Source organism: Solanum dulcamara, chromosome 6 (genome assembly GCF_947179165.1).
Source record: "Solanum dulcamara chromosome 6, daSolDulc1.2, whole genome shotgun sequence".
In the NCBI taxonomy this organism is placed as follows: Eukaryota; Viridiplantae; Streptophyta; class Magnoliopsida; order Solanales; family Solanaceae; genus Solanum; species Solanum dulcamara.
Genome location: NC_077242.1, coordinates 38,860,464 through 38,932,552, shown reverse-complemented (window position 1 = coordinate 38,932,552; position 72,089 = coordinate 38,860,464). Strand labels below are relative to the sequence as shown.

Sequence of the window (72,089 nt, the reverse complement as noted above, 5' to 3'; positions counted from 1 at the left end):
TTATTCATATTGGCAGATCTGAATCTTTAATCAGATTATGAATATCACATACACATCACTATCCACACACCATTTTTAATATGTTATTCTAATCATTAACCATCCAAAAACACCATGCACAAAGTCCTGAAGATACTGTCCCATCAATTCTATAATGCATACACATTCAACTAATAAAGTCTATACTTTAAGTAAATTATAACCTACCTTATTGTCAAGATGCTTCCCTAGCACTCGTGCAGCTCCACTCCTTACACGTGAATCAAAGTTCTGATGGAGAATCTGCGAGGGAAAATTAGAGTCATTTCTTGGAGATTTTTTGTCCATTTCGCTTTTCTTAAGCTTTTTCTCTAAAATTTGCCCTAGGGGCGTCTTTAGGAGGCAACCCACTTTTGATTTGGAGTAAAACACCTGCAAATTACTTAACTCGGATTTCTACCTTGTGGGTGTTTGAAGCAGCGGTCAACTACTTCACCACAGCATGTCCGTTGTAGTGGTATTTAACTATCTTAGAATAAGAATCGTATAGAAACCTTTAAATTCTCACGATTGTATTACGAAAGGTTTAAATAAAGATGGAATGAGTCGTTACAAAACTACTTAAATGAAGTGACATTGAGTTAGCTGGACCAGGTTTAGCTACTGAAATTAAAAAAAAACAATAGAGAACACAATGATGTATCATGGAAAACCTCCTTGCTCAAGGGACTAAAATAATGATCTATAGTGTGTAGAATTTTCAGCAACCTTCACTAACTTTAAAAAACGGTTTCAAATTACAACTCGATATTCCAAGGAACTAACTCTAGTACCTCACTCAACATTTAACTTAATTGTTCTAACAACTCTCCAAGATGATAAATTCTCTTCTTATTACAAACCTCACAATGATCACACCTTTAACAATACTAGAAATTATTATAACTCTATAATAAATATATTTTAAACTCAACAACAACTAATACCTCTAGCCTTTAACTGCACAAACATCACATAAAATAACTCATTAATTTACTCTAACTGATGAACTCAACAAAGACCAATAACTTCTATTTTTAACTAATCAAACTTTAATATTCAATAGTACAGACTCGAACACAACTAGCAACCAGGTTCCAGTATTATTGTGATGAAGTCCTATAATTTTGCTCTTAAGATGAAATTTTGTGAATATGCAATAGGTGGGCTTTCAATAGTCTTCATGTCATATATATATAATGGAGATTTTCCAAGACCAAGACTATCATGGATTAGGACTTTTATTTTGAATAAAACTTTGCCTTGTATAAACGGACTGGTGATTTCCTATTATTATTTAATATTGTCCTAATATATAGGAATTTATTATTACTTTAAGATAAATTTGATGAAATAGAGTTTTTCTTGGACTTCAATTGGGTCCATGGAATTTAATCGACAAATTTAAAATCAAAGTGGGATTACTGCTTTTCCTTACACACAAGTTTGAACCCATTAGGAATTTAGGACTATGTATAATCCAAGCAACAGTCAAAATCCATGAATTCTAAAACTAGGTAATATTTTATTATCGTCGTGCCCCAGTATTGTTGTTCTGGCGGTGGTCATTTTCTAAATATCAGGAAGAAGGCTCTTTGATCTCAAGAGGGTTGATTTTTATGTCTTTTTGCATAGGAATTTCTAAAAAAAAGATACAATTATTATTATGACTTTATTCTGAGAAGGTAAGCATAATTAGTTTATTCAATATTAGTATTAGATTTTATTTTTTTGATTGTAGCTTTCATGGAGGAAGAATACTTCTTTTGATTATTTTGTCGGTATAGTTATTAAAAAAAACACATATAGCAAAAAATCAAACCAAAGGTAGCCACTAATTGCTATCAGAAAAAAATTGATGCAAAAGAATTAAGTATATTTTAGTTTACTTTTTTTCAATTTGGATTAAGCAAGAAAAATAACAATTAATAACAAATATGAATTAGTATTCCACATTTGTTAACATGTAATCCTAATGTGACTTTTCTCTCTTTGTACCAGAAATTTATTAGTTTGCTGGTGTTTGCTTAGGAATAAAGAGACAACAGGTAATTTTGAGAATCGCTCCTTACGATTGAGGTAAATCTACTATAAATATTTTAAATTTGTTCTTGAAGTTACGTAATATATAATTTAGTATGAATTTTTTTTCTTTCATATCAGAATCAGTTGTCTCATAATAGGGATTTGAATTTTAATTATTGTAGTTGTTTGGCTTACAGTTAAACTTTCCGTTGTTGGTTGATATTGGTGTTTGCCTGAGGAACAAATAGGCCATTAGACGATTTTGAGAATTGCTCCTTATGGTTTGAGGTAAACTTACTATCTCTTTAGTTTATTCTTATAAATTATTTTGAAATTTTTTTCTTCGTATAAACTATTCATCCATTATCTTATAATGGAGACTTGATTTTTAATCATTAGTTTTTTGACTTACAGTTAAGTTTTTCATCATTTATTAATTTGTAAATCTATAAGTGGGCTTTGTTCGATACTATTTTTTAATAAATTTATATATATATAGTTTTATTGATTGACGTAAGACACAAGTGCGAAATACTTTCTGAAATAATTATCATTTAATTATTACTAAAATAAAAGTTATTATACATTATTTTCTGAATATATTTGAAATTGTCCAAGTGATATTAGAACTCCACTTGTTTTTACCATATGTTCTTTAACAGGAATTAAATAAAATTGGTATGTATTGTGTAATTCCCCAGGAAATATATCTATATGTTATTTAGTTTGGCATGAGCTCTAAATGTGGAGGAGGATTTGGAATTTAGTTTTAGTTGGACTCTCCACAGTCATACACACACCCTTTTCGCCTTTCCTTTTTTTCTTTCTTCTTTCTATTTGCACAATAATCAATACACTGATAATTGTGCTTGGGGCTAGCAAAGACTACTTAAAATTTTGTTGGGGTTTTGAGTACGGGTGTTTCTCATTGTAAGTTTGTATGATGATGAGGATGTTTGCTTTATGTTTAGTCTAATTTTTTATTGGCAATTGTATTGTTTAATTATATGTATTTTAATATCTTTTATATATTATATTGACTGAAAATCTATGTGCAACGCATGTACTATCGTGTTGTTAGTCTTTTGGTAGTTCGATGATTTTCAATTTTCTTTCATCGTAATTTTCAGGTTGTCATCTTATGCTTTATAAGAAATTGTATAGGCTCGTAAAAGCAAGATAGATAAAGACCCACGATTTGTATCAAGTGAAGTGCATTAAGGATGAGGAAGGCAAGGTGTTGGTGACAGAGATCTCTATTAAGAAAAGATGGCAAACTTACTTCCACAAACTCTTAAAAGAAGATGGAGACAGAGACATTGTGTTGGGTGATTTGGCGCATTCTGATAGACTCCAACACTTTGGGTGTTGTATGTGTATTAGGGTTTAGGAGGTTAGATGCGTTATTTGCAGGATGAGAAGGGGAAGAGCGATCGGACCTGATGGATTTTCGGTGGAATTTTAGAAGAGCACGGACAAGACTGAGGTGGAGTAGTTGACTAGGTTGTTCAATGCTATTCTTAAGATGAAAGAATGCCTGACAAATGGAGATTGAGTACAATGGTTCGATTATACAAGAACAAAGGTAATATCCAAAACTATAATAATTACAGGGGTATCAAAATGATAACCCACACTATGAAGGTTTGGGAAAGAGTGGTGGAGATGAGGGTGAGGAAATGAGTGTCTATTTTTTAGAATCAATTTGGATTCATGCAGGTGGTTCGACTACTGAAGCCATCCACCTTATGTGGAGATTGATGGAGAAGTATAGGGAAAGGAAGAGGGATTTTCATATGGTGTTCATTGACCTTGAAAAGGGTTATGACAAAGTCTCGATGGATGTTCTTTGGAGGTATTTGGAGGTTAAAGTTGTCACAATGGTGTATATTAGGGTGACTAAGGACATGTACGATGGAGGTATTTGGAATTTTAAGAAAATTTTGGAGGATTGTAACTTGATCATTTTAACTTCGTTTTTAGTGATTCTTGAGGCTAACTTGTGAGTTTTTCCATAAGGAACATCTTAGTGTGCTTGGTTTGGGTCGTGGGATGGCCATTTTTGAGAAAATTACTGCTTATAGATGCTGCCTTATTCGATCTTTTGGCTTGAAATGTGGGAAATTCGTTGCATGGTCAATTCGTGTTGTTTTCCAATCCCGTACTATTTATCAATTTGATTTGTGAGCTTGGGGTGCTATCTTGGACTACTTTTTGGAATCAATTTTAGAATTTCGAATGCAGGTACCACATTTCCCATTTTAGACCCTGAAATTGGTCTGTCTTCGAAAATTGTGAATTTAGTGTCAAAATGACTGTAACGACGTTGTGATTTTAATTTTGACAATGTAGCAATGTTTTGAGGCATTCGAAAAGAAAAGCTCAGATTTCGTGAGTTAGAGCACGCGCGGTCGGCCTACAAATAGGCTACGGTCTCCTCCTTTTGACTGAACTCTATTAGATATTGTATAGTATATTTTACATGTGACTTAGGTGAGTTTTTTCCGAGATTAGCATTCCCCTCATCCGATTCCTTTTTCTTATTCCAGGGTGAGCTTTAGACTAGAATAGTCTCGTAAAATCCTTAGATTAGGTTGTGGGTCTTGGTTGTGGTGTTGACTTAGCATTATTATCTTTTTTAGGATTGATATTGATGACCTTAGACTAGGTTTGAGCCTTAGGTGTTTTATCAGGTTTTTATTGCTCTCTTAGCTAGGCGTAGCTTCCTGTAGGACTTAATATGGATAGGATACCCTCTTTGCTAGTGTCTGAGACCTCTGGGGCTCGCCGTAGCTGTAGGTTTGGCTTAGTCATGCTGGTTGGAAGATGAGGTGGCATATTTTGGGGTAAGGTGTCGTACCTAGAGATATTTCTCCCCCTATATGATTCCAAGTCATGTCTCAATTATTTCGCTTTTGTTTAGTAGTAGACTTATGATTCCATCTTATCGATTACCTATTGATTGGGCCTGAGGCCGTGCTCGAAGAGCGATTGGATCTAAGGTTAGTCCCTTTTGACCCTGACATTGTGTTTTAGCTCGATGTTACTATTTATAGTGTGTTGTTCTTATTTGGATGCTGGTGATGGCCTGCTTGCATTGATTGAGCATATTCACTCATTTTGTGGTACAAACCTAGTATTTCATTGGTTTTAACTATTATTTTTAGAAGGATTTCTCACGTTTTTTCTACTTTTAAAATGGTTATAAAAGGAGTCATACCACCGTGGATATTTGATAATAGTTTTGACATCTGTGAAGCATCGAGGATGTGCTCTTTTTATACTAACAGTTTCAGAAGTATCGAGGATGCGCTCAATTTTTATTGATATCCGATGCGGCGTTGCCCTTTTATACATTGGTTGCATTTGGGATGCCTTAGCTTGTACTTGATTATCCGTCGTAGCGTCACTCTTTCTACATCGACTTGGTTGCTCACTCTCTGGTACCACTACAGGGATTCTATATGTCTATATAAGACCTAGTTTAAGCCCAGGCAGTGTATATGGACTTTTCGCATCACCTATGGGCCCTTTTGGCCAGTGTACCACTAAACTGGATGAAAATGTTACATGGATCCCATCTGGAAGGCCAGGGATAGAGGTGGGTCTATACACTTGTTGTTGATATATAAGAGCCACCGATGATGTCGCTGGATTTTACTACAAAGTTGCATTAATTAGCATTGCTTATCACCAGCATACTTGTATGGTATGGTCCCCCAATTTTATGAGGGTCGGAGGTATGTTTTTCATTATTTGAACTTTTTGGGGGCATGGGCGTCTGGTCAGTTATTTTCTGATTATATTGCTCTTATCTCTTGTTGTACTTGTAGTTGGTACCTTTGGTTCTATTGATAGGTGGTCTATGTGGTATTTAAGTTGGTTTGTGTTTAGTACTTCCTGCTAGGCTTAGTCGGAATAGTTCCTAGGTGATTATGTGGTCAGAGTTGTCATTTAGCACTGTATTTTCATTAGTAGACTCCTATGATGCTTTCTAATAGGTTGTTGGATTGCGTTTCAGGTGCGTCCTTTGAATCTGCTCCTTTATTTATGTATCCTTGTCTTATTTTGTTTTATTATTGTGATAATTTCTGATTAGTTATTTGTGCAGTTTTTACCTGATTATATGTTAAGTATACTTGTTTTATCTGTGGAGCTCAGTCGGCCTATGCCTATTGAGTACCATTCATTTGGTACTCATACTATACTTTTAACCCTTGTAGATCATAGTTTGGGTTATCGCGGTAGATTTAGACTGGTGCGGAGTAGCTTTTGATTTAGAGATTTGGTGATCTCCTAGCGTTTGGAGTTGCCGATTTCCATCCATGCCAGATTAGGACTAGTCTTTACTTACTTTCGAAGGCTGTCTGTACTCATAATGTATTTGTGAAACTCTTGTACTTCTGTTTTGATTTAGATGCTTGATTTCTGACTGACTCCAGGTCTTAGGGTGATTTCTTGTGTTTGTTACATTGTCATCTTTCTTCTTATTAGTACTTACTTTCCATTTTTATATATTAATATTCCGCTTGATAACCCGTTGCATCTGGTTCCGAGCTAAGGGTTAAGTATTACGCTTACCTGCTGGTGGGTCTTAGCAGGTGCCATCACGGCCTGAGAAATTGGACCGTGACACTAACATGCCTCTACTAACTCAATGGGGCCATAAGACAAGTTCCTAGATCACCATGACAACATAAGAGTAATGAAGAAGTAAAATGGCAACATGAAGTAAGAATGTCTCATCCTCGGAACATGAGGACTTACCACCAAAAACTACTATAGCAAGCTCTATCCATGAATGGAATGAATGTGAGGTCCCTACATTATGATACAATGAAGGAAAAAGTATATGTTAGTACATAGAAAGTACTAAATATGTGAGATATGCATGAACAATGAAATAAGGCATAAACAATATGAACATAGGATGCATGAACAATGTGATGAAAGCATGAATAAGACTTAAAAGCATTTGAAATCATGTCGAAAGTATGTGGTCAATGCATCATAAACTTCATAGTAAAACTTATTTCATTATATATATATAACTTGTTTGAGATGACACTTTTAACCTTATGAGAGATTGTGGACATGTGAGAGATATTGGTAGTCATAGCAAGAAATACCTTAAACATTATGAGAGAGATGTTTTACCTTTGTGAGAGAAACCATTAACCGATATAAACCAAGTGATCTATAATATGGAGTCCCAATGACTATGTGGATCCACTCAGCTACATGAAGGACCGAGCCTCTACTACAGGTGACCCTTAAAGGAATCGAGCCTCTACTACGGGTGATCCTTTATCCTACGGTGACACGTAGTTAAGGGGAAATGAGATATTACCATGAGTCTATTGCCTTAACTACAGGAGAGAGTGCCTATCCAAAGGTCCACTCGGTGCTTGGTAAGCTCTCAACGGAATAGATAAATCATAAGTCACAAAGTCAACATCATGTGGGAGGGGCCATATCTACTACCCATCCACTATTCATAAAAACGTAATGATAGACTAAATTGACATAGGAATAGCTCATTCTCATGTGATTCATGCATTTTGGGTGTAGGCCTTCCATAATTACGAATCCTTTTAATAAAACATCATTAGGGTCTTAAGTCACCTATCTTTAGTCACCCTTTCATTAACTTACTTAAGACATCCTTGAATAATCATTCATAATTTTTCATAAGTCATTCATAAACCTTGAAGATTATTCTTAAAGCTTTCATTGAAATCACTTGACATTCGTGATCAAGACTTATACTTGAATATAAGGTGAAAACGTGAATACACGATCAATTAACTTAGAAATCATGAAATTAACTTGAAAACATGCATGATCAGATACTTTATATCAACCCATACATAATTCACAAAAATAATATAGATTGGAAGTATAATTGAAAATACGCATCATCCATGCTATGAACCCTAAAGATAAATGTAGGAAATTTATTTTAAAAATCTCTTCAATTTCATGCAATAATCATCAATTTATATTAAAATAGATTCATAATCATAATAGAAAATCATAATTTATTCAATTAGAATAGGGATCATAAAACCCATAAAAATACACATTTTTAATTAATTGAAAAAGTAGGTAATTTGTTGGGCTACATGGGTAAAAGTACCCTACGATTAAATACCCACATACCTTGGTAATTCTAAGCCCTAAGTGTAAGCTTTTAGCAATGGAGACTTGATCTTCACCTTTGAACCCTAACTTCACTTAAGGGAGAAGAAAAATCTTTGGAGAGAAATTCTTAGAGAGGTGATTTTTGTGCTAGGTGTTTGAAAGAGAATGAAAGGTAAGAGGGTTTTGGGTATTTAAAGGTTATGATGAAGGGCCTAAAAACGTCCAACTATTAATATGAAAGAGTGGGTAAAGATTAAAACACCTCTAAATAAAAAAAACTGAATGAACCCCTGGATGGAGGAACCACCATGGACCTTGAACCCTACTACGGTCTGTGGTGGGGGTCGTGGTGATGAAGGCTCACTTCTAGATTGGAGGGTGACTTTCACGGAGGACACCACAGACCTGATGCCCACCACGGGTCGTGGTCCTCACCCATGATCAAAAATTACACAGGCTGGACTACGAGCCCTTTTACGGCCCATATTCATCTTCACAGCCCTTGAAGGGCGGTCGTGAACAAATAACTGTCTGACAAGGCTTTACTAATATGACCATAACTTTTTACTCCGAACTCCAAATGAGGCAAACTTGGTGGATTTAGAAAGAAGACTCAAGCTATTTAATTTGATAGGTCATGGACCACCTAATTCTTTATATTCTAGTAGATATGATCGTTCTAAGTTGAATCAGGTAAAATCTTATATCGAAACTCAATCAATAAGGAAGCTTTCAACTCAACTTTGTGCTAAAGGACTCTAGTGACCTTAAAACATCTCAAAATCTATTCCTGTGCTAAATAATTGACCTTACCGCCCATACATAATTAAGAATCACACAGTACGACCCTATGGGTATATGAAGAATGATTCGATTTTTAGCTTACAAAATTTTTTGGGGTGTTACAAATAAAGACATTAACAATAATGTCACATACCGTATTGGGGTGGCATAAATGAAATAGAGGCTTGCATCTAGAGTCTTGTGTATAAGAAGGTACCCCCAAAACTTAAAGGGAAATTTTAAAGAGTAGGGGTTAGACCATCCCTGTTGTATAGAGTGAAGTATTGGCCAGTCAAGAACTCTCATGTTCAGAAGATGCATGTTGCGGAGATGAGGATGTTGATATGGATGTATGGTCATACTACGAGCGATAAGATTAAGAATGAGTTTATTCGGGGGAAGGTATGAGTGGCCCAGTGGTAGGCACGATGAGAGAAGAGAGGCTAAGATGGTTTGGATATGAAAAGAAGGTGCGTTGACGCTCCAATAAGGAGGTGCGAGAGGCTGGTTATAGGGGAAAATAGGAGGGGTAGAGGTAGGTAAAAAAGTATTGGGGAGAGGTGATTCGACAAGATTTGGTGTAACTCCATATTACCGAGGACATGACCCAAGATAGGAAGGAGTGGAGGATGCGTATTAGGGTAGAAGGTTATAAGAGGTGAGGGATTAGGGGAGGATCAGCATATTTTATTATGTATCGTGTCTTTATTATCACACTATTTTGGTGCTAGTGTTGTTTCTTTATTGTAGACTTTACATTTTCCTTTCTTATTAATTGTTATGATGCCTTTATTATTTCTTCTTCTTCTTTTACTTGAGTTTGATACACTTGAGCTGAGGGCCTATCAGAAACAACCTCTCTACCTCATCGAGATAGTGGTAAGGTCTTCGTACGCTCTACCCTCCCCAAAACCCACTTAGTGTGATTTTACTGGTATATTATTGTTGTCATCTTATGCTTTACTAGAATGTCACGACCCAGACTAAGGCCTAGTCGTGACACGGCTATCGAGATTACGGGGGATCCCAACCAAGCCATTTTAGCATATATTGCATTCATAAGGTAAAGAAACATAGTAAAGTAAATAGAACTAACAACTCAAAGGTGTAAGTCTAAGGGATGGAAAGCTCAATCAATGTCCAAACGAACTACATCAAGATAACATCTAAACATGCCTCTATTCTAGTCTTTGATGGGGTCTTAGGACAAGCTCCTAGCTCACCCGAATTATGAAAGAAAGTCAAAATAGTAATAAAAAGGAAAGTCATGTCCTCGATAATATGAGGACTCACCAACTTCTGAAAAACTAAACAACCCTAGCCATGAATAAGATGATCGATGTTCGCTTTTATATTATGAGACAATGTAGGAAAAATATGTATTAGTATAAAGAAAGTACTAAGTATGTGAGTTATGCATGAATAAGTAATTTAACATGATCATTATGACATAATATGCATGAACAAGTAATATAACATGATCAATATGACATAATATGCATAACCATCATCATGAACATGAATAAGGCTTAAAAGCATTTGAAAACATGTGAAAACTTATGGTCAATGCATCATAAGACCTCATAGTAAATCTCATATATTTACATTCAACTTGTGTGGGATAAGAGTTGCCTCCAAGGAGGGAAATTGATCACAGGATTGAATTGATTTTTGGATCAGTGTCATCGTCACGACCTCCTTACCGCATGTCCCCATTGGAGTTGACTGAAATTCACAAGCAATTGTCTGAGTTGCTTGATGCTGGAATAATTCATCCTTAGAAGGCTCCATTTGATGTGCCTATCCTATTCTAAAAGAAGCAAGACGAAATTCTTAGGGCATTGAACAAAGTGACTGTGAAGAACAAGTATCTGGTGCCGCTAATTCAAGACTTGCTGGATAGGTTGTCTAAGACTAGTTTCTTTTCTAAGTTAGATTTGAGGTCTGGCTATTGGCAAGTGTGTATTGCTGAGGGGGATGCCCCAAAGACCACTTATGTTACCAGATATGGTAGCTATGAATTCCTTGTAATGTCGTTTGGGCTGACTAATGCCTTGGCTACTTTCTGCAACTTAATGAACAATGTACTTTATGAGTATTATGATGACTTTATAGTAATCTACTTAGATGATATAGTCATATATAGTAGGACTTAAGAAGATAATCTGCTGCATTTGATAAAGGTGCTGCATTGACTTAGAGAATACAAACTCTATGTCAAGATGGCAAAATGTGAGTTCGCTAGTCACGAAATAAAGTTTATGGCCATTTGATAAGAGAAAACCAAGTGCGCATGGACCCAAAGAAAGTGTAGGCAATTGTAGAATAGCAAGCACCCAGCGGGGTTAAAGAATTGAGATCATTTTTAAGACTTGCAAACTACTATAGGAAGTTCATAGCAGGCTATTCAAAGAAGGCTACCCCATTGATGGATTTGCTGAAGAAGAATGTGAAATGGGCTTGGTCAAAATCAAGAGAGAAGGCTTTTAATTCATTACAGAAGGTCATTGCATTTGAACCAATATTGTGGCAGCCTGACTTTGATCTTCCATTTGAGGTACATACTGACACCATTGATTATGTTGTTGGCGGTGTGCTGGTGCAAAGTAAACATCATATTGCATTTGAGAGCATAAAATTAAATCCTGCAAAGCAAAGGTATTCTGCTTATAAGAAGGAGATGGTGGCAGTACTCTATTGTCTTCAAATCTAAAGGGTGTATCTACTTGGGATGAAATTTGTTGTCAAGACAGACAATGTGACTAATACATACTTCAAGACTCAATAGAAACTAAGTTCGAAACAGGCTAGATGGCAAGAGATATTGGCTAAATATGAATTTGTTAGGGTACATAAACCAGGCAGAAAAACTAAGTGGCCAATACACTGTCGCAAAGACGTATTTGTTGTTGTTTATACAATTACTAGACTTGATCCAGATTTTCTTGATAAGATCAAAGCTAGTGTTACATATGATTCATTATATAAGTTAATGGATCAACTGAAGGAGGGTACAATTAGACGGTATTGGATCGAGGACGATTGGCTCTATTTCAAAGGGGGGAGAATCATTGTTCCTCAAGGTAGTGGACTGCGATGAAAACTCCTAAAAGTGACACATGATACTGTTTATGATGGGCATCCAGGTGTTGAAAGGATGATGGCATTGCTTTCCTGAAATTATTTCTGGCTAAAAATGGAAGATGACATTGAAGCCTATGTGAAATCATGTCTAGTGTGTCAAATAGACACATCAAAAAAAAGGAAGGAAGCTGGGTTACTTCAGCCTCTACCTATTGTGGAGCGTCTGTGGGCTTCTATTTCAATGGATTTCATTAGTGGTTTTCTAAGAGTGAATGACAAAGTATCAATCATGGTTGTGGTTAACAGGTTCTCAAAATATGATATATTTATTGTTGCCCCTACTTTGTGTTCTTCGAAAAAAGCTACTGAGTTATTCTATAAGAATGTTGTGAAGAATTTTGGTGTTCCATTGGATATTGTGAGTGATCGTGATGCTAGGTTTACTGGTCAATTGAATGCTTTATTCAAAATGATGGGTACTGATTTGAAGTATTCAACGGTAAAATACCCACAAACTGATGGACAGACTGAAAGGATCAATTATCTGCTTGAAGAATATCTTAGACATTGTGTGAATGCAAATTGGGTTGAGCTGCTGGATAGTGCACAGTTCTTCTACAACCTGCATAGGTCATCAGCAACAGAGAAGAGTCTATTTGAGTTGGTGTTAGGCATTCAACCTAACACACCACTGGAAGTCGATAAGTCTAAATCACAAGGCAGTTGCCCTGCTTCTTACAAGTATGTGCAAGACAAGCAAGAATTGCTAGATTAGGTACAAGATAGCTTGAGAAAGGCAGCAAAACAAATAAAAAAGTATGCTGATAAACATCAGTGTGTTTTGGAATTTCAGGTTGGGGATAAGGTGTTGCTAAAACTTACTCCCTAAATTTGGAAGAAAATCAGTAGCAAGACGATTCATCGTGGACTGATTTCAAAATATGATGGACCTTTTGAAGTTATAGAGAAGGTGGGTGAAGTTGCTTATCGATTAAACTTGCCAGAAAGATTGAAAATTCACCCCACATTCCATGTAAGTTTTCTAAAGCCTTTTCATGAAGATGCTGAGGATCCAATGAGGTCAGCAACCAGACGTACTCCTCATGTTATAAGAAAGCAGTTTGAAGAACAATTTGATAGGATTCTAGATCATAGGACTTTAGGTCAAAGCAAGAAGAATTGGCGAACAGGATTTCTGGTTCAATGGAAAATGAAGCCAGTGTGATGCTACATGGGAGAAAGGTTCATCTTTGTGAAAGTTCGAGAACGAGATCAAGGAGTAATTAGATTTTGCCTCATCGAGGATGATGAGCTCATCTAGTGGGGGAAGTTTGTTACACCCTCAGTTAATAGTTCGAATGGCTCGGGCATGGCTAGGGATTTACATGATGAACCTAGTTAAGGCCCAATGCAATCAATCAAGATTAAGTTCAATTGACAAGACCCTAGAAATGCCTTGGATAAGACATAAAAGGCAAGACGTGGCTAAGGCATGACAAAGACTGGTCAAAGCTAATTCAAGGCAAAGCTATGGTCGTGGCAAGGTCGTGGCTAAATAAGTATGGGCTAAGTGCTGTACAAAGTAGGCAAACGCTGAGGAGACAGGCCCACAGTGGCAAGTTGTATGAGGCAAGATCTGGGCACAGTGTAGGCACGTGGGCAAGCGCGAGTTTTGGTGGCCAGAGGCAGATTTTGGTGCCAAAAGTTGAAGGTTGCCCGCGTGTGCCTCATACATGCATGGGCAGTTGGACGGTTGGGTGGTTTCTAGCCGTTTGGCCTTTATCAACATTATAGATAGACTTGTTTAATTTGAATTTTGATTTGTCTTATCATTTGAGGATGTCAACTGACTCTGTAGGCATATGAATGGGTGTTGTGGCCTATTTAATGGCAAAAGTAGACCAGTCATAGGCAGAAGGTTATTGGGTCGAATTTTGTAAGGCTAATTTCTATGCTTCTTTGTGATACGAGTTTAATACAAAGTAGGGACTTATTCCTATACGTGCTTGTGTATTTCTAATTTCGTAGGCAATTATCTAAGTGTGAAATGAAATTAAGGGGAAAAAAGGTTGATTCTAAGAGTTAGGCTGCCGAAGTGGGTTAGATCATTGTGAGTTAACCTCCTTACAGATACAACCCTTGGAAATTATTTTCCAAGCTTTAAGGCACGAAATGAATTGACCTTTGAACACAGAATTACTACCCTTCCATTCTAAAACCAGCTCATTAATAAATTGGAACTTAACCACTCGGGTTCTATAATCAATAAAAGCATAACATGCATATAGCCAATTCATACTAAGGATAACATAAAAATCAGTCATTTCAAGCTCAACTAGATCACATAGAGTAAATTGATAGAAAACTAAAATCGAATAACTTTTATAGACTCTTTTAGCCATAACTGACTCACCTATAGGAGTATAAACAGAAAAAGGATCTAATAATATTTCAGGGCTAATGTCAAACTTCATGGCCACATAAGGAGTCACAGAAGATAAATTTGCACCCGGATCAAGTAAGGCATAAACATTATATTAGAAGACCCGTAATATATCGGTAACAACATCAGGAGTCTCCTCCACCTCTTGTCTACCATGAAGAGCATAAAACCGATTATTGCATTGACCACCCTTTGGTTGCACTTGAGCACCTTGAGAAACTTGGACTTAAGGACGATCATTCTTGACCTTGCATTCCTTAGCATGATGATCCGGCTTACCACATCGATGACATAAATTCAAACCTGCTAAACACTTACCCTTGTGGTTCTTGCCACACTGCTTACATGCAGGGTAACTTAGCAAATAGGAGCACCTCCTTGAGGCTTAGGATGGGGCACCCAATCCTTGTCTAACCTTGGAGTAGTAATACCCGAAGAACCTTGACCAGAGTACCTTTAGAAAAAATTAGGACACCCACCACTTTTAGAATTAGCATGAGAGGAATCACCACCATCGGTCCTTACCCTCTTAGACTCTCTAGCATTTCTCTCCTTAAGCTTTTCACCCTTTGTTTGCTACGCATGGGTCATAAGTCTAGAGATATCCATTTTCCGAACAACATGGCCATCTTACACTATTTAGAAACCACATCTGGCACACCCGACATAAATTTGTTCATATGAGCTCTTGGGTTAGCAATCATGAATGGAGCATATTTCAATAATTGGGTGAACTTGAAGGCATACTCGCTTACACTCATACCACCTTGCTTAAGTTTGATGAATTCTTGTACCTTGGTCTCCTTCAACTCTAATGAAAAGAAGCGATCAAGAAACACTCTTCTGAACTCTTCCCAAGTCACGGGATCGGCCTCTCTTGGCCTCTTACTTTTTCATTGGTCAAACCAAATATGAGCAACACCCTTCAATTTGTAAGTAGTCAACTCCTCCCTCTCAACCAGGATAACCCCCATGATATCCACAATCTTATGAATGTTATCAACGAACTCTTGTGGACCTTCTTCTACCTTAGAACCCCAAAACTCCAAAGGATTCATCCTCATGAAATCATTAACTCTTGTCAACACCATATCCACATTTAGGTTCATGGGAGAAACTACCTCACGATTTACATAGCTTGAGCAAGTACTTGGAAGGCCGCTCGAAACTCGGCATTAAAGACTTAGTCATTCAATGGATCATTCAGATCTTGTTGCTTCTCTTCAACCACATTCCTTCTAGTGGGGTATCTTCGTGGAAGTATTTTATGAAAATCGCAAAGAACAAGTGTTAGAGGGAAAGACTTAGTGTTATACCCCGTACTTTTGTACCTTAGGACGTATTCTTAAGCTTCTTGAAAGTTTTTATGTGATCCCTACTGGCTACAATGTGACTAAACAATCCTAAGGAAGGGAGGATGAGGCCGTCCCAAATGATTGGAAATAGATTTGGAAGGATGTGAAAGGAGTTGGAGGCTAAGTAAAAAGTCATGGAACCCGACTTACTCGCGTAAGCTACCAACTTATATGGCTTACAAAATTAAGCTACTTGAGTATACATCAAGCTTAAGTAGCAAAGATTATATAGATTCTTAAAGTGAGACGAGACTACCAACCTACGAAAAGGAGCAAAAACTAGATTCCGAACTTACGAAAAGAAGCAAATAGGTGACAAGTAGGTGATGCACCTACTTGGAGTAAGTAGGTGACACACCTACTTAGGTGGAACCCACCATGCCACATTGCAGTATATGGATGGATGCATGAGGTAAAGTGGTACCCTAGGGGCTAGACACATGTCACCTCTAGGGGCTTCCATGTGTCACTCTCTAAAGGAGGGTATATAACCCTAAGTTAATGACTAAGGAGTCATTCTTTCATCCTTTACACTTAGCCAAAGTTGGAGAAAAATAGAGAGAAAATGGAGAAGAGCTACGACCATGGCTCCAAAAAGTAAGCCCTCCGATTTTGTTCTGTGAATTAACTATCTAAGGTGTTTCTCGATCACGTGGAGGTGTATATATATCTTATAATGACTATGGAGTCACTTCTTCAACCTTACACTTGGAGAAAAATTGGAGAGAAACTAGAGAGGAAAAGAGAAGAACCTATGGCTTGGAGGAGAACAAGGTGAGACCTCAACTTTTGTTCCGTGAATTCATTATCTAAGGTGTTCTTCGAATAAGTAATGGAGTTTAAAAACATAAACATTGATAGTTGGGGCAGCAACAAAGTTTAGCGTGAGCCTACAACTTTCGGCAAGTTTTAGAAGCTAAGTTGTTAAGGTATGGATTGATTCTCTTGTCACGCGTTGGAGTGAGTGTTTAAGCATGTTGGGGGTATATGAATATAGGTTGGAAACATGAAAATATGTACGTTACTGTTGAAAGGTATGAAAGGTCGTGTAGGGGCTATTTTGACGTATTTTAGTCGGCTTAAAGTTTAACTAGTGTTGTTGTTGTTGTGGTGTTGTCCTTAGAGGTGGTTTATCTATGTTGCAGGGATAGAAATTGTTTTGAAATGGCTATATATTCTGCTGGTTGCAGCCACATAGTACCTCGTTTCGTGTGGTTAAAGATTTTATGAAATAAAGACTAAAAACCTTATTTTGGTATTGTGATTTTGGGTGAGTCGTTGGGAACTTGTATTGTGTAATATTGTAGTGATTTGGTTGTACATATCTGTTGGTTGTTGTTGTTAATATGGATGCTAAGGTTAGAGGTTAAGTCGGAAATTTGGATAGGGTAAGTTATAGAGGAGACGTTGCCCAATTTCTCTTAACTTCTTAACTAACTTATAAACTAGTCAAGAAAGGCGAACAAGGAAATGGTTCCTATGGATACTTAATGTCACGACCCAACCCCGTAGGCCGCGACTGGTGATCGAGTTGGGCACCCAAACGTACTCTAATCCCAAATTAGCCATTTTAACCAAATAAATATAGGTAGTGATTATAAGAATTTTTAAATAGATCAAAAAAAATAGATGTAGGCACAAGGGCTGATAAGCCATCACAAAACACACAAAACCCAAACTATATATACAAAACCCACAACATAAAGTTGTCTACAGACCTCTACAGATGATAGCATAGTCATATGACGGGACAGGGCCCCGTCGTACCCCTGACCAACATATTCAAATATACAGAGATAAAGTCAGTACCAAAATACAAGCTCCGAACAAGGGAGCACTGTCAACGACGCAACAAATATCCTAAACAGGTGGATCAGCAAATCGAACTTCGGTACCTGCGGGCATGTAACGTAGCCCCCCTGAAGAAAGGGGGTCAGTACGAAAAATGTACCGAATATGTAAAGCATGAACTGTAATAAATAAAATTATAATCTGAATAGTATGTGCAGAAAACAAAATAAATGTTCAAAATTTCAAAATGCTTATCATAATCACAAATCATATATGCAAAGACATATGCCATATCCGGCCCCATGTCATGGGACTCGGTGAACAAAACGTGGTCGCCCTCCCGTCATTGGCGCCACAGCACATCATAACACCAGAGTAGGGAATATCTCCGTAACAGATCATATCATATCAGATGGCCATATCAAATCAAATCATATCATATCATATATGTACATGGCACAGCATAACTCCGTGGCATAACATACACCACAACCCATGTACATGTCATACCTGCCCCCTCACATCGGGGCACAGCGAAAAATGCAGAGAAGTACGCTTGATAACATATCCTGGCCCAGGCTCAGTGAAAGAGTGGTTACAGTATGCACGAGTAGAGTAGTGAGAGACTAAATGCAATTTAAAATACAAAATATTTATACAGACTCGATAGCATAATTTCGATAACAAATCATATATAAAATACTTGAGTAATAATAATAGTGTAAGTCTTTTCAATATCCCGATAGTCTATGTCAAAATAATTTTCTGAAATTGTTTCCATATTTCAGAATATATTATGGAACTTAACGGAATAATTAATCATATGATATTTGGAAGAGTAGCAAAGAGTTTCTTTCAAATTCTACCTAACATGAGCCAAACAGAATAACAAAGAAAAATTTAGAATAGTGGGGCCCACCTCGGTCAAATGAGGTGGCGTATCTAAATTATGCGCGTTAAATATCATAACGTTATTTATAAGAGTTTCAAGGTAGTTGGGTCCTATTTGTGCAAATTCTAGAGGTTTAGACAATTTTTCAAAAATATTCATAAATACTTAATTCAATTCTACTGAATAGAAAAAGGTCAAATTTAGGTGTCGATTCCGAAGAGTAGAGTCATCCCCGAGGCTCGTATCCAAACTTATTACACCTAAGACATGCCAAGAGAAGAAAAGGTAAAACTTTACATACCTTTTTGGCCTTCTACGGTTGTCCAAGTTCAATTTCCGTTTCCTCCAAAATCTACAATTGGTCACATTTACCAATTACTATTCATAAGACTTTAAGAATTCAATTTTTCCAATACTTGTCTACAAAAATTTCGGCAGCATCTCCCCTATATATATGACACCCCGAGATTACAACTCGGCCACAATATTAACAACCAAGCCAACAACAACACCAATTCCATCGATAATCAATTTAACACACCATAACATAAATTGGTGTAATTTTCCAATTAGTGCAACAACTTTCAACCAAACTTTGCATTTCCAAATAAATATGAATATCTCATATCCATAATTAATTTCAACTCATTCCAACATAAGTGAAAAATATTCCAAGTAAGCTATCCAATTTTTATCAATTTTATATTTCACTCAAAAATTCCATAAACACAACAAAAATATTATAATTCATTTTCTTCCTCCAACTTCATAATCAAATTCATTTCCTTCTTTCAACTTCACAACAAACAACAACACTCCATACTTTTAATAATTTACCTCCATATTCTTATAATATCATACTCAAATTACATAATTCCTACAAACTAGTTTAATACCAACTTACACCATATAAAATTCATTTATATCCCAAAAATCATAACAACAACTAACAAATTATACAAACTTATTTTTTTCCATTTCATCACCTAACCCATATTTCCAACTTCAATAAATTCATTCAACTTCCAATTCCAACATAAAATTTTTACCATAACTACTACTCCATAACTACTACTAAAATACTACACAAAAATTTAATTCATCTTGCCTCCAAAATCTTCATATACATGGATTTATACATATGTAAAACCCACCATGCAAACTTCCATATTTCCATAAATTCTACACATCTCTACATACTACAACATCAACAAACTTCATAACACAAAGAAATTAGATTAATTCTTACTTTTTTCTTTCAATTTCTTCACTTTACCAAAGCTTCAAATCAACCAAACAAGGCTCCTATCTTCCAAAATAACTTCATCATGTTGTAGAGGATCCTTGAATTAGTAGGAATACTAGGAAATTATAATTTTTGGGATGAAATTTGAAGGGGTAAATTTTTGGTCTTCTTGGCCGATTTTCTCTCCAATTTTTTTTCCTTAAGTTTTCTTGCTTCCAACTCTCTCAAAATGTCTAGAAATCTCTAGGATTAGATGACTTAAAGGCTCCCATGTGAAATTACCATTTTGCCCCTCACCTTTTCTAATATTTCCAAGTTGAAATTCCACCTTTGCCCTTAACCTTTTATAGTATTTCCACATGTGAAATTCCAATTTTACCCTTAAACTTTTCCAATATTTTCACATCCCAATTTAGTCATAAGAATTATGTATCCAACAAAATCAAACATAGCCTTGCCCTTGACTTGTTACCGTTATCCCAAAAATGTCCTATTGTGAAAATTAAAAAAAATATGGGATATAACACTTAAATACAAATATAGGAACTAGAGAGTCGAAGGTTATTAATATGAGTATTATCTTTATGTTAAATAGGTTTAGAGGACGACGACGCGAACGTGGTTACGAGTAACCCATAAGAGATACGTAAAGCCTATCTCTCCTTTCTTTTGGCATGTCTTCAAGTTAAGTAAGGAATGATATGAGTTTGGAGGTCATTCCATTTCTAAGTTCTGTATATAACTCATGAATCGTATTTACTCGTGAATGTTAAGTCTCTATAAGGGTAAAAATCTCTGATTCCATAAACTATATGGCATCACCTTGATACATGCCTCTGATGCTTGAGACTTCACTTGATATGATTCCTACTGACCGTTAGAGGGCACTTAAGATGATTACTACCCTGATCTTCAAGTGATGGTTCGATTGATTACTATGTTGAGCCTTGGATGATAACTTAATTGCATATAGTTACGTGCTGCTTTGCTCACGCATACTGTAATACATCTTTTATCGAGTCCCGGGCCGGCTATAATATATGTATACGATTATATGATAGTGGATCGGGCCGTCATTCCTTGGCATTATTATGTGATATGTAGATCAGTTCATCGTTTCTTGGCATTAATATATGATATGTATGTATACGGATCGGGCCATCGTACCTCAGTATTGTTATATGAGCTACGAATTGGGCCGTCGTCCCTTGGCATTATTATACGATTTGTGGACTGGGTCGTCGTTCCTCGGTGTGTACTTGCTATATATATAGATCAGGCTGTACATTCCACAACGCTAATAGTACATATAGGCCTATGATGATAGAATGATGTATTTGTAACACCGAGTCCCCTAGTGGGCTAGGTACAATATGTGATGAGGGTATACATGACTTTATTTTATAAGATGCAGGTACAATGATTTATTAAAGGTTACACTTGTTCCCTATATCCCTATTTCAGCTGTAATCTCATTTATGTTATGTTATGCTTTATATACTCAGTACATATATCGTACTGACCCTCCTTTCTTCGGAGGGCTGTATTTCATGCTTACAGGTACAGATATTCATTTTAGGGATCCGCCAGCTTAGGATTTACACTCAGCTATGTCGGAAGTGCTCCACTGTTCTGGAGCCTAGCTTTTGGTGATGATCTTCTAATGTATATATTCATTTATTCAGGGGTACGACGGGGGCCCTATCCCGCCATATATTACTATTAATATTTTTAGAGGCTTGTAGACATGTGTATGGATTGTACGTGTAATTTCTGTTCAGTTATGTCCGCATGATGTATGGTAAATGTTAAGATGCTATGGCAGCCTTGTCGGCTTGCACGCCCTTTCATGATAAGATACAAATGAAAGAGGCTACATGTATATGAAAATGTTATGATCCACTAGGGTTCTTATGTATAGTTCTCATAACAATTGTTATATTTGATAGTTATGTATACGGGGGTCCAATTCGGACACCAGTCACGGCCTACAGGGTTAGGTCGTGACACTTAGAGTACCAATTTACCACACAATATAGATTATGAAAGAAGTGAGGTTTTCTTAAGATATTTCATAGCCTCATATTCATGGATGTGGTGCGCTTCACACCAATGAACAAGACTCTACTTAACGTGGCATGTTATACTCCCTAGGACACTCCTAAACCTTGTGCTCTGATACCACATTTGTCACGATCCTGTCACGACCCAATTTCTTAGGTCATGATGGCACCTATTATAACACACCAGTAGGTAAGCCAACCCGTCAACCCGGAACTTCAAGTAATAGGTTTGAGGGCAGAAACTAAACAAGAGTGGCGAATTATAAAGATAGACAGAAAGAATAAGCGGAAGTAAACCAAAACATGATATAAACAACTAAAGATTCCTCCCAAAACTAGAAAGTCACAAATATAGAGCTGCTACAAAATAAAAGAAGAGTACAAGTCTCGAAAGTGGACTAAAAATATATACAATGACTGGCTAGTCTCAAAAGGCAAAAGATGGGTCATCTATACTGAAAGAGACATGAATGATCCAAAAACTCCAAGTGCTTACCCTAGTCTCCGAAGCTGACTGCAACAGGCTCGATCTATTTACGATAGTAGCTGGTGCTCGGTCCTGCATCACAAAAGTAGATGTAGAGTATAGTATGAGTACCAAGACAACAGGTACCCAGTAGGCATCATAGGCCGAATGAGCAGTGTAGTATGAGTACTAAGACAACAGGTACCCAGTAGGCATCATAGGCTTTATTATAACACTAGCCTTATCCCATTGGTATCAACTTCCAAAGCATACTATGAACTTATCGCTCATTCTTTCTTCTCTTTTTTTTTTCTATTTCTGGGAAAATTTGGGCAAAGTTTCCTCTGTATTCTTATTATCTCAACACCTGCACGCAGAAAATGCCAACAGTGCTTCATAGGGCCAACATATATATTCTGGTCATATCACATCGCAGCCATATAGGGCGCCCAATATCAATAATAGTATAAAATGATGGACTTACCTCGTATGCCCAACTCAAACCACACCTATTACACTGCCCTGTCTAATTTTCCTTTCCATTTTTAACTTTACAAGCCAATCGCACTTCAATACCTCACCTAACATATATCTTTCATGCCTTTGCTTACCTGCGTGCTTTGTAACTTCCAATATCCCCAGTCACCTTCTTCTATCTATGTTGTCCCACTGCTGAAACCATAGGTTAGTACGAGGAATTTCATTTCTTATGACTCGGCTCTATCGCACGATTTTAGATATGTAAGAAAGGTAACATCCTAAATGTCTTGTAGCCTCCTGTTTATAGATGTGGTGCACAACACACCGATAAATAAGACTCTACTAGACACAGTCTGTAGACACTCCAAGGACGAACTGCTCTGATATCACTTCTGTCACGACCCAACCTCATAGGCCGCGACTGGGGTCCGACCTGGACCCCCATATACGTAACTGTCAAATGTAGCCAAATTAAACTATGCGTAATGTGATACTACACCCAAAAACCTCAACGGATCAAAATATTTTCACATACATGTAGCCTCTTTCATTTGTATCATAACATGAAAGGGCACACGAGCCGATAAGGCTGCCATAACATAAAAATATTTACAACACATCATATAGGCACAATTGAGACAACTTACACTTAACCCATATACACATGACTACAGACCTCTAAGAATAGTAACAATAATATATGGCGGGACAGGGCCCCCACCGTACTCCTGAATATACAAACATATACATCGTAGGTTCAATACCCCCAAACTTAGCTCCGATACAATTGAGCTCCTTCCAAACTTTCTGAGCGAAATTCTAAGCTGGCGGATCCCCAAATTGAACATCCATACCTGCGGGAATGAAACATAGCCCCCCGAAGAAAAGGGGTCAATACGATACATATACTGAGTATATGAAGCATAACACAATATAAGTGAGATTACAACAGCATTGGGGTACAAGAAACAAGTATAACATTTAATAAATCACTGCACCTGCATTTTATAAAATGAGGGCATATATATCATCCTTCCATACCATACCCGGCCCATTGTGGGACTCGGTGTTATCTATTATCATATACGGCATCATACCATTGTATACGATATCATCTCATATGTTACAAATACATCATTATGTGTTCATATGCACGTCTATATACTGCATCTGGCCCTTTAGTGAGGGACTCAGTGAAGGGAGTAGTATATATTCATATCGTACCATTACCGTCTCATACTATCAGATCTTACCATCATATATATATCATACCGTACTTGGCCCATTATGAGACTCGGTGTTATAATCATACCATCATATACCATACCTGGCCTATTATGGGACTCGGTGTCATAATCATATCATCATATATCGTACCCGACCCATTATGGGACTCGGTGTCATCATCATATATCATATCCGGCCCATTAGGGGACTTGTGTCATTATTATATCATTATATACCATACCCGACCTATTAGGGGACTCAGTGTCATCATTATATCATCATATACCATACCCGACCCATTAAGGGACTACCCGACCTATTAGGGGACTCGGTGTCATCATTATATCATCATATATCATACCCAACCCATTATGGGACTCGATGTCATAATCATATCATCATATACCGTTCCTGACCCATTAGGGGACTCGGTGTCATAGGCAACCACACATAGGTAGATCATTATCTAAAACTTTTTATGGTAGTCATACAGAACTATCATTCATTGATCAGGATAATAATCATCTTAGATGCTCTTTGAGTGCCACTAGGGCTACATTAAGTGAAGTCTTAGGAATTATAGATATATTTTAGGGTAATGCCAACCGACTTAAGGAAATTAGGGACATCAGTCATCACAGAGTCCTTAGGAATAGGAGCTTTACATCCCACTATTAATCGACATATAGACGATTCAGGGAAGGTAGCTCAACTACAATGAGAGTTTTCCCGCCAATAAGTGAATAGGAGACATATAGCGTATTCAGAGCTTAAGAATGGAATTACTCTAGAGCTCGTATCATGTATCATCTATCTTTAAGACATGTTAAAAGAAAGAAGGGATAGGCTTTACCTATTTATCACTTCCCATACCATAGGAGTTTGAGAGACAATAACTCAACTATTGTAGGAGTTCTAGTATTCAGAAGTGGATAAGAATCAGGAGGTATGCTTAAGGCTTTATGCATGAGATTATCCCCACTTGCATACGCAGATATACACAATGCACTTCTATCAATGATATGCCAAGAGGAAGGAAACAACTTTACATACCCTCTACTTCTCATCATCTAGGGGACAGTGAGAGGCCCTAACTCAACTAACATGTGAGCTCTCACTTCCAGAAGTAGGTAGGGGTCGTGTATCATATTTAGAACTTCATGAGTAGATTCGTCCCCATATTTCATAGACACATCATACTTAAGACTAAGACACGCCAAGAGAAAGGAAGGATAGCTTTACATACTCATCACTTCCTAACGTATGGAAGGCTTGAGAAACCCTAGTTCAATTACTGTAAGAGTGCTTTTATTAAGAAGTAAATGAGGACCGTGAGTTACCCTTGGCATTTATGAATAAATTTACCCTCAAGCTTATATCATTCATCACTTAACTTGAAGACATGCCAAAAGAAAAGAAAGGGTAGCGTCACATACCTATTATGGGTTAATCGCATCCAGACTCGCTTCGTTACTCCTTTAATCTATTTAACACGAAAGTAATACTAAAGTTAGTGACCTTCGACCTTCCAGCTTATAATTCTACTGCCAATTACCCATAGGAACCAATTCCTTATTCGCCTTTCTTGACGAGTCCCGACTAGTCTATTAGTTAGTTAGAAGTTAACAAAATTTGGGCAGCATCTCCTCTATAACTTGCCCTATCTGAACTTTCAATTTAACCCCTAAACCTTAGCAGCCAACCAACAACAACAATCAGCAGCATATATATAAGTAAACCACTTCAACATTACACAATACAACCTCCAAACAACTCACTTAAAACTACGATACCAAAATAGGATTTTTCATCTCTATTTCATAAAACCTTTAACCACACGAACCGGGGTGTCATGTGGCTGCAACCAGAAGCATATACAGTCATTTTTAGTCATTTCTAGCCCTGCAACACTACAAAACAACACCCAACACAACACCATAATAACAATGACTCTAGCCAAAATTTAACCCATTAAAATCGCGTCAAATCAACCCTTACATGACCTGCAACGTTATTTAGTCGTAACATGTATATTTTCATGTTTCCAACCCGTATTTATACCTTCATAACATGTCCAAACCCTTATCAAAATGTGGGAGAAATAACCAAGCCATACCTTGCCAAAACTCATTAAAACGTGCCTCGGAAGTTCTCTTAACATGCTAAAAATTGACGGGTTGTTCGCGTTCCTTCTTCGCTGCCCCAAATAGTAATTTTACGCTATTAAACACCGTCATGTAGCCGTGGGATACCTTAAATAATTAATTTATAGAACGAAAGTCCGAGAACTTACCTTGGCAGCCATGGCCATAGCTTCCTCTCCTCCTCTCCAATGTTTTCTCTCAATTTTTTAAGGCTAAGATGCTGAAAAGTGATGTTGATCCAGCAATACACATGTATATATATGTTTCCTTAAGAGGGGACATATGGCATTCCCTAGGGGTGGCATGTGGCAGCCCCCTAGGGTGCCACCTTATCCATGAGCCCACTCACATGCTGCCACGTGGCAGCATGGGGTCCACCCCAAGCAGGTGAGTCACCTTCTTGGTCTAAGTAGGTGCATCGCCTACTTTCATCCAAGTAGGTACTACGCCTCCTTCCGCCTCTTTCGTAGGATCGTAATCTCGTTTTATTTTAAGAACCTATATAATCCTTGCTACATAAGCTCGACATACCCTCAAGTCGCTTAGTTATGTAAAATGTCCAAGTCGGTAGATTACGCAAGTAAGTCGAGTCCTACAACTTATTACTTGGACTCTAACTCCTTTCGGATTCTTATAACCCTATTTCCAATCTTTCTTATTATGGGGTATATCATTTTCCTTTCTTTAGGGTTATTTGATAGCGTGGTGGATAATCTAGGTCACATGGAAACTTTTAAGAAGCTTAAGAAAGCGTTCCGAAATACAAAAGTACGGGGCATAACAAATAGTACCAAAAATATTTTCCTAAATGAGTCAATCGATATGCCACCAAAACTGAAACCGGAGCCAAAGTCAACGATCACGAAATCTAGTATTGTCGACGCATCAAGAAAGTCACGATTATACCGATTTATGGATGAGGATATTTTTAAGAGTAAGGGTAACGCCTAACTAAGGCCAAACTACTAGGCACTAGCCCGCTATACCATTTAACAAGGATCTAAGTCCACCGAAGCGACGTCGGGGCATCTAAAGCAAGTTTACATCCTATAATATGGCCAACATACTCCACAATATCAACAACATGCTCATTCAACTATAATACTAACAAATAACGACAAGATACACATGCTTCTAAATATCCAAAAAACCCAATAATAAGCCTAAAACATGATTTCTAACACCTAAAATATATAATTAAACTACCCAACCCAAATTGCAACTATTTCAACATATTTTCACACATTCTAGCTCAATTTAAAGAAAGATAAAACCGTAGCCTACTTGTAGGCTAAACACGCGAGCTTTAAATCATTGTGCTGGAGCTTTTCTCTTTTGAACGGCCTCGAAACAGTGCCACACAATCAAAAACAGAACCACAACATCGATACAGTCATTTTGACATTAATTTTATAATTTTTGGAGATGGACCAATTTTAGAGTCTAAAATGAGAATTGTGGGACCCGCATATGGAATTCTGGATTTGACCCCCCAAAATAGGTTTCAAATGTCACTTCGAGCTCACAAATCAGATTTATAATATAATTTGGGGTGAAAAACTACGCGGGACGAGCATGCAACCAAAACTCATAAATTTCGACTAAAGAACCAGAAATAGCAGCATCAAAATCAGCAAATTCTGAAGAAATAAGACTCTTTCAACCAAAAAAATTATATTATGATGATCCTTGCAAAAAACCCCACAATCTAGCCTCAAGAATCACTCAAAACGGAGTTATATTGACCAAGATACACTCTTTCAAAATTCAATAAAATTTCATTCTGAAAAAGACTAAATTAGTAACTAAAAATGCATTTTTACCTCAAGAGAAGCTTCTTCTCATATTTTTGAGATCACCAAGAGATTCTTCACAAAATTCTCTTGAATTTAGACTCTTGAATCACCAAAATTAGGTTTATATAGGTCAAGAAATAATTTCTCAAAGTTCTTCAAAAACTCAATCTGAAAATGGACACTGTTGTAAATAAAATCACATTTATTATCTGAATCAAATACTCCAAATCAGTTATAAATCTCTTCAATGCATTCTACACAAAAAATCTCACAAGTTTGCCTTTTGAATCACCCAATTTGGAATTATATAACTCAAGTTATGGGGTTTAAAAGTTGGAGAAACTATCCAAAAACAAGAAAAATTGCATCAGCTGCAGAATCTAATTTTGGAAAATCCAAAATCTCCGATGGGGTGCTCAGAATTCGTTTGGAATTCGATAACAATAAATCAAATATGCTACCCCACTAAATTTAACGTTCCGGACTCAATGGCATATTCAGAATTCCCATACTAGATCATTTTAATAAAAAGTGGGTCCACACCCAAGAACTCTTTTAAACCACATTCCATAATGGGCCTCGAGATTAGACAGAAAGCCTCAAAAAGCGAATGAAGGGTTGTTCTAGATCAAAATCGATATTTCAGAACTAACCGCGCTATCCGAATTTTCATTCAAGCGCATTTTCCAAGAATGTTGACCAAAATCAACCATAGTCTAACTTTCAAAGTCAAAAACGCCAAATGGCTTCAAACTCGTATAGAATTCCTCGATAGTCATTCCAACAGTGCTACTAGCCTAATTTGGTCATTTCGAAGCTAATGGAACCATCAGAATTTGAATTCGAGATCTCGTTGACCCAAAACTCAAAAAGTTGTAACTAAACCAACTTAGGCCTTCAAAATACCAAAATGGACTTGAGACCTCTAAAAATTCAACCAACATTTTTTCTAGATCAAAAACCATCTCTCGAATCCAACGGAGTAGTCGGAATTCCATTCCTAGCATCGGAACTCTAAAAGTTGACCAAAGTCAAATCTTGGCTTAAAATTTCTCAATTTCTCAACTGAAGGCCTCAAAACTTTGTTACAACTCCAAAACTGATTCTATAAAGTCTCCTAAGCCAATTTCGATATTTCGGAGCTGCTGGAATTAACGGAATTCTATTTCGAGACCTGTAGCTCCAATTGACCCCAAATACCACTTTTTAATACTTAAAGCTTATGAAAACTCAAAATTTCCAAAGACTTAACTTTTCATAGGATTTTCTAAAAATCAACACTCGGTACCAATTAGAAACGACTTGGGGCATCTAAAGGAAAGGGTAAAATGATCATTTTATAAAAAATTTAAAAAGGACATTGAGGGTCATTACAGATCCGGACTAGGGCCTAGCCGTGACATAATAATCGAAATTACGAGGGATTCCAACCAAGCCATCTTAGTATACATTGCATTCATAAGGTAAAGAAATATAGTAAAATAAACGGAAGTAACAACTCAAAGGTGTAAGTCTAAAGGATGGAAAACTCAATCAATGTCCAAACGGACTACATCAAGATAACGTCTAGACATGCCTCTATTCTAGTCTTTGATGGGGGCTTAGGACAAGCTCCTAGCTCACCCAAATCATGAAAGAAAGTAAAAATAGTAATAAAAAGGAAAGTCATGTCCTCGATAATATGAGGATTCACCAACTTCTGAAGAACTAAACAACCCTAGCCATGAATATAATGATCAACGTCCGCCCCTACATTATGAGACAACATAGGCAAATGCGTTAGTACATGGAAGGTACTAAGTATGTGAATTATGCATGAACAAGTAATAGTACATGATCAATATGACATAAGATGCATGGCCATCATAATGAACATGAATAAGGCTTAAAAGCATTTAAAAACATGTGAAAACTTATGGTTAATGCATAATAAGACCTCATAGTAAATATCATATTTTTACATTCAACTTGTGTGGAATAAGACCTTTAACCGACATCTTAAGACCATGCGAGCTATAACATGGAATCTGATAGAAATCCCATATCAAGAAGAGAGAGGTTACTTGCCAATGTATACTTTGTGAGAAACAACTTTAAATCAATAGCTATATGTGGATCCACTAGGTAGGCCATGAAGGCAACCTACATGAACAATGTATTTTGGGGATTTAGGTTCCAACTAAGAATCCCTTGGGTAACTAACTACGTTATCAGACTGAACTCCATATATAAGTCCTCTCGGTGCTTAGTCAATATTCCAACAAAACTCTTTTAAAATATGATCATAAACATTATAGGAAAAGATAGTAACTACCTATCAATCCATTTTTGTAAAACATATTAGGAGTAGCTCATTAACTTTAGTGATTCATAGGAATCCATATCTTCGGTGAGAATTGTCCTTATCACCATCTTAAACATGATTGTGTGAGAATTGTACTTATCACACCATAATAACTATCTTGGATCATAATTGATCATCATCATGATTTTTTATCATTAAATCATAATCTCAACTTTATTCATAAGCGCCTTTCTTTTGAAAATCATTGAACACATAATCAACTCATGTAAATCATCATTGAATTTCATAATCATAATTAAAAGTAACTATATGCATGTGCATTTATAATTCAACTTGAAATCATAAAATTCATGTAGAAACATGCTTAGAATAATCATTGATAACAATTTAAAACAAAATTGAAACAGTCCAATGCAATTCATCAAAACAAGGACTAATAGACAATTGATAATTGATAATTGAGAAAAACTTGGAGAAACTTTGGGACTCCATGGGTAAAAGAAACCCATGGATCAATTCCACATACTTTGATTGAATTCACTTAGAATTGGAGAAGAAACCTTGATGAAATTCTGAAATCCTAGCTTGAAACTTGAAGAACCTTGAGAGAAATTGTGTTCTTGCCTTAGGAGAATTTAGATGAATGATTTAGAATGAGGAAAATTCAAAGGATTGGATAGATATAGGCTTGAACTTAGTCATAATTGTGTCTAGGTTCATTGAACTGAACTTAGGAAATGACACAAATGCCCTTCATTAAAACCCGAATTTGATTCCTATGGATTGACTTTACGAGTCATAGGAAAGGTGAGACGACTCATCCTGCAAGTTAGAGAAAAGTCCTGCATTCGAGTATCTGAAGTTTTTGTACGATTCGTAAGAACCTCTACGAGTCGTAGACTCATTCGTAGACTCGAAAACTGATCAAATATTCCTTGAATTTTCTCTTTGTTCGTCTTATCACTTTACGGGGTCTTAGACATAATCCTTTCTGTTGTTAATTTGTTATAAGTATTTGTTGTATATTATTATGTTCATGTATAATAGAGAGTTTATTTTTTCTTTACATTATCATTTATAGTGCATTTTCATATATCACTACAAATTAATTTTGACTTTTGATATCAATAATTAAATTTATATATATTTATTAATAATAAACATACATACATACAAAATACGTATACACTAGTATGAGTAATAGAGTGTAGGGTAGGCAATTAATAAATGTTGCATCTATTTATTTGTGGGCATGGCTTATTTCTTACGAAGATAAGCTACATTCATTTAAATATTATACTACTAAAATGTCATGTGAAGTGAAGAAAAAGACAAACGGTGGTGATTGGAGGGATGAGTGATGTAAGCAATGTTTGCCTCTGCTGAAAAAAAACACGTAAATTGACGAGGTTAATGTGGACACTTTCTCTTCTCTACTATTTCTCACATCACCTTCATTCGTCACCTCCATCCCCTGTCCTTCCTGTTTCTTTTATTGTCTTTTTTTAAAACTATTGCTCCTAGAAGCTTCAACTAATTTTATCTGACATTTCGATGATTGCCCCCCCCCCCAAAAAAAAATACTCTTAATAAATTCACTATTTTAAAAAAAAATAAACCTTATTTATTCACCATTTTTAAAATAAATTTTTATTTTTACTTATTATTTTTAATATATAAAAAATAACCTATCTTTTCCTACAGCTCACGACTGATCTTGAACTGGTCAAAAAGCTTTTTTGGATAATTTTAGAAATCTTCCTTCATATTTTGTTATATAACACTCATCTCCCCTGTAATTTATATATTACGTATGCTTTTCTTATTTTGATTTTTTTTGTAATTATTCTTTAAATATATTTAAAATATATATAAATAATTATGATTTAATTAATTTGTCCCTCTTTATATTAATTTCTTCAAAATGACTTCTTTAATAAATACTTTAAAAATAAATTTATACTATTATATTGATACACATGTTATTTTTTTACCAAACAAAAGATATATATTTTTTTATTAATTGTGTTAAGTTTAAATACCCGAAGTAAAGCTTTCTTTGTCCCACCTTTCCTTACTGATGAATTGCTCTTTGGAGAGCTAAATATAAGGGCTCTCTTAAAGAAGACCGCCAACTCCTATCCCGAAGATACAAAACGCCCGATCCTCTTCTCTTGTCTTGAAGAGTCAATCAACCAAAGAAGCAATCAACAAATCAGTGAATGAAGGGAGTAATATGTATATGCAAGTTAAAATAATATTCTCATCGGATAAGATTTTTCATTTGATTTTTTTCTTCAAAAAAATAAATTGTTTCTCAAATAAATTTAAGATCTTTCAGACCATAATTTTTTGTTTTTAAAATTGAAATACCTTTCCGTGAGAGGCCTTTATGGCACTAGTGTGCCACATAAATGCTATTGGAGAAATCGGGCGTTGTGTACGGGGTCGGGTAGGAAGCAATATTATCCTCAGCCAAAGATTATTTTAAAAAAGAAAAGAAAAAAGAGAGAGTATATATTGTCTCCGTCAACTTTGATTTTCAAGAGTTCCCTTCTTCTTTCTTTTGACTTTTTCTCACTCTGGGCAAAACGAAAAAGACTTTCGATAGAGAAGAATGACAAACTTCGTTTTACTATACCTCCATCTCCATGGCTTTCTCTTCTTCTTTTCCCTTCTTCTCTGCCCCTTTTCCTCCCCCCCACCCCCCTTGTCAACTCCATTTATAGCCAACTAGCTAGAGCCCTTGTTCAATTTCTTTTCTTTTCTCTCCCCAAATTCAATGGCTCTTTCTTCCCAATGATCCCTCTTTTCCCGCTTTTCCCATAAACATACAGAACCTATGCTCTAATGGATACTAGGACTGCTTTTTCGGATTCCAATGATATCAGTGGAAGCACTAGTATATGCTGCATTAGCGGCATGAACGAATCCTTCTCGCCGGAAATTTCACCGGCAGACGTCACTTCCCTCAAACGTCTCTCAGAAACACTAGACTCTATCTTCGATGCGTCTTCTTCGCCGGATTTCGATTTCTTCGCTGACGCTAAGCTTCTGCTTCCCGGCGGTAAGGAAATTCCGGTGCACCGTTGTATTTTGTCGGCGAGGAGTCCTTTCTTTAAGAATGTATTCTGTGGGAAAGACAGAAAGACGAAGCTGGAACTCAAGGAGCTGATGAAAGAGTATGAGGTCAGCTTTGATGCGGTGGTAACTGTGCTCGCCTATTTGTATAGTGGAAAAGTTAGGCCTTCACCTAAAGATGTGTGTGTTTGTGTAGACGATCACTGCTTTCATGTAGCTTGTAGGCCAGCAGTCGCCTTCATGGTTCAGGTTTTGTACGCTTCCTTTACCTTTCAGATCTCTCAATTGGTCGACAAGTTTCAGGTAAACTGTCAAAAACCCTCCAATATGAATTGTTCTTCTTGTTAATAGAATTGCAACTTTGTAAGTTACGCACTTGTATTACTAATTCCTTGATTGAATCATGGAATTTTCCTTCCAAAATCTTTCTTTCCTTTGATTTACATATGTTTACTTTTAGTAATTTTTCTGACTGAAATGGTGAGAAGATCCTTACGGAATTTCGAGCATCTCTGAGAGTCACTTGTAAGCTATGTCTTAATTTTAACTAATTGGTATGATCTATATGTACCATTTTTTTGTTGTACTTTGTTCTTCGTCAAGTCCACATTGCTTTCGAGAGCAACTTTGTTTCATATTATTTTTAGGGTTCATTCCGTTCTAGTTTAACTCCTTCGATTATCAGTGTCACACTTATGACTTGAACATTTGGAGGTCTATGGAGGACATGATCAAACCTATTCAAGTGATATCTCTACATCTTTCCTGTCATGGGCGGTACTCTTGATCCCAGCAAGAAGTTATCATTAAACTTTTGTCCAATCTTGTATGATTACACATTTATCTTACACCTGCATTTCTTTGGCATTCATGTTGCCGATGTGTTGAGCCTTAGAGGCCCAACTCTTACTTCTATATAACATTACTGGTCTCACAACGTTCTATAAAACTTAGTTGCACTTTTTTGGTATTTTCCTACTGCATGGCACTCAACAGTCCATTTGATTATTCTATTTAATTGATGGGTTCTGTTTTCAAAATTCAAAGTCATTTTCCTGGAAAATTGAGTCTAGATATCTGATATGATCGTTAGGCACCACTCAGATATAATCTTATTTGAGCATCATTCCTCTCAAACGGGACTAGATTTGCATTGCATATACCCTTTCTTATACTTATTCTAAAACATTGACTATCGATATTTATTCTAAAATCTTACTATCTAAAGTGTTTCTTTTTGATTCCTACTTTTGATTTACTCCCTAACTTATTTAATCAATTAAAACAAAATCATTTATAGCATGCAATGAAATCTCATTGTATATGATCTATTAACACATTTATAACTAGAACAAAGAAGGATTTGCTCAAGGACAATCCAAGGTGTAAATACATAGATAAGAGAAACTCCTTACTCTCTTCTCCAACTATTCTTACACTTTTGAGTGCTCCCCTACATATATCCTTGTATGTCATTTATTTATTTGAAATTTATTCCTCTCTTCTCAACTACCCAACAAAGGACTTCTTTTTGCACATTATCATATTCCTTTCTACGTTGATGGATATGATGTGGTAATATTACTTCCTTCTCAGTAAATTTTCATCAATCTTCTTAGCAAAATGATAACCTTTCTTTTTGCGTGTAATAAGAAAAAAAAAGAAGCTAAAACTAAATCATAATAGTAGACAAACTCTAGAGTACCTTCTTTTCTTTAGGTTACCTTATTGCAGGAACCATGAGAGATTCGAGGATCAAGTGATTGAATTCAGGAGGATTAACCTCGAGAAGATCAGTTAGAGAAGAGAGTTTGAGAGGGAAGAGAGATAGATTCTAAGAGAACAAGATTGTAATTTACATATATGACTGTAAAAGAGTGTATTACAACTATATATTGAATAGGAATGGAATGAGCTTCTAACTAACTTTGTTATCTCGATTACTGTACACTAACTACTTGTAACCTTTCTGTAACAAGCATTTGAACTAATCAACTGTCAATTTGAAATGGCTAGTTAACTTTTGAAAAAACTAACTAATAAATGGAAATTGGCTCTCATATTCCCCTCCAATAGAAGATCCTTGTCCTCAAGGATCAAACAAGGGAAATCTAGTCTTCAGGACATTAGCAAATTCCCAAGTGGCAACATCAGCACGAAACCCAGACCACTTGACTAGCACTTGAGAAACAACTTTGTACCTCGCTTGACCATCCTTCGCTACAACATTAACTCAGGTTCAGGGCAATGGGGACTAGTCAAATCAATAGTAAGAGAGTAAGAGATTTGGGAGGGTACTGCATAGCACTTTTTTAAGAGGGAAACATGCACAGTAGGATGTATTTTTACAGAACTAGGCAATAGGAGAGTGTAAGCAACTGGACCAACTCTCCCTAAAATCTGAAATGGTTTATAGTACTTTGCAGCCAACTTATGGGAAGTATGGTTGGAGATAGTGGTCTGCTTATATGGTTTGATTTTGAAATAAACCCAATCACCTACATCAAAATTCCTGTCACTTCTATGAGAATCAACTTGTTGTTTCATCCTCAGTTGAACCCCTACAAAGATGATATTTAAGAAGTTGGTAACTATTAGAATATGAATAGGTGTACACAATCTTACTTAGAATAGGAATAGAAATAGGAATAGTTTATAGTATCCTACTTGGGAAAGGATTATTTTATAGTGTCTATAAATAAGGTCTTTGTGTAATATTGTTCTTACGCAATTCAATAATATTTTCCCTCTGTATTTCTCACATGATATCAGAGAATTGGTGAGAATCTTACAAAAAGAAAACCCAGTCAGTTTTCGGTGACCCTTAAAGGCTGGTTTGCATCATTTTTTGTTTTGTAAGTGTTGTGCGAAAACCAACAACACCACGAGGTGCGGAACACTCAGTCAAGCAAACCCCAGTGAGCTCCTCTGAGATCTGCTTAGTCACGCGCCCTCATGCGGCTGCAGAAGCCGCAGATTTGCGTCGCCACGCACTGGCGCGCGTGGCATTGTTTGGTCAGTTTTTGACTTTTTGATTTTTCCAGTGTGGTCGCCTCTGCATCCCGAGGCTGACCATATATTTATATTTTGATTCGGACCAGTTTCCGACAGTCAAATTTGTCTTTTTCAGTTTCCAGCGATTGAACCAATTTTCGGCAGTTAGATCTGACTTTTCCAGTTTTCGGCGACTGAACCTTCTCCAATTATTTTCTAGATTCTTGTCTTTTCTAGATTCCTATATATATATATATATATTATTTTTTTTGTTTTCATAGTATGTCTTTCGGGATTGATATTTTTGGATAAGTTCAAGCCCTATGATTACTTTGGAACCATTAATGGGAAGCTCAAACTATTTTGCTTGGGCTTCCTCGGTTGAGCTGTGGTGTAAGGGTCAAGGCATCCAAGATCACTTAACCAATAATGTTTTATGGTAGATGAAAAGGCCAAGGCTAGTGAGGCAGATGCAAAAGTCAAAGCACATTATGTAGTCTCCTATGGCGATCTATCGATTCCAAGTTGATGCCCTTGTTTCGCTCATCCGAGACATGTTATTCAATTTGGGAAAAGGCTCATGCTTTATACACTAATGACATATCTCGATTCTACGATGTGATATCTCGAATGACCAACTTAAAGAAACAAGATTCCTATATGTCGACTTACTTGGGACAAGTACAAGCAGTCATGGAGGAATTTGAAATGTTGATGCCAGTTACTACGAATGTGGAAAACAACAAGAGCACATATAGACGTTGTTTCTAGTTCTTACACTTGCTGACCATGATTCAGTGCGTGGTCAAATTTTAGCTAGTCCTGTAGTTCTTACAATTGATGAATTATTCTCTCGTCTACTTCGTGTTGCCGCGCCTCCCAGTCACAAAGTAGACTCATCACCCACTATTGACTCATCTGTTCTTGCATCTCAAACCATAGAAAAAGGAACATATCAATCTATGGAGAATCGGTGAGGACGAGGGCGTTTTGGAGAACCTCGATCCAAGTGTAGTCATTGCCATAAACTTGAGCACACTCGTGACATATGTTATATTTTGCATGGTCCACCACCCAGTTATGATCCTATTGCTCTAAAGGAATATAATGAGTTCCTTCGAAATCATGCAAGTAAGTAGACATCTCCATAAGTAGCATCTGTGGCTCAATCTAATCAATCATCCAATAATGCTCATATTGCTCATACAGAATATGATGAGTTCCTCCAGTATCGAGTAAGGAAACAAATGTCACCACAAGTAGCTTTGGTTGCACAACCTGATGTTTCTGTTGCGGGTAATTCTTTCGCTTGTGTTTCAGAATTTAGTGCTCTTGGATCATGGGTCATGGACTCGAGTGCTTTTGATCATATCTCTGGTAATAAACCACTTTTGTCTGATATTGTTTATCCATTATCTCTTCCAGCTATTGCTTTAGCTAATGGGATCCAAACAAAACCAAAAGGGGTTGGCAAAGCCAAACCCTTATCTTCTGTCACTCTTTCCTCTGTTTTGTATGTCCATGGCTCTCTTTTCAATCTGACATCCGTTAGTCGTTTGACGCGTGCCTTACATTGTGGCATATTCTTTTTTGATGATTTTTTTCTCATGCAGGACCACATTACGGGACAGACGATTGCCACAGGACGTGAATCACAAGGCCTTTACTATCTTACCTCTTCAAATTCCTTCACAACATGCTCTGTTACACATCCTCTAGACCTAATTCACAAACATTTGGGACATCCGAGTATATCCAAGCTGCAAAAAATGGTGCCTAGTTTGTCTAGTTTAGACTGTGAGTCGTGTCAACTTGGGAAACACACTCGTGCTATATTTTCACGTAGTACTGAGGGTCATTCAGAGTCTATTTTTTCATTAGTTCATTCTGATATTTGAGGTCTTAGTAGAGTTAGTTCACCCTTAAGATTTCGTCATTTTGTTAGTTTCATTGATGATTATTCAAGATGCACTTGGGCTTTCTTAATGAAAGATCGTTCTGAGTTATTTTCTATATTCAAAAGTTTCTTTGCGGAAATACAAAATCAATTTGGGTGTTTCTAGTTGTGCTTTTCGTAGTGATAATGCCTTAGAATACTGATCATCCCAATTTCAGGAGTTTATGATTGATGCAACACAAGTTTTAGAGGAACTCTCTAATGTGCTGAATAAAGTAGACAACACAATTTGTTGAAGGAACAACTTCAACGTGTTGTAAGATAACGCCTTAAAGCTAATCCGAATCCACGGAAAACAAGAGCTTAATCCAAAACTTTTAAAACACAAGATCTAATCCAAGATCTTAAAAGAAAACTCAAAGTTTCATTAATAAAAGATTTTAAACTAAAAACTACAAAACTAGAGGTCATTGTCTCTATTTATGGGCTTCAAAAGCATTGTACAACTCAAAAGCATTGGATTTAAGGAATTTGATGTTCCTCAGCATTCTCCTCTACTTGTATGAAACTCGACCTCGAGTTTTCTTCGTAAAGTGCTTGCTCTTGATGATAGAGTGATAGGTCAGCGACATTAAAAGTATTTGAAATATTCATATCACTTGGCAAATCTACCACATAGGCATTATCGTTGATCTTCTTTAGAATAGTGTATGGGCCATATTTCTTTTGCCTTAGTTTTCCATGAACACTAGTAGGCAATATCTCCTTTCTAAGGTATACTATTACTTGGTCACCAACTTGGAATGACATTAGCCTCCTTTTCTTATCTGCCAACTGCTTGTATTTCTTGTTTGATGCTTCTAATACATCTTGAGCCTCTTTAAATAATTCCGAATAGTTGTCACCAAAGGTCATAACTGATCTTGAATTCTCCCTTGTTGGTAGCTTCACTAAATCAACCACATGTCTTGGAACTTTAGTGTAGACAATGGAGAATGGACTATGGCTTGTAGATCTATGTTCAGAATTATTGTAGGAAAACTCGGCGAGAGATAAAGCTAAATCCCACTGTCCTTTCTTATCTCCACATATGCAGTGAATTAAATTACCTAGAAATTTATTCACCACTTCTGTTTGGCCATCTTTTTGTGGATGTGCAGTGCTTGAAAACTTCAATTCTGTATTGAATTGCCTGCATAATGTAAGCCAAAATGCAGCAAGAAATTTGCTATCACAGTCCGAAATAATTGATCTGGGAACACCATGTAATCTAAGGACTTCTCTAAAGAAAAGATTAGCCACATGATGGGCATCTGTTGTCTTACAACAAGGGATAAAATGTGCCATTTTAGAAAATCTATCTACTATTACAAAAACAACATCATGCCCACACCTTGTCCTTGGTAAACCAAGTACAAAATCCATTGATAGATCTTCCCATGCTGCACTTGGAACTGGTAATGACATATATAGTCCAATGTTTTGGACCTGACCTTTGTATGTTTGGCATACAGGACACCTTTGCACAAACTTACCAGCATCTCTTTTAAGTTGTGGCCAATAATAGCGTGCTTCCAGATAAGCGATAGTCTTGTCACGACCAACATGACCACTAAGATTACCTGAATGTATCTCTCTGATCAACTTGTCTCATAGAGAACTTCTAGCGATGCATAAGCGATTTCCATTAAAGAGATATCCATCTTGTACCACAAAATTCTCTTCTAATGGTAGCCCTTTCATGTGTTTCATCTAGATTCTCCCGAAGTCTTCATCATTTTCATACAATTCTTTTATTTGATCTATTCCCGGTAACTCAGCTTCAAAAGAAACCATGAGACTTACACGTTGGCTTAAAGCATTTGCCACCCAGTTAGTTTCTCCGGACTTGTGGACAATAAGATAATTAAATCTCTCTAAGTAGGTTGCCCATCTTGCCAACATGCGATCCACATGCTTTTGATTTCTAAAATGCTTCAAAGATTGATGATCGGTGTAGACAATGAACTCCTTAGGCAATAAATAAACCTCCCATGTCTTCAATGCCCTTTAAACAGAATACAACTCTTGTTGGTAGATACTCCATTTCTGTCTTGCTTTACTTAGTTTCTCACTGAAGAAACCAATGAGTTTCCTTTCTTATGGTAAATCACCCCCAATGCGTACTCCACTAGCATCACATTCCAATTCAAAAATCTTGTTGAAATCCTGTAATGCTAAAACAGGAGCTTGTGAGAGCCTTTCTTTAATCTCCATGAAACTAGCTTCAGCTTTTTTCATCCCATTTACACTTTCCTTTCTTTAGATATTCAGTAATTGGTGTCATGATAGTACTAAAGTTTTTCACGAACCTTCTATAGAAAGTGGCTAAACCATGAAAACTCCTCACTTCAAAGATACACTTTGGAGTTGGCCAGCCTTTTATTGCCTCTACTTTGGATTCATCAACTTGAACTCCCTCACTTGAAATAACAAAGCCCAAGAAAACCAGCCCTGTTTCAAGGAACACACACTTCTTCAAGTTGACGTAGAGTTCATTCTCCTTCAATGCATCCATCACCTTCTTAACATGTTCAAAATGTTCCTCCATATTCTTGCTATAAATCATTATATCATCAAAATAGACAACTACAAAATGTGACAAGAATAGACGAAGAACCTGATTCAGTAAGTGCATGAAAGTGCTAGGAGCATTCGAAAGACCAAATGGCATAACTAGCCATTCATGTAGCCCATCTTTTGTCTTGAATGTAGTTTTCCATTCGTCGCTGGGCCTAATTCGTATTTGATGATACCCACTTTTTAGATCAAGCTTCGAAAACACCTTTGCTCCACTCAATTGGTCAAGCATGTCATCCAAACGTGGAATAGGAAATCTGTATTTGGTGGTGATCTTATTGATAGCCCTACTATCCACGTACATCCGCCAAGACCCATCTTTCTTTGGCGTGAGTAGTATTGGTACAACACTTGGACTTATGCTTTCTCTAATATGCCCCTTTTGCAATAACTCTTCTACTTTCTCCTTCAAAATAGCATGCTCTTTTGGGCTCATTCTGTAATGTGGTAAATTTTGAAGACTAGCACCTGGAACAAAGTCAATTCGATGTTGAATATTCCTCATAGGAGGTAGATGTTGAGGCTCCCCAAGTATGTTTTGGTATTCAGATAATAGACTTTGCATCTCCACTGGAATTTCTTTCACAGGTTGCTCATCTCCTTTTACAACTAATGCGGCACATAATTTTGACTCCTCCAAATGTTGAACAAATTCTTTTGAATTTTGAGTAATAGCTAGCATACTTTTCTCCTCTACTTCAGAAGCATTATTAGGAGTTTTGTTTGGAAGTATAATAATCTTTCGTTTGTTCCAAATGAAAGAATACCAATTGTCTCTTCTTTTATGTGTGGTGTCCACATCAAATTGCCAAGGTCTTCCAAGAAGAACATGACTTGCATCCATATCAACCACATCGCATAAAACATTTGAGCGATAATGCTTACCCAATGAAAGTGGTAACTAACATTGTTTGGTGATCCTAATCTTCACTCCCTTTTTGAGCCATCCAATAGTATATGGATTCGGGTGATCATGAGTCTCAAGATTTAAGTGTTCCACCATGCTTTCAGAAACTAAATTCTCACAGCTGCAACTATCAATTACTAATTTGCATACCTTCCCATTCACAGTACATTTGCTTTGAAATATCCTCCTCCTTTGTGACTTTTCAGGTTGCATAGTAGAAGGCGCTTAACCACACATAAAATTTCTTCTCCCTCTTCTTCACATAGTTCGGGCTCACCTCCACTTTCATATTCTTCCACCTCTTCATCACTTTCATCACGACGAGTGGTGTTGACAAACTTCCTTCATGGACAGTTGTTAGATATGTGCCCCTCTTCACGACACTTTAACACTTAATTATATTAGATGGTTGCTTCTCAAGGTTTTTGCTAGAAGATGGTCCTTTATCGATCTTCTTCCCTTTAGAGGAATAGACTTCTCCTCCTCTCTGCGTGGAGAATTTCTAGATATATTCTCAGGAAGAGAATAAGACAGGGCTCTATAAGGCTTCTTGGTCTTTATAGATCTCTCAGCCTTTAAGGCAAGAGTTTGGGCTTGATCTATAGACCAAATTTGTTATATGCCTAGACTTTCTTGGATAGAATCACTTAGACCATTGATATACCTTGCGACTTGTTGATCATCATTTTTAGAAATATTGCACCTTACTTGTAACCTTAAGAATTCCTCTGTATAATCAGAAATAGATTGATTGCCTTGAACACAATTATGGAACTGAAGGTACAAAAGTTGTTCATAATCTGCTGGCAAGAACCTAGCCTTTAGAAGTGTTTTCATTTGTGGCCAATATCTTACACAATTTTCACCCCTCAAACGAAGCTTCTTGATGACGATTCCACCAAGCTCCAGCAGCTCCTTTCAATTTATATGCCACCAAGGGTACTCGACGTTCTGGAGGGATATTCATAATCTCAAAGAATGTCTCCACCTCGTAGATCCAATCAAGAAACCCTTCAATGTTAAATTACCATTGAAAGTTGGGATTTCTGCCTTAATCTTGTACATTTCTCCACCATTTGCATAACCTCTTCTTGGTTGTGCATAAAGATCATGCTCCTCCACATCATCTACCTCTTCCACATATTGAGCTCGATGTTGTCTCCAATTGACGTTTACACCCTCGCTCTTTGTTGTGGTTGTTGATTTTCTGCTCTGTTGATGTTGATTTCCAGCAAAACCTCCTTGATTGTTTCTCACTAATACAACAAGTTCTTCAAACCTCTTAGTGAGTTCTTCACGAAGAGTAGTGTTTTGTTGATCCAATCTTCTTCTAAGTTGTTCACCCTCATTGTAAGATCCTCCATAGCTTGTTGCATATTTCCTTCAAGAGATAACAAATATAGCTTGATCAACCGGCTCTGATACCAAACTGATTCAGCACAAGTTTTAGAGGAACTCTCTTATGTGCTGAATAAAGTAGACAACACAATTTGTTGAAGGAACAACTTCAACGTGTTGTAAGATAACGCCTTAAAGGCAATCCGAATCCACGAAAAACAAGAGCTTAATCCAAAACCTTTAAAACACAAGATCTAATCCAAAATCTTGTAAGTTGTATTTGAGTTGTCAATGAGTTGTACAATGCTTTTTAAGCCTATAAATAGAGGCAATGACCTCTACTATGTAGTTTTTAATTTAAAATCTTCTATTAATGAAACTTTGAGTTTTCTTTTTAGATCTTGGATTAGATCTTGTGTTTTAAGGGTTTTGGATTAAGCTCTTGTTTTTCGTGGATTTGGATTGCCTTTAAGGCGTTATCTTACAACACGTTGAAGTTGTTCCTTCAATAAATTGTGTTGTCTACTTTATTCAACACATTAGAGAGTTCCTCTAAAACTTGTGCTGCATCAGACTCACCAGGGAATTATTCACCAAACATCTTATCAATACACCCCTCAACAAAATGATGTAGCAGAAAGGAAGTTGAGATCGCTTGCACTCCTCTCATTGAATCTCATGTTTCGTTGCGTTTTGGGGGAGATGCATTCCTTGCATCTTGTTATTTAATTGATAGAATGCCCTCATCCTCTATTCAGAATCAAGTTCCACAATCCATATTGTTTCCTCAGTCACTTCTTTACTCTGTCCCCCCTCGTGTCTTTGGGAGCACATGCTTTGTTCATAACTTAGCCCTAGGAAAAGATAAATTAGCCCCTCGTGCCTTCAAATGTGTCTTCCTTAGTTACTCCCGAGTTCAAAAAGGGTATCGTTGTTATACACCTGAACTTCATCGATACCTTGTGTCCGCCAGTGTCACATTCTTTGAATCTCAACCTTACTATACATCTTTTGATCATCCTGATATATCTGAGGTCTTACCCATACCTCAGGTCTTACCTGTACCAACTTCTGAGCAATCCTACATCTCTAGTTGTAGTGCCACCACTCTTGACTTATCATCGTCGCCCGCGTTCAGTTGTAGTCCCAGATGATTCATGTCATGTGCCGGACCCTACTCTTACTATGGACTTGCCTCCTTCTAGCCAACCGATTGCACTTCAAAAATGTATACAATCCACTCGAAATGCTAACCAACATTATACTTTCTTGAGTTATCATTGTCTATCCTCACCACATTATGCCTTTGTATCATTTTTGTCTTCTATTTCCATTCCTAAGACTACAGGTGAAGCACTTTCTCATTCTGGATGGACGCATGCTATGATTGATGAGATGTTTGCTTTACATACGAGTGGTACTTGGGAGCTTGTTTCCCTTCCTTCAGGTAAATCAATTGTTGGTTACCGTTGGATTTATGCAGTCAAAATTGGCCCAGACAGTCAGGTGGATCGACCAAAGGCTCGCCTTGTTGCGAAAGGGTATACTCAGATATTTGGGCTAGATTATAGTGACACTTTCGCTTTCGTGGCTAAATAGCATATGTCTATCTTTTTCTATCTATGGCGGTTCGTCATTGGCTTATTCATTAGTTGGACATTAAGAATGTTTTTTTGCATGGTGATCTTAAAGAAGAAGTCTATATGGAGCAACCACTTGGTTTTGTTGCTCAGGGGGAGTCTAGTACCCTTGTATGTCGATTGCGTAGGTTACTCTAGGGTCTGAAACAGTCTCCTCGAGCCTGGTTTGGAAAGTTCAGCACAGTAATTTAGTAGTTTGGCTTGACTCATAGTGGAACTGATCACTCTGTCTTTTATCGTCATTCTGCACCAAATCTGTGTATTTATTTAGTTGTTTACGTTGATGATATCGTTATCACCAGCAATGATCAATTTTGTATCACTAATTTGAAGCAACATCTCTTTCAGCATTTCTAGACTAAAGACCTTGGAAGATTGAAGTATTTTCTAGGTATTGAGGTTGCTTAGTCTAGATCGGGTATTGTTATTTCTCAACGCAAGTATGCCTTAGATATTCCTGAGGAGATAGGAATGACGGGATGTAGACCCATTGACACTCCTATGGATCCGAATGTTAAACTCTTTCCAGGACAGGGGAAGCCACTCAGTAATCCTGAAAGGTATAGATGGCTGGTTGGAAAGTTGAATTATCTCACAGTGACTAGACTTGACATCTCTTTTCCTGTGAGTGTTGTAAGTCAATTTATGACTTCTCCTTGTGATAGTCATTGGGATGCAGTTATTCGTATTCTGCAATATATAAAATCACTCCTCGTAAAGGACTACTCTTCGAGGATCACGGCCATGAGCATATCACTGGATATACAGATGTTGATTGGGTAGGATAACCCTTTGATAGACGTTCTACATCCGGATATTGTGATTTAGTAGGAGGTAATTTGGTGTCTTGGAAGAGTAAGAAACAGAGTGTGGTTGCTTGATCTAGTGCAGAAGCAGAATATCGAGCAATGGTTGTAGCAACTTGTGAGCTAGTTTGGATCAAATAGTTGCTGAGAGGACTAAAATTTGGAGAAATCGGTCATATGGAACATGTGTGTGATAATTAAACAACCCTTCATATCGCATCGAATCCAGTATTTCATGAGAGGACTAAACACATTGAGATTGATTGTCACTTTGTCAGAGAAAAGATACTCTCAGGAGATATTATTACAAAGTTTGTGAAGTCAAGTGATCAACTTGCAGATATCTTCACCAAGTCCCTCACCGGGCCTCGTATTAATTATATCTGTAACAAGCTAGGTACATATGATTTGTATGCACCAGCTTGAGGGGGAGTGTTACAATATGAATAGGTGTACACAATCCTACTTAGAATATGAATAGTTTATAGTATCCTACTAAGGAAAGAATTGTTTTATAGTGTCTATAAATAGAGTCTTTGTGTTATATTTTTCTTACGCAATTCAATAATATTTTTCCTCTGTATTTTTCACAGCAACTTTAGTTTTCTACTAACCAATGTACAATCAACCTCAGCTGAAGATGATTCTCCTGGAAGGTAAGGCAAGTGGAGAGGAGGTTGTCCCCCATATAATGCCTCATAGGGGGTGGTTTGAATGGCTGAGTGATACTCAACCATAGACAAACAAGCAACCCAAGCTGAGGAATCCTCATGACAGTAGCATCTCAAATATGTCTCCAAACATCTGTTCAACACTTCAGTCTGTCCATCTGATTAAGTTGTACCCCTTGGATTGTGAATAGTTCTTGCCAGAAGGAACTCAAGAAAATAACATCTCTATCACTAGTAATGGTATCAGGTAAGCCATGTAGTTTAACAACAGTATCAAAGAACACCTTAGCAACTGATTGAGCAGTATAAGGATGCTTAAGAGGAAGGAAATGCCCATACTTACTGAGCCTGTCAACCACCACAAAGATCACTTCATACCATTGGATTTAGGCAAGCCATCACTTAAAATCCATGCTAATTTGGGACCAAACCACATCTGGAATAGGAAGAGGTTGTAATAAGCAAGGATATGCAGCAAGACCAGACTTAGCCTTTTGACAAACATCACACCTCTGAATAAACTGCTTTACTTTAGTCCTCATATTTTTCCCATAGAACAAAGTGAGAAGCTTCGTCAATGTAGCTTCAACACCTGAATGACCTCCTTGAGAACCTGCATGCCAAAGTTTCATAATCTCAGTCCTAAGATTTTGATCCTTGTCAATAACTAGCTTGCCCTTCCTTCTCACTTGACCTTGGGACCAAGTAAATTGTTTGTGAGTAGTAGGATCTGCTTGTAATTCTGTAATGAGCTGGTGAAGTTCATATCTGAAGACCAGCTATCCACTATAACCTGGAATAAATCAGTACTAGTAGGGGACACCACCAGAGCCAATAGTTCAGCACCAGAAACTCTAGAGACTAGAGAGGCATCAACAACCTTATTGTCAACTCCTCTTTTGTATTATATGTCATAATCAAAAGGCATCAACTTGGTTAGCCATAACAGCTGAGAGTTAGTTTGTAGTTTTTTCTCCATAAGAAACTTCAGAGCCTTCTGATCAGTCTTTATGATGAACTTCTGGCCTAACAAGTACTGAGACCACTTTGTCATAGCCTGGACAATAGCTAAGAGTTCTCTATCATATACAGATAAGGCAGCATGTCGAGGAGATGAAGTTTTACTGATGAAAGCTATAGGATGTCCTTCTTGCATAAGAACAACCCTATTCCATACCCACTAGCATCTGTTTCCACAACAAAGGTCTTGTTGACATCAGGTAATGCTAGGACAGGAGCCTATGTCAAGGCAATCTTTAACTTCTCAAAAGCAGATTGTGCTGTACTTGACCACCTGAAACTATTTTTCTTAGTTAAGTCGGTCAAAGGCTTGCATATCATGCCAAAACCTGGATGAATCTTCTGTAATATCCAACTAAACCCAAGAACCCTCTTAGTTGCTTAAGAGTGGTTGGTATAGGTCATTTCCTTACAGCTTCTACCTTCTGTGGATATGTGGATACCCCTTCTGCTGTAATAAAATGACCAAGGTACTCAATTCTATGAACCCCAAAGAAATGCGTGCTTCTCTTGGGCAAGAGTTGATGCTTCACCATCTCTACGAAAACAGACCTCAAGTGTAGAGCATGATCTTCCATAGTTCTACTGAGATTAGAATATCATCAAAGAAAGCAAGCACATGTTTTGAGATATTTATGAAATATAGAATTCATTAGACCTTGGAAGGTAGCTGGGGCATTTGAAAGGCCAAAAGGCATCACCAAATATTCGAAATGCTCGGAGTGAGTTCTGAAAGCAGTCTTAGGTACATCCTCGGACGCCATTCTCAATTGGTAATATCCAGACCTCATGTCTTTCTTGGAAAATATCTTGGATCCTCCCAATTCATCTAAAAGATCCTCAACAATAGGAATGGGAAGCTTGTTTTTCACAGTAAACTTATTCAAATCTCTGTAGTCTACACACTGTCTCCATTAACCATCCTTTTTCCCAACCATACAACTGGAGATGCAAAGGGACTGCAACTAGGCCGAATGATCCCTTGATCTAGCATCTATGAGCTAACCCCTCAATGATATCCTTTATAACTGAAGGATATCTATAAGGTCTCTTGTTCATAGACTCTGTCCCAGCTTGCAACACAATTCTATGATCAAAAACACCTCTTCAAGATGGTAAACTAGCAGGCTCTTCAAATAGTTTGTTAAACTCAGACAACAATGCTAAGAGACTAGGATCACATTTAGTGGCCTTCACATTAACTGTTTCATGTGCTTTAACTTCTTCACTTCCTACCTGCATTACTTGAATCATACAGAGTGGAGATTGATTACCTGAATGTCTTGCTAATTTCCAAGCACCAACAGTTAGTACCTGGTTGCTGCTCCCCTGGTTAAATGCTTCCTTCCTTTGTACTAGAATTCCATGGTGTGATTCCTGAAATTCAGCTTGATATCTCCCAAAGTTAGTAAACATTGGACCCCCAGAACCACTCCACAACACCCAAGTGGTAGAAGTAAGAAATCAGCTGAAAATTTAGCCCCCTGCAGTAACCAAGTAAGAATGGTCATCTTGTCCACTTTCATGTTTCTATTTGCTGCAACAGCCAACTGAGGTGGAGTAGACCTGATCTCACATCCTAGTTGACTAACCAACTCAAGATCAATGAAGTTGTGACAACTCCCCGTGTCTATCAAGATGTTTAACTCCTTCTTTGAGTGATAACCAGTCACTTTCAAGGTCCTATACCCTAATGATCCATTTAGTGCATGCATAGAGATCTCCATATGTTCTACAGGTTGGACCAATTCCAATTGATTAGTGCCCTCTTCATGTAACTTTCTGTTTGGTTCCTTCCTTACATCTTCTACCTCTTGTATTTCCTCTGTCTCCTCTATCTCCAACAGATAGAACTGTTTGGAAGTCTTGCACTTGTGCCCAGGAATGTACTTCTCATTCCAAAAGTAGCATAATCCTTTTGATCTTTTCTCATTCATCTACTCTAGACTCAGTGTTCTCCTATTCACTCCTCTAGAACCAGTTGAACTACTGACTCCAGGTGTAGGTAGAATAGGCTTGCTATTGTAATTTCTTTGATCTCTGAATCTTCTTGAATTCACATGAGAATGTTTCTGCACGGGCTGTCTAACTGCAGCTAAGTAAGCCTCTTTTAATCTTGCACTTCTGTAAACTTGGGCCAAAGTAGTGGGGTTGGTCACCTTCGTAGCAATATTCAGCTCATGCCTCAGCCCTCCAATGAAAGAGCTGATAGCGTTTTCTTGAGACAAATTCACCCTTGTTAAGTTCCTTTCAAACACAACTTGGTATTCCTTCACACTACCTGTCAGTTTAACCTTCTTGATCTCCTCCATAAGGTCATCAAAATCATTCCCAAACCTTTCTACCATAGCCATAACATATTCCCTCCAAGAAGCAGGTTGAAGAAACTGTCTGTACCTCATAAAAGACAGGTGCCACTGAATAGCTTCACCTTCTGATTGTAAAGCAGCTATTCCCACCTTCTCATCTATTGGAACTCCTTCCATAGAAAAGAACTGTTCAATTTTAAACAACCATGATCTTAGATCTTCCCCATTAAACCTCAAGAACTCCAATCTTGACCATCGATTGAAATTAGAGTGGTGAGAGTGAAAACTGTTCACCCTTTCCTTGCGTATCCTTTTCTCTGATTGTTCCTCTCGAGAAGGATCAACCTCCATTCCTAATGGTGATTTCTCCCTTCTGACTCCCCCAGCTGTAACTTGATTCCTCAAGTCGACCACTGCTTGGTCTAATCTTTCCAGAGAAGAAACCTTCCCAGCCAAAGTGCCTACTTCTGTGATCAATTGCTGCATCATATCACGCAATTCAACTGTATTTGGTGCTTCATTACTTGGATCTCCACTGGATCGAAACCCTTTGCCATTGCTGCCCAGGAAAGAAAGGCTCTGATACCAATGTTACCTGATTGCAGGAACCACGAGGGATTCGAGGATCAAGTGACTGAATTAAAGAGGATTAACCTCGAGAAGAATAGTTTGAGACAGAAGAGAGATAGACTCTAAGAGAAGAAGATTGTGAAAATGACGGTAAAAGAGTGTATTACAACTATATATTGAATAGGAATAGAATGAGCTTCTAACTGACTCTGTTATCTCGAGTACTGTGCACTAATTGCTTGTAACTAACTTTCTGTAACAAACATTTGAACGATCAACTGTCAATTGGTAATGTCTAACTAACTTCTGGAAAAACTAATTAATAAATGGAAATTGGCTCTTATCTCTTATTTCATGCAACACTTTATCCCTAGTACCATAACCAAATGGTCCTTTTCCTTGATCAAAACTATCACTTGGTCTACCCACATGTACATTCAGATCTTTCCTAATAAAGATTTATTGGTCATTTGAGATCCTTTTGACCATATGTTCTCAAAAGTGAATTTTAGTTTTTTTTTTTTGACAAAGGTAACAGGATTGTATATAAAAGTGAATTTTAGTTTTACCATGTTATTCTATTTGCGGAGTATAAACACTAATGGTGTTGATTGTCTTTCCAGATTAGTTAGACAAAACTACTATAAAACGTGGCATTCCATCTTCATTAATAAAAGGGTCGGTTTTTGGATTGCCTTTTGTGGGAAATGATTAGGGATTGAATTGCTCCGCATGACACAGTTATTTCTTTATAGAAAAAACAGTCATGTATGTGGTGAGGTACATCTACAACTGATAGCCTATTAAGCCAAGTTTCTGAAAAGCCAAAAGTGTTTTTTGTTAAAAGAGAAGTGCTTATTTTAGAGAATTGGCGGTTTGACCAAGCTTTTAGGAAAAAGATAAGTGCTTTTGAGTAGTAGCAGAAGTTATTTTTTGAAAAGCTTAAAAAAGAGCTTTCCCCAAGAAGCACTTTTGGAACCATGGCCAAGCACAATTTGCTGCTCGTACATTGGCAAAAATGGTTTTCAAAATGGTAAGCCTAAAACAAATTGCTACTCTCCAAAAGTACTTTTCTAGTCGAAATGTACATCTGACAAAAAGCACTTTTCAACTTAAGCATATTTTAAAAGTTTGGTCAAACAGGCTATGAATCTCCTTACGTAAAATTGGGGAACATTATATCTTTTATCAGTTAGATTAATTAAAGGACACTTAGCAAAACCTTATTCACTTTGCAATCATTCAATATAAGTTATTGAAAAGTCAGTTTCTTATGAAATTCCGTATTTCCTAATGTTACATTGCATGTTTCCTTCCCTTTGCAGAGACACCTATTGGATATTCTTGACAAAGCTGCAGCAGATGATGTAATGATGGTTTTATCTGTTGCAAACATTTGCGGTAAAGCATGTGAGAGATTGCTTTCAAGCTGCATTGAGATTATTGTCAAGTCTAATGTTGATATCATAACCCTTGATAAGGCCTTGCCTCATGACATCGTAAAACAAATCACTGATTCACGTGCTGAACTTGGTCTACAAGGAACTGAAAGCAATGGTTTTCCTGATAAACATGTTAAGAGGATACATAGGGCATTGGACTCTGATGATGTTGAATTACTGAGGATGTTGCTTAAAGAGGGGCATACTACTCTCGATGATGCATATGCTCTCCACTATGCTGTAGCATATTGCGATGCAAAGACTACAGCAGAACTTTTAGATCTTTCACTTGCTGATGTTAATCACCAAAATCCTAGAGGATACACGGTACTTCATGTTGCTGCCATGAGGAAAGAGCCTAAAATTATAGTGTCCCTTTTAACCAAAGGAGCTAGACCTTCTGATCTGACATCTGATGGGAAAAAAGCACTTCAAATTGCCAAGAGGCTCACTAGGCTTGTGGATTTTACTAAGTCTACGGAGGAAGGAAAATTTTCTCCTAAGGATCGGCTATGCATTGAGATTCTGGAGCAAGCAGAGAGAAGAGATCCACTACTAGGAGAAGCTTCAGTATCTCTTGCTATGGCAGGCGATGATTTGCGTATGAAGCTGTTATACCTTGAAAATAGAGGTAGGATGTATGTTTCTGCTTATTTCTTCTCTTATAGTTGTACTCTTATTTCTTAAGATCCAGGCCATTGTATATGATCTTCCACTAAGTTTGCTGCTGCTCCTCTTCTGACAGCCTATGTCTAGAATTTCATATATAATAACCAGTCTTATATTTGCTATGAAAGTTTTAAGTGATATTTTGATCTGCCTAATGGAGAACAAATTGAGGATGAGCTATACTATTATGGAGGATGACATATACTGTAGTGTCATAACAAATGAAGGATGAGATGCTACAGTGTAATATTTCTCAATTATTCTATAAAATTCTTCAAATTGCATGCAGGGGACGGGTGAGAAGAAAACTCGAATATATGCTTTTCTTAATCTAGAAGTAGCTTAGGGTACATATCATGTTGCATGCAACCCACGATTGCGAGGTCAGTATTTATGAATCGGTAATTCCGAGTGGTTTCTTTGTTTTATAATCTTCATCCTCTCTACTCTTTCACTCTAGCTTTAGACATTTATCTATTTCACTGATTGTGCTCTTAAAGCTTACGTCTATTTCAAGCAGCCTCCTCAGTCCAACGAATGGAATGGTAATGTTCTGTTAAAAGTGCAGCTAATTTACCCCTACCTGCTTCAACTCCAATCTGGTATAGGAGTGACCTTATGTCCCTCTTTTTTTAATTTTTTTTTTATAATGAGTGACCTTATGTCTCTTTTAACCTCATATGTTATAGATCTCCCAGTTTGCTATAAATTCATTTGTAATCGTGATGAAGAACTGTTCGCTCTCTATGTTGCATTACTCACGCTCCCATCTTTTTCTATTCCAAAGCCCATACTGTTGATTACCCCGATACGTTGGGATGAATTCTTTAATTTGCTTCCCTATATGGCGTTATTGATAAGAACAGTCTGTTATTGTTAAGAACATTCTGTTTCTGTTTATTGTCCATGCTTAATTTAGAAGAAATAATTGGTTCAGCCTATTGTCCATCCAACTCTCTTCGAGAATAGCATTCCTCATTGGATCATGCTTTTTCCATCCTTGGAACCTATATGATTCATATACTTGAGCAATAATCAAGAGGGACTTTAGAGATGAGTTTTTTTTTATTTTGTTTTTTTCTTTTTGGATAAGGAGAGACTGCGAGATAAGTAGATTTTACAATGTGGATGTCTTTCATAGATCTTTACTCTCTTTTTTCCGCTTTGATTATGTTTAAAGGTACAACAACATACCCAGTGTACCCCCCACAAAGTGGGGTTTAGGGAGGGGTAAGGTCAAGCTCAAGAGAAAACAATCCAAAACAGTATAGAGAAAGAAATAACGGAAATGAAGAAGTCATGGCAAAATAGTATAGACAACCTGACAAATCATCCTGAACAATAAAAATAAAATGATAATCGAAGTACAAAAAGCAACAGATAATAACAAGCTCAAAGGACAAGAAACTATAAAAGTGATATTACGACTAATAGTACAAAAGAATAATCGAGACAACTCTTAACTATCTAACTAACTTTCTACCCTAATTCGTGTCCTCCATAACCTCCTATCTAAGGTCATGTCCTTAGTAAGCTGAATTTGCATCATGTTAGTCTAATCACCTCTCCCCAATAGTTCTTTGGCCTTCCTCTAACTCTTGAAACCATTCATAGCCAACTTCTCACACCTCCACACAGGAGCATCCTTGCGACTCATCTGCACATGCCTGAACCATCTTAGCTCGTTTTCCGCATCTTATTCTCTATTGAGGCCGCTCCCATCTTGGACCGGATATCTTCATTACTAATCTTATCTCTCCTAATATGCCTACACATCCATCTCAGCATCTTCATCTCTGCAACTTTCATGTTCTGAATGTGGGAGTTCTTGATTGGCCAACCCTTCCCGATACAACAAAGTCAGCCTAACCACTGCTCTTTATAACTTGACTTTAAGTTTTGGTGGCATCGACTTCGGATGCGATCGTCCATTTCATTCACCTTGCACTAATACGATGTGTGACATCATTGTCAATCTTCCCATTTCCTTAGATAATAAATCCAAGATACTTGACACTTCCTCTCTTTTGAATGACTTGTGTATCATGCTTCACTTCCACACCAGCCTCATGCGTTACGTCGTTGAACTTGCATTCCAAGTATTCTGTCTTGGTTCTACTCAACTTGAACTCTTTAGACTCCAAGGTGTGCCCCATACCTCCAGCTTAGCGTTAACTCTGCCTCGGGTCTCGTCAAGCAAAAATATGTTATTTGCAAATAACATACGCTATCGCACCTCTCCTTGGATATACCACATCAATTCATCCATAACTAACACAAATAAGAACGGGCTAAGAGTTGATCTCTGATGCAACCCCATCACACCTGGGAAGTGGTCTGAGTCACCTCCCATCGTCCTTATCTGGGTTTTGGATCCATCATACATGTTCTTGATCGCCTTAGTGTGCGCCACAGGTACACCTTTAGCCTCCAAGCATCTCCATTATGTTTAAAGGTAAAATAGATTTATCCTTATTAAGCAAAAATGGATGATACATTTATCAAGAAATATTTAAGGGTGTGACGCATGATGTCCTTCACATTTTATGATATATACTAAACTTGCTCAAGGTTAAGGCCCGAAGTTCAAGGTTATTTTTTCCTTCTAAATTAAGATGATTGCTAAAATAAGAAAATACACCCGATTTCACTTTCCCTTCCTTATCCTTACTTCGTTTCTCCTTCCTTCAACGACATAGCTAGTGTAATCCCACAAGTTGGGTCTTGGAAGGGTGAGTGTATGGAGACCTTACTCTTATAATTTGATATTTGTCAGATATGAGATAATATTTTACTTAAGAACTTATTACTTCAACTATTCTAACTTTGGCATTCTAACACTAACACTAAACATTCTGATGCACCCCACAAACTCAAAATAGGGGCCAAAATGAACTTGCCTATTTTGAAACAGAGAAAAATAAATAGTTGTCGGATAATTGTTGGAGTAGTAGCTGTCTTGTATTCATGAGATGTCTATTAAGCAATACATCTTTGTCTATCTCATAAGCACATATGGTATTAGAGCTTCTACGATATCTTCGTGCAGACTAAATACCTCCCACATAGTAGGGGGTGGCCTTATGATATAAATCCAGCCAAAGTTTCTTTTTCTTTTCATAACCTTATAGTTCTGGTCCTTCTGAACTGCCTCTTTAGCAGTATTACTCCTAATTTTTGAGGACCATTTGAGCGCACAGCGTGTATTTTGAATGACCCTTTGGTAGTATTGCACTCCTTTCATTGGATGTTAAATGGCACGGTGGTTCTTTTTAATGCCCTGCCTATTTTTTCTGATTAGGGTGACGGCACTGTGCTTTTTCTGGTGATTATTCTGCTGGGGTACCTATTTCGATGGCACTGCCTCTTTCCGGCCATTTTTCATCAAATTCAGTCATATCCCCTAATTCACTTTTTATCACTTTCAGACCCTTTCTCTATTTTTTCTTTTGTCTAAATGTCTTGTGGTTTCTTTCATTTGTTTGATATATCTTATTGAGCTTTGATACCCTGCGTGAAATAGAGAGAAAAGATAATGCGTTGATGATATGGTAAATACAAGACACATATTTGTAGGTGTCAGGTAGATTAAACATGATATTTGTCCAATGGGGAATGATATCTAATTTGGGAACTTTAACACCTGAAACATTCTAAAATCAACACTTCACACTCTTAATACTGTCAGTTTCTGTTTCTTTTTCATTGTTGTCTTCTTCTTTCTCTTCCATACCTATGAAACACAAAGAAGGGTAGATAAATGAAATTTACTTTCTCTTTTGTTTCTCCTATCAGAATTTATCATCATTTTTTAATTTTTGTTGCCTTTATCATATTTTTAAATGAAGGGGGTTATTTTAGTCCTGGGGGGAGTGGGGTTGCAGGGATGATGGTTTGGAACCTTTGTTGATCGGACTCTCCAAAAATATTGTCGCATCCATGTCAAATCCTCCCAAAATGACTACTTTTGGAGGATCCGACACACCCGGTGACATTTTTGAAGAATTCAAGCAACATAGTTTGGAACTAAGACTAACTTCTATTAAATGTGTGAGACTCTCAATGTTACTAGTTTGGAAGGAAAACTTAACAGTTTCGCTCGGACCATATAGAGGATATTCTTAATGTTTGCACGAGGGGTGCTTATGTTTGGTACACTTAAAATTTAACCTATTTAACCTTATATTTTCTAAAAGGAAATGTTCTTTCATTTCCAAAGGAGGTCACAAAGTTTGTCCCAGTAATGGTGGCTGGTCAATAACATTTGATTATGGTTAATGAACTATTATATTAGTGAAAAGGGAAAATTAAACCATTATACTGAAGATTGACTAGTTGATTGTCTTTCAGTTGGTCTGGCTAAACTCCTTTTTCCCATGGAAGCAAAAGTTGCAATGGACATTGCTCAAGTTGATGGCACGTCTGAATTCCCCCTGGCTAGCATCAGGAAGAAGATGGCTGATGCACAGAGAACAACAGTGGATTTGAATGAGGCTCCTTTCAAGCTAAAAGAGGAGCACTTGAATCGGCTTAGGGCTCTCTCTAGAACTGGTAAAGATGTTTGCAGCTACACTTTTCATGAAAGTTTCCTCGTTCTTTATGTTTCTCGTGTTTTCAATCTTGATCTGTGTACTGTTAGCGTATAAATTTTGAGCCCAGTTGGTTGTCCCTCGTTTTCTGATTTTGTTATATTTGATTCTTGTTTTTTTTTTCCAGTTTTTCGGGGGTAGGGGGTGAGGGGTGGTGGAAAGGGGTATCAGAAAGCCATATCCCAACTGTATGGGATATAAATGGACTTGAGCAATTTCAGGGTCAAAATATTCTCTTTAGTTCCTGAAAACGATGAGGCTGCTTGATTGTATACTGACTGGTGTAAAACACACACACTTATTCTTCCCCCATCTCTTCCACCATGCGTTTTCCTACTTCCAGCATTTGGGGCTAAGTGCATTCTTTTTTGGTCCAAACAAACATTGCTACATTAAGCATTTGAATTTCTGAATCTTGTGCTTTAAGGTCCTTCTGTGTTGAACATGAACTTTGAAAATAAACCATTCTGTACTTGTTTTTGTATGAGCAGTGGAACTTGGAAAACGGTTCTTTCCACGTTGTTCAGAAGTTCTAAATAAGATAATGGATGCTGATGACTTGTCTGAGATAGCTTACATGGGGAATGATACGCCAGAAGAGCGTCAACTGAAGAAGCAAAGGTACATGGAACTTCAAGAAATTCTGTCTAAAGCATTCACTGAGGATAAAGAAGAATTTGCTAAGACTAACATCATCTCCTCATCTGGTTCCTCTACGTCTAAGGGAGTAGATAAGCCCAATAAGCTCCCTTTTAGGAAATAGGTTTTGTAGGAGATATGAGGAAGAAAAAAAATATTCTTGTAACATAGGACTCTTTCTTTTTATCATCTGATGCGTTATGCATCCAACACATGTAACTTGTATTGTGAAAAAAGAGAATTTGATTTGATTGGGTTCTAGTGTTATTACTAGTTGAGAAGCTCCGTTGAGCACTTTTTGGCAATCATTTGGAAGTGAAAAAAATAAAATAAAAGGAGAAGGTGTGAACACGTAAGCATATTTTAATTGCAGTTGAGATTTGCTTTCACTCTTTTTGGAAAGGCGACATGATCAAGAGAGACATTAAAGTCCATTATTAATGTGGTCACTTGCTCCTTTTGGCAAATCAATATGCCCTTTTGTGGGCTAACTAAACACAAATGGGACCCCCACCTAGAAGATAAGATGTGTAGCAATTGTTAATATTATTATGAGTTAATGACTAATAATTGTTGATTTTGTGGCTCTAATTTGCACACTTCATGTATGGTTTTGGCTGGTTTCCAGTTAATAGGTTGCTGCATTTTAAAGCCATACAGTTGTATCATTCTGGGATACGCTAAAAGATAGGATTACAGATTATTCACAATGTCAAAAATTGGGGAACGGGAACCTATCTTGTTCTTGTCTGCTATTACTTGACTTAGCTCATTATTCTCTTGAGTTACTACTCGACGTTTGGTAAGATTGTATAAAAATAATACTAAATGGAGTGTATTGGTAATATTTGTATTAGTCATGCTTGCATTAATAATACATAAATTATTTCTTATGCATTTTTTGATTTGATATATTAAAAATAGGAATCCGGAGTTAAAAGGGCTACCTTTTTCTTCAAAATGCATAAAGAACCACTTTTTTTAAAAAAATAATCAAAAGAGATAAATCGCTACCTCAGCTTTACATGGATATGATCGGCTTCGATCAACACCTTTAATTGTTTTCTTAACTCATCTAACTCGGGTGGAGCCATGCGATATGGGGAATATGTGGGCAGCTTTGCTCCAGGTTTCAGCTCGATCTTATGATACATTTCACATCTAGAAGGTAAGTGCCTTGGAAACTTGATACGCCCAAATTACAACTCGTCAAAGAGATATAAAGCGGTTGTTGTCAAATATAGAACCAACTAGGCTGGGGTCGAATCCCACAGGGAATAAGGTGACGACTAAGCCGTATGCAGTTATTTTACTGTTAGTTATTTATTTCCAAAACAAAGTGGGAAATATGGAAAATTTTAGGATGTAGTTTTCAATCTCAAAATGTAACAAAAGACTATTCGCAATAACTTGAATTGAATATTTATGAGAGAATTACCTAGGTTTGTGTTCACTAATATTATTTAACCAATACTCGGGTTAACACAGAATAACTCTTTGCATTGCATATACATTAGATTATCAATCGTTTAATACACTTAAGCGTTTCTCGACCATCTTAAATGGATACCATTTCTATTCTTTCGAACTAAAAATATTTCGTTTCTATCAATAATAATTACTCAAAGTAGTTAATCTTGTTATAACATTAACTATTAGACGAATCTACAGTGTGAATTATTGTTGTTAATTTTTTTTCCCAATTTTTACACTTTTTACTCAAACAAGTCAAACTCAGGGCAAGTTCTAATGTGCAACCATTAGAAATCGGTTAATATGAAAGAATTAATAAGATGCACAATGCAATACTCAAATTATTCCGTACAAAACTCTAATTTTAGGTCAAGTCGTCATGGATTCCACAACCCTAGGTTGTTGGGTTTAGCCACTCATGATTATGAAGACAGTGAAATTAATTGCATTCATCCAAGAAATAGTTACTTACAAAAGATGAAACAATCATCACTTTGATTTCACAATTCAAGGTTCTCATTCAAAAAAAAACTTCTTCAAGCAATACTGCGCTCTGCGTATTGATAAAGTTCAATTATACTTCTCGAAAGAAATATAAACGATCGTTAGCGATCTATTTACCCAACTAAGAGTCGGGGTCGATCCCACAGAAAATAGGTTGAAACAAGTCTATTAGCAAATACTTTTCAATTGTAGTTTCTACTTCCCAAAAACAAAAGTGCATAAAATAAAATGGGGGGGTTTTACTGATTGATTTAGTAACACATAATGATGTTTTAGCAAAGTAACTAACGATTAAGTTGTGAAAAATATGTAAATTTAGCTAGGATTGTATTTCCCATGACGTTTAACTCAGCAGACTAATCGTGTTAATGATAATGTTTCAATGCATTGCATGTAAAATCTAGCGAGTTATGTAACATCTAATTCACCCCCGGTCCTTCTTAGATGCATTTCATTCATCTCCTCTCGGTCTCAGAATGTATGATTTACTAACTCTCGCTCTGGATCTCAGAATACTATTCCCTCCCGGGCTTAAGTAATTTAGACGAAGTTTTGTTCCTCCGAATTACTGTTGTGATAATCTTTTCCTAATCACTACCTCCCTCTCGGAAAAACAATGAATACAGGCAGGTTCCCAATGCATGCACTCATTAAGAAAGACTTTTAGAAGAAGAACATCACAATACATGCAAGCTAAATCACGATAATCACTTTACATGTTTGCCTACTTCATTATGTTGTCATGGTGCCCAAAACCCTAGTTGTGGGCTTAGCTACTCATAATTTTAAGTAAAAGGAATAAGAATTTGTGTAGAATTCATAAATCAATACCTACGCGAATGAAGAAGTAAACCTTGAATCACACACACGAACCACGAATCAAGAATGAAAATTGAAATTGTAATTCAAGAATCAATCTCAAAAAGTAGTAGGGTACGTCTTCCATTGTCATTCACAATAATAATCAAACTGATAATAAAAAGTGTAACCCTAAAAATATACTAAATTCGGATATTTATAGAAGTAAGAAACTAATCTTAAACCAACTAGGAAATCTGCGTTGGCGCATGTCACAAAAGCTCTTCACGAGCCGTGGAGCTATTCACGCTCCGTGATGTGAAGTCGTGGTCTTCTTCTTTGAAAATCTGCTGCATAGATATCATCTTTTACGGTCTATTCAGGACACAACTGTCTGTTAACTGTATCGTTGAAACCCCCTTTAACTTTTCCTTTGAATTCTGTCTCTTCAAGCACCACTTTCACGATCCGTGGAACTGTAAATGACTTGTGATTGGGCTCATGGAGTTTTCCTTTGCACTTTCTTGGATCCAATTTTAGCTCACCATTCACAGACGCCTTTCACGGCTCGTGCAAACCTCTACGCCTTGTGAAGGGTGTCGTGGGGATGCACTTCAAACAATTTCTTCAACACAGTCTTCAGTAAGATTTTCACGAGGCACTACCACGGGATGTGACTGGTCCACAATCCATGAAAGCCCACGTGAACCCATACTTGGCCAATTTTTCATAGCAAACTTGTCGACCAATCCAAAAATCATGACTGACGCCAATTTCCTACAAAATAAACAAAACACACATCATATCTACAAAAACATTCTTCCAATGCACACTAATTCACCATTTTGAATGTTGAAATGATCGTAAATACGTGACACATCACGTATTCCAAAATCAAATACTAAAATAAAATCTAAAAGTTGGTACTTATAGTCTTAGTAAATAGGAAATTTAAAATTCAAAATGCTGTTTTTTGAGGTCCGCCTGACGGTGGGTCTGACGACCCGTCATATGCTTGACGGTCCGTCACTCACACTGTTAGTGCTATCCAGTGCTGATGTTTAATAGCCCATTCTGACGATGAGAATGACGGCTTGTCAGTTGTGCAACGGTCCGTTAGATTTGTCGTCATAACTGTTTTTCTTAGCATCTCTTCTGTTTAAGCTTGACGATGGAGGTGACGGCCCATCATGGTTGTGACGACCCGTCATACCTTCCATCAGGTGTCTATTTTGCAGCTATTTGCTTTATTTTGCATTCTTTTCCTTTTTCGCTAATTTCCTGCCTTGACACAGTAGAAAAACTATTAAAGCCCCCTATTATTGCTTAAGCACAAACATTTATTCCTTGTTAAATGCATTAAATGTGCCTTCAAATGCCGCACATCAATACTCCTTAGGCGTTACATCCTTTTTCCCTTCAAGCACCTTTTCTATGAATGGTGGCAATGTCCCTTGGGAACCATTGTCTTCATCCACACTTGCAATGGTGCCTATGAACATCAGTTCTCCGTTCTTAAGGCCCTTCACAAGGTGCATGGCCGATAATTATGCTTTTTCTTTCATTTTTGGCACCTTAACCACGGGCACCATAAAAGATCCTTCTCGCTCCATAACCAAGAGTTGTTGGAGGTAGGTATCGATCCGAGTATGGATCTTTTGAACATTAATGGCTTGGGAGCCTCAACCTTGGCCTCCCTGTCTTTGTGAGATGTCGTGGACCCTTCGATTTCAATCTTCCCCTCTAGTGCCTCCATCTTGGCCTTCACATCTCATTAGTGCTTAATGTTCCATGAGCCGGCACACCAAGGAAGTAATGGTTTCACTTATCTCCAATTCTCCATGCTTACGTCCCTACATCTCTTTTCAGATTTTGGCATTCTCTTCAAGGGTAAAATCTTCAAGAGACTTGAACTTATCATCGATCTTGCACAAACATTTTCCAAAAACTTTTACAACTTGCCTTACCGTGTAAACCCTCGTGATCCACTCTATTCTAGGTGTGATGTTTGTGGGCAACTCCTCATGTTTGTCATCACTTGCCTCAGTGGCCGAATGTGAGTGAGATATCAGTTCTTCTCTTGGTGTAGGGTCAAACAACAGTTCCTCATTCTTCTTATGATTCTTTCTTCCCTTTTGGTACAACTCCCTAGCATCCAGTCGAACGTTGGCAGTGCTAGAAGCATTAATGTCTCCCTCATTTGTTATTTCCTTAGTATTAACCTTATTCTAATAACATGTTGTCACGAACTTAGACTTTCACTAAGTACATCATATGACACTTGACAACTCGCTCACAAAGTTTTCATGATCTTGCATGGTCAAGTATGTCTTTTTAAAACTAGATCATTAAGGGAATGTTGAATTAAAGAAAGACACAAGAGAATTACCAAATGAAGTTTTTATGTTTCTCAAGACTTGGAAAATTTGCTTGATGCCTTTACAAATGAATGTCACTCTATTTATACTACTTGCCTAGAGGTTAATTTGTAAAATATAAATTGTGCACATGTCCCTATTCTAAAATATTTCAAGGACCTTCCATGAAAATCTAAGTTCTTCCGAAGGAAATCTCTATATATCTCTAGAATATTCCACCGAGGACTAATCTTTCTAATGGACAACTTTTTATCATGTAGCGCTTAAGTGGCATGATGATATGGTGGGTCATCACACTCTCCCCCACATGATATTGTGATGACCGCGATGCATTGTTATTGAATAAACTCTCGCTTTGAATTGCCACAGGTCTTCATATCGCTCTCATGTGGCTTTCTCCAGTGATTTCCCTATTCTAGTGTACAAGGAACGTGGATGTGGCTTTCTGCCTTTGTTTTCACCTGTCCTAGTAGTCAATGATACCCTCAATTTCCCGATCATGTGAGACGATGATGATAACTGATGCCCAATGTACGTGGATGTGGCTTTCTGCCTTTGTTTTCACCTGTCCTAGTAGTCAATGATACCCTCAATTTCCCGATCATGTGAGACGATGATGATAACTGATGCCCAATTTAACTAACTTCGATTGGGATCATCCTTGTCTTTATGGTATGACTTAAGCATGCTGTGAAAGACAAGATGAACCTTAAGATAAGGTGATAATTCTAAGGTATATGAGATCTTGTCACCTTGCCAACGAGCCCTCATACTTCAGTACCAAATTTTGGTGCACGCCTCACTCTTTAAACTGTGCTTTGAAAGCTGTCAGTAGTGAATATGGTGTTTGTGGTTGTTGGCCTATGACTAACTCGAGTGGTAGGTATCCACCCGATAAACTGCGCGGCAAATTATGTGTAATAGCCTTTTCCATTTTTTCTAATGTGAACTCAGAAAGTGACAAAGTGTCTTAGGTACCACTCCAACAAGGCATTTACGTCTAAGGGGGAAAACAACAAGGCATTGACCCGTTCCTTCCGTCCATCCATCCATCCATCTACAGGTGAAAACTAACTAGTGGAGAAATGCAAACTATATTTCTGAATGTTTATAAATATTAAATTTGATTAATAGTGTTGAGGACCTCAACATTCTTCATGATAGCACTGTAAAATTCAAGAAATGCTGTATATGTTGTTCTTGCTTATAACCAAGTAAAGGGGAAAATCGTAGTACCTCCCAATTTTCATAGGAGACTGTAAAAGTAACACAAAAGATCACCAATAGTAACATAAAGCCTTTGCAGGATCATTTATTTAATTTCTCCAACGTTTTTTCATGCAACTATGAATCCTCTCACCCTTGGAGGGTAAACAAATAGTGTGGGAGACCAACTCCATATGTACATCAAAGGTGAGAAACTGTACGTATTACTGCTAATTAAAGCAGAGGAAGAGAAGAGCATATATTATATTACTAATGCTAATATACTATGCAGGGAATTAAGATTCAGATTCTGTTTCTACATTAATATTCTCCTGTGCACCAAACCCCTATCAAACTACTTAACCTTATAAGTTTGTTTCTTCTTCTGTAAAAACCTTTATACATTGTTAGTTACTACCAACTGATAAACAGTGACTCTTGAACAAAGCTGCTTCCTAGTTATCTGTGAGCATGATGAATTTTATAGTAGCTAGCTAGCTGTTGGACCATCTGGATCGCTCAACAAACAAACAAACTTCCTCCTTAATTTAAGGCATGCATACACTTACACTCAGATGGCTTTGAGATCAAATCCTCAAGTTCAAGAACAATGTCACTTTGATACTTATCTGTTTCTGCTCCATTCTCACAAATCATGTCATCTTCCATGAGCTTTTCCCACAATATGTAGTTCTCAGATACCATGTCTGGACTTTTTTCTTGTACCTCAACTGGAGTAGTAGTGTTTGATGATTCATCACAAGAGAAGAGTGTTTGTATTTCAGACTTAATTGTTGTGTATTCCTCTTGAAATGAAACAACACTAGTATTTTCATCACACAACCTCCTCTTTTTTCTCCACTGTTTCATCTTGTCAATGAGATGCTGAACAAATAGAGGGTTCTTGAATGTTTTTGCCATAAAGATCACCATATATTTTTGTCTAGTTTCACTATTCTGTAACCTCTCCTTCATACTAGCTAAATAGCTATCTGTATTCTCTTGTTGTTGTTTTAACTTGAGGATTTCCATCTTCAATGTGTCGTGATCCTTTTTCAGCTTTTCTATCTCTGCTGCCTCATCCTTGCAACAACCTCCTAGCCAAGATTTTACTGTTCCTCCTCCTCCTCCTCCTCCTCCTTGCTGTGGATACTGCTTTCTCCTTTTGATATTTATCAGCAAATGCTTCTTCCCTTTCTGAAAACCCTCATTTGCAAATTCCCATCTGTCTGAATCAATTTTCCTGAAACGCTACAAACACCAAAAATAGAAATTACTAGTTGACAAAAGAAATTGGGAAATTAGAAGAAGCAGAAACATACATAGGTATTGAGCTGGCGGATAAAGCTAGAGAAGTTGTTGTGCTTAAAGTGTTTAGGTAGAAGATGAATGGAGAAGTTGTGAGGATCCCAAACAACAAAGCTGTTTTGATTGTTACTCCATGAGATTATAGAGTCTGTATTCGGATCATCCACCATTTCAAACGTCTTCTTCAAAAAGGGTGGTGGACCCACATCACGTAACCCATCCAGAGGCTTTGGAACTGAACAACTAAAATCTCCAATAATCTCATCTTCATCAACAAATATCACTGGTTCTTCTTTCACTACCTCTACTCCTACTCCACCATTCATATTCATATCCTTCTCCTTCACATCACTCACTCTGCTTGTCTCCTCTTCCATCACTCTTTCCAATTTTAGTACAAAAAGGGTTTTTCTTCTGAAAAAAAAGAAAGAATATTTTCTCAGAATATAAATGTATATAGTTGAGGGAAGCGGTGACGGTGAGCTGTATCCAAAATTCGGCTAATAAGTAAAAGCGATGTGTAACGGACCGTTTCAGACCATCTTGCCATTTGTATCTTTCATCCCTTTTTTCCACATCATTCACTCCCTCCATTCACAAGACACGTCACCGCTAAATATATTTCACATCAATCAATAAAATAAAATAAAATATAATATATAAAAAAGTTAATATTATTTAAAAATAACAATTAATGTTAAAACATATGTTATCTTTCTTTAAGTTATATAAATAAATATTATATCTCAAATATATTATTGTGTTTTACAAACAAAAAAACAAACTTAATTTCAATTATATCACGAAAATTGAGATAAAAAATAATTTAAAAAATTATAAATCTCTATGCATGTGAAACTCTAATATATATATATATATATATATGAGAAATGATTGTGATTCTACCCGTTTTCAAATTCCTGAGGCAAGTCTAACTATCATGTATAAACTTTTGATTTTAAATTAAAGATATATAGAATGTTTCAATATAGTTTTAAAGAAAAAGGATAAAAAATATCCTTAAACTATTTGAAATGAACAAAAATGTCCTTATTGTTATTTAATGGGTCAAAAATGCTCCTACTGTTACAAAATGGATCAAAAATGCCCTTTTTCAAATAAATATATTTTTTTTAAAAATAAATAAATCTTGTTCCTTATAAAAATATTACTTTTAAGGAACTTCATTCTTGTTTTCTTATTTAAACCACTTTACGCAATAAAAATGTAGGAAATTATTTTATTCTTCGTAATCTCATTTTATCAATTAAAAAAGAATAATTTCATGTACTCTAAATTTTAACGGATAATATATGTTATATATTATCACGCCCCGAGTCTACACGCTGGATGTGGCTGGCACGCGATGCCATTGCTGATTCGAGCGTACCCATAACATGGCATTATACATGAGCATACATCTAAACATGAACAAGAGAGTACATTTGAAAGCATTTGAAGATACAATTTTCATAAGAGATCAAATTTCATAACATGAGTCATAGAATTTTAAAACCATTGTAAAAGGAAATAAAAATCCAAATATAATGTAACTATTCATTTGTCTATGAAGCCTCTAAACATAACTGAATAATGTCATCCGGGAAAAGGCCTTCGATATACCTTAAAATAAAACTAACTTCCTAAAATAGGTAGACTAAGCCACAGGAACAGAGAGGGGCTCACCAATAGCAGAAGACATGGAACCTAGTACGCGGCCTGATTTCGTGTCTGCGTACTTGAGTCTGCATCAATAAAAGATGCAGCGCCCCTGACAAAAGGGACGTAGGTACATATGGAATAGTACTATATGTAAAATGGCAAAATGAAACATAACGTACATGTCAAATCAACAGAAGCAGTTAACATAGTCATAATGAATCAAGAAAGACGGGATCTAAAGGCACGCAATTCTTGATCTAAAAGCAGTTAACATAGTCATATTATAGTCTTTTCCAATGCAATAAAGTTACGAGGTTGTTCAACCTACCTTATGGATATTTCTTTTATCATATTTTAGTTCATTATGGGAGTCTAATAGTATAACCGACACAAATCACCATGTGAGCACATGGAGTCTTATCTCGGCCCAATCAGCTAAGTCATCTCATACCTTGTCGGATATGAGACATACGTATACATATCATGTGGATTCATAACTAGCCCTTACCAGGGGCATAAAAAAGGAGGCGCCCGAACCAATAGTACAATCCTTATCCTACGTCGGCAAACGTAGTTTCAAACATTTTTCATTTAGACTTATGCCTTCTCGATTAACTATTTAGCTCCCTTAGGCTCATGTGATCATGGGTTAGCCCGAAGGCTCATATTCGTAACATTCAAGGACCATAGTTCATAAACTTCATTCATGTCATCACATCATGAGGTTACATTTCATGTATCATAGCTTGACATTAATAATAATAATAAGAACAACAACAACAACAACAATAATAATAATAATAAAAAATAAAAAATAAAAAAGTTAGAGAATCATAAGATGGCATCATAAGGTCTCACATTTGGAAACTTTCATATTCATAGTTCTAGGGTTTATAACATACGAACTTTTAAGAAAACATCAAGAAATCGTTAAAAAGTTATCAAGAAGTCATAAGAAGATCATTAAAGTAGTTTTCAAGATAATAATCTCTTCTTACATTAATCATTTGTAATTTTATGTAGAAAATAAAGAAACTCATGGGTAGAAAAATTATCAAGAACTGGAAGTACTTTCATAGAGGGTTCTTAGGGTTTCATGAAGATTCAAGAGTAATTCAAGTATATGAAATTTCATTGTAACCCTAATTCATTCATGGAGGATTCTTTGAAACCATAGAAACATAGTTCGTGGAGGAAGAACAAGGTGTTCCCACACGTGGAGATAGCCTTACATACCTTAGCGATGAATCTTGAAGAAGAACCCTACCCTTGGTGTTTCTTGAAGTTCTTGAGCGTAAAAGTTTTTGAGAATGAAAGTGTTTTATGATGAAAACTGATTTTCTACACATTTAAGACCATTTAGATAACTCCCCAAAGGTTTTAGGACTAAAATACCCTCTTAGAAACTCTAAATAGGTCAAATTTACCACTCTACTGTCATCTGAGTGATGGGCCGTCGTTTGGGTGATGAGCCATCACCCATTCTGTCATAACTGACCCAAAAATGTATATTTTGCCTAAGTGTGACGACCAAGTCTGACGAACATTATTGCCTTCGCGGCACTAGATTATATTTTCGTCGGACATTGATAGCTTGCAGCGTCTCTGGTAAAATTGTCATAATTTTTTACTCTAAACTCAGATTGATAAAATCTTTGTGGTGTTGGACAGAAGACTCAATTAAATTTAATTTGATAGGTTATTGGCTACCTAAATCTTTATAGTTTGAGAGATATAATCGTTTGAAGTTGACTCTTATATCAACTCATGTGAAAACTTAGTCGGTAGGAAAACTTTGCACTTGGCTTGGTGTCACGACCCAAAATAGGCCGTGAGAGGCACCCACACTTAACCTCCTAGGTGGGAGAACCAACGATACAAAACCCAACTTACATTAACGATCAACTTATAAATCACGACAATATTGCGGAAGCTCAATCTTATTAAAGTCAGAAATAACAAAAGCCACTAAAATCTATTACTTGACGTTCCCCAAAATCTAAAAGTCATCACATAAAGGACATCTAAATTCTAAAACTAAGTCTGAAAATATCAAACACCAGAATAAACAAATAATAAAATATGTCCAAAAACTAAAGACACCATGCCATAACTGAGAGAATCCATCACGAGCTAGAAGGATAGCTCACCCTAAAATCCGATGATCTTGAGATTGCCTAGAGCTGAGGTCGACTCGAAGTTTGTGGAACACTGGATGCACTCCACAAAATAAAATAAGAAAAGATACAAGTAGGGTGTCACGACCCAACCCCGTAGGCCGCGACTGGAGTCCGACTTGGACCCCCTTATGCGTATTTATCAGCTACCCTTAAGTTGAACCGTATGTGATGTGATACTATATACAAACCCTAGTGGGTCAAATTTTTTTTTTCCAGGAACCTATAGCCTCATTCACCTGTATCATAACAGGAAAGGGCACGCGAGCCGACGAGGCTGCAATACCACGAAAACATTTGCAATACGTCGTATGAGCACAACTGAAACAAACTTACAAATAACCCACATACACATATCTACAGACCTCTAAGAGTAATAACTGCATCATATGGCGGGACAAGGCCCCCACCGTAACCCTGAATAAATAAATATGTATATTAAATGACCAGTATAAAAAATTAGGCTCCAGGACAGTGAAGCACTTCCGACATAGCTGAGAGGAACTCCTAAGCTGATCGATCTCCAAAATGAACATCTGTACCTGTGGGCATGAAATGCAGCCCCCCGAAGAACGGGGGGTCAGTACGACATATGTATTGAGTATATAAAGCATAACATATCATAACTGAAATAACAACTGAAATAGGGATACAGAAAATATGTATAACAGTTAACAGATTACTGTACCTGCAGCTTAGGACATGCAGTCATATACCTTATCATACCCTGTATTCGGCCCTCTAGTGAACTCGGTATCATAATCGTTTCATCATAATCATGCCCGGCACTTCATGGGATGCGGTGAATGATCATTGCACCCTATATCATGCCCGACCCTTCATGGGATGCGGTGAATAATCATTTCATCATATATCATGCCCGGCCCTTCATGGGACATGGTGAATTTATCATGCCCGGCCCTTTATGGGATGTGGTGAATTTATCATGCCCCGCCCTTCATGGGACACGGTGAATTTATCATGCCCGGCCCTTCATGAGATGCGGTAAATTTATCATGCCTGGACCTTCATGGGATGCGGTGAATTTATCATGCCCGACCCTTCATGGGATGCGGTAAATTTATCATGCCCGGCCCTTCATGGGACGCGGTGAGTTTATCCTGCCCGGCCCTTCATGGGATGCGGTGAATGATGTATTAACAACCTGCACGAGTAAAATAACGAGGAACTATATGCAATTAGTTTATTATCTGAGATTCGGTATAACAATTGTCATAGACTATCATTTGAGGATCAAAACTATCATCGTCTCACGTATCCTCTAACTTCCATTAGGGGCCACATCGATGGAGTCTCAAGAGTCCTAGGCTTTTATTAAGGTAATACCAGACGACTTATGCAATCAGAGACACTTGTCATTATAGAGTTCTTAGGCATGAGAGCTCATACATTCAATTAGTATTCATCATATGGGGACTCGAGGGTAGCAGTTCAACTACTTCAAGAACTTCGATATTAAGAAATGAATAGGAGTTATAGTTCATGCTTCCCATGCATCCGGTTACTATTTCCTGTATAGAAGGCTTGAGGGTGATAGCTCATCTACCTTAAGAGGCTTAGCATTTAGAAGTGAACACGAGTCAATAGGCTCTACATATATTATCTTTTATCCTATAGAAGCCTTAAAAAGGCAATAGCTCAACTATTACAGGAGTTCTACCATTACGAAGTGGATAAGAATTATGGACTGTACTCGGAGCTTTACGAATTGAACTATCCCCAAGTTCCATATACAAACCATTCATAACTTATATCTAAGACATGCCAAAATAAAGAAGAATAACTTTACCTACTTATGCCAAAAACATGCCAAAAGAAAGATTTACATACCTGTTATGGGTTAGTCTTTGTCCCATCGCCTTGTCGTCCCGTGAACCTAGGTAACATGAAATCAATACGAAAATCAACCTCTTTAGACCTTTCAGCGTCTTACATTACTTAAGAGTATTCATAAACCCCATTCCCTCGTTCGTCTTCTCGACTAGTTCCTTAACTAGTTAAGGCGTTAACGAAAATCGGACAGCACCTCCCCTATAATGTGCCCCATCCGAATTCCCAATCACGTCCCTAATATCTAAATCCAACCAAAAATATAACCAGCAGATTGCATATATACAAAACTTTGCAACATTATACATTACAACGTCCGAACGACTCGCTCGAAATTACGATATCCAAAATATGGTTTCTAGTTTCTATTTTGCGAAACCTTTAATCGTACAAAGCGGGGAATCATGTGACTGTAACCAGAGACTTAAACACCTATTTTAGAACACGTTTAGACCCTGCATTACACACCACCCAACCAGCAGCAGCCTCCAAACACACCACGCCTCACTTCGACTACAATTTAACTACGGCGACTTCAATTTAGATTGTTTCTTTCGCTGAGCATCCCCACGATTTTTCCATAATTACAGCAGTATTAAAGGTACATAATACACTCCATAATAACCTCATAAATTCCAAATTTAAAAGAGAATCCTTACCTTGCCCGAAATTGGCCAAACTAGCCAAAATCGCGCCTCGGAACCCTTCTTAGCGTGCTGAAACTGTGTGGACTGGTTGCTGTCCGTTTTGGCTGCACCAAGCCGTGATTTTATACTTCTAATACCTCCATATCATCGTTGTATATGATAGATAATTAATTTACGGAATGAAATTGGGACTTACCTCTTTTTTTTTCTCCTAGCCGTTGCTAGTTTCTCTCTAAACTAGGGTTTTGTTCTTGAGTTTTTGCTGAAGTTTAATGGATCAGAACTGAAGTATAAGACACATATACATGTATATATGTGATCCTAGGAGGTGAAATGTGTCATCCCCATATGGTGACACATGTCGAGCCCCTATTGGGCCACGGATCCATGCCTTACCCCTAGGCTGCCATGTGTCCTTGTGGGTCCCACCTCCCAAGTAGGTGGGTCACCTACTTGACCCTAAGTAGGTGGGTCACCTTCTTGCTTGAGGTTCTGCCATGTGTCGCTCCTGCATTGGCTTCCACGTGTCGTCTTTTCCCCTTCCTCGTGGGTTCGTAATCTTGTCTTATTTTAGGTGCCTATGTAATCCATGCTACGTAAGCTTATTATGTCCTCAAGTAGCTCAAGTATGT

The 72,089-nt window shown here is 37.1% G+C and overlaps 2 protein-coding genes across 2 annotated transcripts; one reads left to right on the top strand and one right to left on the bottom strand.

The window, feature by feature from the left end:
• Positions 1-32,797: 32,797 nt before the first annotated feature.
• LOC129893502 (BTB/POZ domain and ankyrin repeat-containing protein NPR1) lies at positions 32,798-57,704 on the top strand. Its single transcript, XM_055969040.1, has 4 exons — positions 32,798-33,646; positions 51,440-52,187; positions 56,576-56,776; positions 57,306-57,704. Exons 1-4 carry the CDS (start codon positions 33,113-33,115, stop codon positions 57,575-57,577), a joined length of 1,755 nt encoding a protein of 584 aa, XP_055825015.1. The 5' UTR covers positions 32,798-33,112; the 3' UTR covers positions 57,578-57,704.
• A 6,627-nt stretch (positions 57,705-64,331) lies between these two features.
• Positions 64,332-65,608, bottom strand: LOC129892112 (heat shock factor protein HSF30-like). The gene is made up of 2 exons (XM_055967658.1): positions 65,135-65,608; positions 64,332-65,063 (listed from the first exon to the last, which is right to left on the bottom strand). Exons 1-2 carry the CDS (start codon positions 65,495-65,497, stop codon positions 64,356-64,358), a joined length of 1,071 nt encoding a protein of 356 aa, XP_055823633.1. The 5' UTR covers positions 65,498-65,608; the 3' UTR covers positions 64,332-64,355.
• Between the last annotated feature and the right edge of the window lie 6,481 nt (positions 65,609-72,089).

Coding starts and splice junctions, on each gene's coding strand:
- LOC129893502 (XM_055969040.1), top strand. CDS start 33,113: ATGGATACTAGGACTGCTTTTTCGGATTCCAATGATATCAGTGGAAGC. Junction 52,188..56,575: donor GTTATACCTTGAAAATAGAG/GTAGGATGTATG, acceptor ATTGTCTTTCAG/TTGGTCTGGCTAAACTCCTT. Junction 56,777..57,305: donor TAGGGCTCTCTCTAGAACTG/GTAAAGATGTTT, acceptor TTGTATGAGCAG/TGGAACTTGGAAAACGGTTC.
- LOC129892112 (XM_055967658.1), bottom strand. CDS start 65,497: ATGGAAGAGGAGACAAGCAGAGTGAGTGATGTGAAGGAGAAGGATATG. Junction 65,064..65,134: donor TCCGCCAGCTCAATACCTAT/GTATGTTTCTGC, acceptor TGGTGTTTGTAG/CGTTTCAGGAAAATTGATTC.